Source organism: Lemur catta, chromosome 4 (genome assembly GCF_020740605.2).
Source record: "Lemur catta isolate mLemCat1 chromosome 4, mLemCat1.pri, whole genome shotgun sequence".
Lineage (NCBI taxonomy): Eukaryota > Metazoa > Chordata > Mammalia > Primates > Lemuridae > Lemur > Lemur catta.
In genome coordinates this window covers 63,801,255-63,873,343 of record NC_059131.1, presented here as the reverse complement: position 1 = coordinate 63,873,343, position 72,089 = coordinate 63,801,255, and the positions used below count along the sequence as shown (strand labels likewise).

At 34.0% G+C, this 72,089-nt stretch overlaps 1 pseudogene; it reads right to left on the bottom strand.

The window, feature by feature from the left end:
- Positions 1 to 16,194: 16,194 nt before the first annotated feature.
- LOC123637445 lies at positions 16,195 to 44,102 on the bottom strand (annotated as a pseudogene).
- Between the last annotated feature and the right edge of the window lie 27,987 nt (positions 44,103 to 72,089).

The following is a 72,089-nucleotide window of genomic DNA, read 5'->3' as shown; positions in this document are numbered from 1 at the left end:
TTTATAGTATGGCTGTCCTATAAATTATTTAAGCATTTTCACACTTGTTGACATTTATATTTTCTTCAATATATTTGCTACTAGATGTTAAGCAAAAATTAAAACACACACGTTGCCAATTTGACAGAAGAAAACAATCTCATTATTTGTGCACTGTGATCATAAAGGATTGGTATAAACACTTTATTCCATTTCTTCTTCTTCCTCTGAGGATTATGTATTCATGTTCATACATATCATAGACTCCTCATGTGACACTGGAAAAACTGGCATATGAGAGCAGCCACATTTGTCAAGGATGAATCAGAGGCGACAGCATCAGAAAGCACTGTCAAACTTGCAGGTAGTCTGGGTTCTCAGCCAGCCAAGCCCTCACATGCCTACAGTAGAATTTGTAGAAATGTACACACCAATTTGAGGTGATCTGCAGACTAACTTCTATTTTCCCTCATGCTCATAAAATCAGATAAGTTTAAACACTTATTTCTTAATGAAATTAAAAGAAAAACATAAGTTAAATGAGTTAAATTATTGAATAAGTCTATTAACTTGTGAGTGAAGTGGTCACCTAATTGGATCAACTATTTGCAGATTGCCATTTTTCATTCTGTTTTGCTTTGGTTTTGTTGTTGTTTGGTCCTATAGAAAACCTTTTCAATATGCTAGTGTGATATCCAGGATATGAAATCCTAAAAACAATGATAAGGTAAACAACAATGTCAGGAAGACAGAAAACCCTATGAGATAAAGCCTTCTTACTCACCTTTTGTTTTTCTAATTTTCTGATTAAGAATGAGATAACAGCTATTTAACATGGGACACAGAAAAAAATATCCTAAAAAGTGAAAAATATTCTGTCATGTAGATAATGTGTTTACTAACATTTTTTTCTTGGTCAGCTAAACAAATTAGTCATTTTCGCTCTCCAAATTCATCCATTTGTGAGGAGAAACAAAGCAACTTACAGGGTAAACCTGGTTTTGTGCCTGCATTTCACTTTATAAAGGGCCTAAGAACAGGTGGGGTGTAATACAAGGACAGGAGAGGTTTTTAAATCTAACCTGTATCTACATTTTCTGTGAAAAACCAGCCAATATCTATTGGACTTGTTCTAATTCTAGATCCTTCTGTTAGACTCCCAAAATATGTGTTCTGGCTTCTTATTCTTCCTTATGTCAACTGCTTAACTAGATGCCAACTATTAACTGTTGTCATAATCTCCAGGTATCAGGCTGAAATATTCTTCCATTATCTGCAGCCTCCTTGCAGTGGCAATGTTCTGTTTATGAGTCACTGTGGTCTAATCACATGCCTACCAAGCCTCAAACTTCTACATTAGTAGCCTACTCTGCCTGAAATGATCATCCACAGTTTTCTAGTTTGAGAAAAAGTCAAAAGGTCTTGAAAATGTGTGTGAAGAAAAGTTATTTAATAGGTACAAATACAGAGTTTAATAGAAGAAATAAGACCTAGTGTTTGACAGATCAGTAGGATGACTATTGTTTTCAATTATCTATTATATATTTCAAAATAGAAGAGAATAATTCAAATGTTTCTGTCATAAAGAAAAGACAAATATTTAAGATGATGAATATCCTAATTACACTGATTTGATCTTTATAAATTATCTGAATGTATTAAATTATCACATGCACCTCCAGAATATGTAAATATATGTCAATAAAAATAAAATTAAAAAATATATAACTGATTTAAGTTCATAGTCACTGATTATCAATGATCATGTAAATGTCATTATTTGCTCATGCAATATCTCAAATGATGAGACCATATGCTCTTTGCAGTGTGCTTTTCTCTCAATTTTATTAAGATTTGATAAACAATTTTGATATAAAGTCATTCATGATTAACATGTTTCTGTCTGTTCTTTGGAAATATTCTCTATTTAAAAACCATAGATTTACTGTAAGCAAGATGATAGTAAATTTTTAATAAATGTGATCCAGTGTCTTGAACAGCACTGAAATTGATGATAAATGGCTTATGCTATCATAAATATGAAGGCAGTAATATTGGGAAAGTGGCTGCTTTGGTTTTTTGTCATACCCTTTGACTGATGTTGGCACAAACTAGACCTTTTCCTCTCTAACTTTACTTTTTAAGGACATGAAAAAATTCACTTGGTTTATTTCAATAACTGTCTTATAATTACCTTTGTTTAACATTTTTATTCATACTTTTATCTCATATATTTATCTTCTTCTCTAGGGACTGTATTGTAGATATTCTTTAACATCTTGGTGGATCACTTGATCATTTTTGGTGATTCTAAATTTGCCTTCCTCCTTCTACCTGGAATCATCTCACTCTTACCTGGACTTTACCATTTTTTATCCTATGATGGATTCTTTCTATCTAGTCTATCCCACCAAACCAACAGTTCATATGGATAAGATGATCAACTTTTAGTTTCAGGTTTACTCATAGATGATGCATCTTCAATACACCTGCCACCGCAGTGTCATCCCTTGTAGCTTGGGAAAATGCCTGACCCGCCTTCACAGGCAAGTGCAACTCATGTGTCACATCCCAGCTCATGTGGAGTTTTGTGAGTCCTTCCTGTCTGTGTGAAAGAATTAATTATGCAAGGCACTAAAAAATAGAGTTAAAGATAGTAAGATTTGGAGGATATTTCTGAAAAGATGCTGTGAGTTCAGAAACTATGTAATATGAATTGAGCAGAGTAGCTCTAGGGAAAGGGACTTAGGTTTAGAATAGTCCAAATTCATATAACCAAGTTCAGTGTTCTGCAGGTAAATGACAGTATAATGTAATCAACAAGAGTATGGACTGTAGAGCCATCTCGTCTGGGATCCAGTTTCTGGTTAGACTAACCAAATGACCTCAAATAAATCACTTTAATTTGTAATACCTTGGTAACCTTCTCTCTATAATAAGAATAGTAACAATAGTACGTACTCCATGAGGTTTTTTGGAGGACTAAATGATTTAATATATCATGCAATTAGAACGGTGTCTAATACATAATGAGTGCCATAGTATATTAGATGTTATTATCTAAACTCAAATGAGCCACTTTATTCATCTAAATTTGTGTAGCAACTTGCTGGTCTTGGGATGTTTACTTCTTATAACATTGTTTTTCAAGGCATACTACTTGTAACAGAACCTCTCGTTGGCAAAGGTTAAAAATCCAGATCTGTGCACCCACTAGATATCTATTCTGATGCACACTGGAGTTTGAGATCACAACTAAAAATCAGTCAGGGTGAGAGTGGTCTCTTGCAGGACTGTGTTGCATAATTCTTGTAGCATTTATATGAATCAAATAGGAGTTATATCTAACCGTGGTCAATAGTAGATGGTCAGGCTTACATCTGCAGTGATTTTGCACAGGGTTCTTTTTCCTAACACTGAGGTTTTTAACTGGATATAGCACAAACAGATGCAGGCATGGAGAGAACAGAACATTTTCTTTGTCCTTCTTGGTCTTATATTCCAGTTAGGAGAGTCTGCTTCTGCTTTAAACAACAACAGCAATCCACAAAAACGCTGACAAAATGTAAGCTGCTCCAGACATTTCTGATTTGGGTGGAAAGGATTCGGCTCATGACATGATTCAGTTCCCCTAGTCAGGGCCCAAGGTCAGCCACTCACTTCAAATCTCTAGAAACTCTCTATCATTCAACCTTTGAGTGATAAAACAGGAGACTGAAGAAATACACATAGAAATGTTTATTAAAACATTTTCTCAATAGTTGAGAGAGGTGCAGAGAAAATTTGTCACTTAGAAAATAAATAGTTTACTTATTATTTTCTATTTGATGGAATGTAGTTAACAAAATGCAAGCCTTTAAGATATTCTTGAGACATTTATTTTTGAATAATCTGTCTCACAGATTTGCCTAGGTAAGACAAGGGCTATTTCATTAAGTGGAGGTTTAACTAAGATCACCTGGCAGTCTGATATTCAGAAAGCCAGCGTAGGACTGTCTTAATGTTATAGAATATATTTTCCCAGAAACAAATATTCAGCTTCACATAGGAACTGATATTTTTGGAAAGTCTTATTTCCTCTACACTATTAAAACTGTACCAGAATATGCATTTTATTATATTAAAACATCCTGAGGAGACATGAGGCCAGAATTCCAGATGAGCAATAGCTATGAGTGGAAAAGAGAAAGCCAGAGAAAGGGAGCAAGATTGCATTGGCTGAAGAACTGAAACATTGCTTTTTTCAGAAAATGCATTTATCTCTCTCTTAACTTCATCAAAAATTTACAATTAATGGACATAGAGGCAAGAGGTAAAACTCTGATTTCTCATCAATAATCTGCAGAACCCTCTTCCACCTGTCAACCAGGGAACCCAAAACTTTTGTGGGGAAGAGTTGAACTTCATTTTCTGGAATGCAGAGGGGAGATGTGAAGTCATGATGTTGAGGAAACAGCTGCAATAGCCCTTTGGGAGCAAAAGAAGGAAAACAGCATTAACTGCAGTTGTGAAGCATGTGGCTTAATTATGGCTCTAATTGTAAAAATGTATGTGACTTTTAGAAAACCGTTTCTCTTTTCTCATTTATAAACTGAGGAAGATGCACTAAATTATCTCCATGTGGAACTAATGAGTAAAGATCACTTGGTTAAATTAATATTTTGTAGGAAAAAGTATGATGCTTATGGGTATCAACTCTTCACAGTTATTGAATAACTTTAAATGCAATAGATTGCTACAGGAAGAAATATTAGAGATGAATATTAATGTCTTTGACTGTAATGATTTACATTCCTTAGATAAGGAACTGACTGGGAGAAAAGATTTGAAGCTCTGCCTGAAGAGAAAATAGGGAAGATGGAAATTCTGTCTAATAATTTTTCTGTTTTCTTCTAAGATTCTATACATTCTATGACTAAAGGATAGACATGGGAGAAATGTACTCAAAGTCTTTTGGGTTAGGATGGAAGCCAGTGCAAGCAGTGGAAATTGTAAGAAGGCTAAGTGTTTGTGTGACCTTGAAACGAGCAAGTGTACTTCAATATGTCACATGCTGATCCAAGGACAGGAGGTGGTATCAATGTAGTTAGAGAAAGTGCATAGATCTTAAATACTGATAGCACTCACTGACCTTCAAAATCAATGTGAATTTTGTATACATCAATCTTCACACATTTCTGATCTCTTCTTTTTAACTACACTTGTTTAGGATAATCAGAAATTTCTAAGTGTTTGGGCAGAAAATATTTTATATGATTAATTCTATGGAGAAATTCATTAGAAATGCACTAATGAAAATATGGATCAATAAATTGAAATGAATAATTATTTTTCAAGTGCACATATAAGAATTTGGGCCCATTTTTATCTATCCTTGGTTACACCAAACAGAAATAAAGAGTGTTTATACAAAAGTCTTGCGAACATTGCCCCATAGTGTATGTTATGATCCAGAGGATTGATTTTTTTCAAATATTGCTGAGCTTCAAAGTTGCCAAGTGTGATTTAACACAGACCTATTCTAATGGCTTACATAATAGAGTATGCAGTTCTTGACTCTGGCAATTTACATGTATAAATATATCTCAATGTTATTCTAATGCAGCTGGTACAGAGATATGTGTTTAGAAAATTTGGGGTTGGAAAATTGGCCAGATACCATTCCCAATAAAAAAAAAGATTTAGATTATTTCCAATGTTTCTTTCCAAATTTCTCCACATTTCAGTATTCTTTAGATTGTTCTGTTTAGTTTAAGGAAAAGACTGTATGATGCATCAAGACATTTTTTATACTCTAGTCTAAGCAGCAATGAGACTTCAGGATTTATGCCTCACATTTGGCACTATGAATTCTGAATCCATGGATGTCTGTGAGGTGGGGGAAAATGGAGGATTATTGTTTGATTGAGTTTGGGAGACGAAGCTATTTGGCAATCGTGTTTGACACTCCCCAGTAGTTATATCTCTGAAACAAAGTCATTAGTAAAATATGAAGAAATAAAAAACCTTTTTACCAAAAGATCCTCTAAAGTGTTCCTGTGCATGTGTGTGTGTGTGAGTGTGTGTGTGTGTGTGTGTGTGTGTGTGTGTGTGTGTGAGAGAGAGAGAGAGAGAGTTCTGATGTCAGTTAATCATCTGCCCTCTGGACAGGGTGAAAGCCCTAAAATGTGATCCTTATGTTGACGTTCATCATGCCTTTTGGTTTGTGGAGCTACAACTTATTTATGCCTGAGCTAGGTGGTCAGGATAATTTTAGGATGTCACTGGGATGGGGCAATGGAAACCCAGAAAGGTGCTACCACCTCATACCAAGAGGCTCATAATTTAGATTCAAACTCAATGGAATTAAGAGTTTGATTGCTGATTTTATTATCTATCTTTTACTACTGAAATTAATTACCACAGATTTGATTGCATAAAAAGACAGCAGTTTATTCTCTTGCATTCCTAAAGTCAGAAGTCAAAATGAGTTCCATGAGACTAAAATCAAGGTGTTTTCAAAGCTATTTCCTTCTGGATGTGCCAGGAAAAATCCGTTTATTGGCTCGTTCAGATTCTAAAGGATACCTCCATTCTTAACTTTGTGGCTGAATCCAGTTTTTGATTTTCTATGGGCATTTTAATTAGGACACAAAGAATAAAACTTTATCGATTGAAAGTAAATAACCTGTGATTCCATTAGAATCTAGATTCTGTTCTGGTAGAGACTGTGGCTTGTATTTTTTTTCTCAGCCTATAATTTCCTCATGACTATATTTACTGATTGATTTCTATGCCCTTTGCTACCAACCTCATCCGTCCACCCCTCTCTTTATTTCTTAAAGCTTTACATTTTGATATATTTATAATTTTAAATGCTTCAGCCCGCAATTTTATCCCAGGTTTGCGGTTGGTCTTCTCAGAAGATGTAAACAGCGCAGCAAAGCTGAGTATCATTAAAAACAGATATTCTTGTAAACCAGGAATTTATGGAAAATTTCTTTGTGCCTAAGTCAATCTATGTCTTTGCTCATTTGACTGGTTAACACAGGCTTCTATAAATTCTTGTCCAAGGATAAATTTAAATCATCTTTAATGGTTATAAGTTTTTTTTTTTTTGTGAGTTCTCTGCCATAGGAACTGAAATCTATACCAATAAACCTCCATTCCCATGGTGTGTGACATCTTACCCACAACTGGCTTCTCCAACAGACTTGGGCACCTAGCATGATTTAGCCTCAACATTCTAACAATTGATTACTGTGATTTCCTGCTATAGATTACTAACAGATGGAGCAAGAGTCATAATCAAAATTGTTTAAACAAAAGATTGAAAAGGGAAAAAATGTATTCATCGATGTGTTAATTTATTACTTATTTTCAAAAATGCAGACTAGTCTAACAACATTTGAAACTGATGAAAAGGAATTATAAAACTCTCAGTTTTATTCTTCCATCCAATCAAATCTTCTAATGTTTAATGAGTACACCTTTAATTCTTTAATGTGTGCCATGTTACTTATGTCACCTGCTTTGGATCATTAAGGTTTCCTCTCTTCATTTCCAAGCTCTACCCGAATCCTTGGCTGAATGATTCAGTCTGCATGCCAGTCTATATTTAAAGAACACACATGTTCTATTCTTAGCCAAATTTCCCTTTGGCTAAATCCAACCCTCCTCTTTGATCTATATTTATTAACTATGCCCATGCCATGACCAAGTATTTTTAAGTAAGTAAAATAAATAAAGTAGGAAAGAAATAAATTAAGCACAAAAGGCAGGATTATATCATTTTGCAGACCTGAACTTAGTATAAGAAAGTCAGCTATAAAATTTCAGAAAACACTAGGAAATTACCCAGTGGGTTTTTAGATATCACTCTGATGCCTAAAGGACAGAGTTTATATTATTGGTCAATTAAGCATTAACATTTGTAGCATGATGTACCTGATGGACTGATTGTTATTTTGAAAAGAAAAAAATAATTCTATTGATATCAGAGAAAATTTGACATTATTGTTCCTATCACTTTGGGATTTTACATTCTTACTCTGAGGGCCCTGAAGCTTTCTGCCAGGCCAAGTGAATGGACGTCCATGCAGGTTGGCTTCTACAGGAAGCTGAATCTGAAATGAGATTAGCATACCTGAGATATTAGGGAATACACTTGGGATCAATATTGGTGAGGAGAAAGAAAAGAAGCAGAAATTGACAGAAACATTGATCTCTGATATAACTGCTGTGAAAGGCCTATGGAGGTTGCTGGAGTTGGGATGACCCTGCAAACTCTTCAGGAGTTAAGGCAAGAGATCCCATATGGACCAGATATGGAATGTGGGCTTCCCAGGAAGGTGGTATGGCCTTGGAAGAGGCAGAACACATCAGCTAAGACAATTTAGAAGAACTTCCATAGTAAGACCTAACAGCCAGCCACACACCCAGCAGCAGGGGGATTAAGTCCTTCCATCCTGAAGGAAGATCTGGGCAGCACATACATCATCTGCCACAGATATCTCTGCAAAACAATGTGAAAAACAAAGTCTCTGAGAATCAATGTTACCATTCTACTTTGTAGATGAAGCCTAAAATGTCTTCAATAGGTATTTCCTCTCATTTTGTTTCTCCTTTGAAATATAGCTGCCCAAATAGCAGCACATTAAGTCATTTATATATGTGAACTGGATATATCTGTTTTGTCCCTCTTTAAGGAGAATGATGATGCTCTTAATGGGCATATCTTTGAATGGACATATTATAATGGGGTAGGGGAGGAAGAATCCCCAAGTTGGGAAGTGAAGGAAGGTCCTTTCAAATGGTACTTTGCATAATTATCTGCAATGAATAAGTCTTGGATAAGTCACTCAGAATTAATCAAAAGTTATATGTGTTATAAGAAATTCTAAAAGATACTCTTGAAAAGCATTTAATGCTTATCTAAATGAAATTTGCATTTTTAATCTTGGCTATGCTTTAAAATAGCAATAGTGAAGGAGGCATAGTTCATATTTAGAGGACTGAATCATCCATCTATCCATCCATCTATTAAATAAATATTTGCTGAGCACATATTATGTGGCTGTACCTATGCTAAGAGCGTGGGGTACAAACTTATTAGTCACTAGCACAAGGAGCTTATAGTATAGCAGTTGTGAAATAAAAAAAAAAAACTAAAAAGTGGAGGAATTATAGTAGAGGCGTGTGCAAGTTTTAGTGGTGATTAAGAAAGCTGTGTGGGAAAGAAGAAAGGCTGGCACTAGAACTGGATATTAAATAATGTACAATTATTATTACACAGATAAGAGGGAATGTTTGAGGTAAAATAAATAGAATGTGTAAAAATAACTCTCTCTGTTCCCTGCAAGTTATGGTTATTTAAAAATTTGTTTTCATATTACGCATATTAAAGTAATCTGTCTCTCCGTGCATTCTACACATGAGACAAAATACAACCCATAGAAGAATGGAATCTTCTATGTAGAATAGTTGAAAGAATCTCTACTAAATGGTTTTCACTTTAGTTTTGTTGACAACTGTCATACAGAATCCTTCTCAGTGATAAAGTTGAGAAGTGCTTCTTTAACATCACCCACTACATCTCGGTTTCCTCATCTGAAAAATGAACACATTTGTTTGAATGGTTGGTAATGGTTCCTTTGAGATTCAGGATCCTGGGAGTTTACTTTAAATCCACATAAAGAAGGTTTTACATTTCTCTTTCCATGAGGAAGGCTGCATCCTCAGCCTCTCCTGACTCATTCTAACTGACATAACTGAAATAAAGTAAAATCATGGATTGAACCACACTGTAGGATGTATCTGAGCATGTATTATTTGATTACACAAAAGACAACCTCATAATTACTGTAAAACTATTTGAAGTTATTCAGAGATAAGAAACAGAAACAGTCTAGGTCTCTACTCAGTGGCTTTGTCCTCTACTTTTGTCTTCCAGCAGCTGTAATGACACTTGTATTCACTGAATTTTATTGCAATTATAGGAAAAAATGGTTTCTTTAAATTTATGAAAGTGATTAGCAGAATAAGTTTTGTATATCAACACTCTACATAATACACTTAATGAATTATATGAGGAAGGAAAAAAGGAAGGATGGAAGGCAAGAACAAAAGAAGGAAATGAAAAAAGAAAGAGAAAAGAGCAAAACATGGAGAGAAAGGGAAAGATAGGGAGGAAGAGGGGGTGGAAGAAATAAAAAGAAAGAAAAAAGAAAAAAGGAAATAAAAAAAACTTGATGAACAAGTAGATATGTGAATTTAGAAGTTGAAGGAATCATTTCTGGACTTTTGGATAAGCTCACTTTCATATGCTTTATTTTTTTTCTCAGTTGACCTTAGAGCATGTTTTATGTAAAAAAAAAAAAAAAAAAAAAACAAGATGAAACCAAGTAGATTACATGTTTCCTTCTTTTCTTTTAAATCTTCATGGGCCTGGATTTATAGCAGAATTTTTTTTTTGGCTTAGATTTTATTTATTTATTTATTTATTTATTATTTCAGAATATTACAGGGGTACAAACATTTTGGTTACATAAATTGCTTTTGTACCATTTGAGTCAACATTATAAGTGTGCCCATCCCCCAGATAATGTGCACTGTACCTGTTAGGTGTGACTTTACCCATCCCCTCCTCTGCCTTCCCACCTGCTTGATTTCCAATGAATATTACTTCCATATGTGCATATAAGTGTTGATCAATTAGTTCCAGTTTAATAGTGAGTACCTGTGGTGTTTGTTTTTCCATTCTGGTGATCCTTCATTTAGAAGAATGGTCACCAGCTCCATCCAGGTTAATACAAGAGATATTAGTTCACCTTTTTATGAGCAGTATTCTGTGATATAAATACACCACATTTTATTAATCCACTCATGTATTGATGGGCACTTGGATCATTTCCATATTTGTAGAGGTAGCCATCAGTAATGTCAAATTTAGTATATTTAAACATGGTTCATCAGAATACCTTCATTAAATATATCCTTAGTACATCTCAACTTCGTTATTTTTTATAATTAACTGATATTTTTGAAAGGCAAATATGGATGGAGTTTTTCAATCTACATATCCAAAGTAAAAATTAATAAGTGGAATGGAATGGTTCTTTACATTTAGGCAGAGTTCAGTTAGGCATTCATAGATGGGAAAACCTCTCTCCAAATGCATAGGCTTTATAGACAGATTATAAGACTTATGCATATTTTGATCTATTCTCAATATAGGGCTAGAATCTATAGAATTTAGAGGCCTTATATATATATATATATATATATAATTTTTATCTCTAATAGACTGAGATATGTTAAATTAGACAGGAGCATAACTTCTAATATCATCTTTAACTGACGCAATTAATCTTGTGATTCATTGTTAAACATCTGTGAGATAATGAAACTCTGAGATAAAGCTTTAGCTTGAATTGGAGCAATAATGGAGATGTGGAGATTCATGTTTTGATAAAATGTTTCAATGTTCGGCAAATATCTTGTAAATAGTTATTAATTCTTGATCAGGTCCAAATTGACCTGCAATGTAACACTGTTTACATGCTTACATGAACTACACTTGTGATTTATGAGCAAAAATCACTTGATTCTACCCACACAAGCATTGCTCAAGCTTAAATCACACAGATATGTTGCCTTGTGAATTTGGGCTGCTATAACAAAACACCATAGACTGAATGGCTTATCAATATTAGAAATTTACTTCTCACACATTTCTGGAGGCTGGAATCAAGATGCAGGCATCAGCAGATCTGGTGTCCGGTAAGGACCTGCTTTCTTAGAGACAGACTCTTCTCACTTTAACCTCACTTTAAACCAAGGTTCAAGTGAGAAGAGAAGCCTGTCTAGAAGAGGAAGAAATAAAGAGTTTCTCTCCAGCTTCTTTTATAAGGGCACTGATCCTTTGGATGAGGGCTCTGTCCTCCTAACTTAATCACTTCCTAAAGGCCCCACCTCCTACTACTGTCTCCTTGGGGGTGAGGATTTTAATATATGAATTTTGGGGGGACATAAACATTCAGACCACAGCATATGTGTACCCTTTTCTCAATGTCCACAAACTCTACCAGTGGTGTGGGAGACTTTGAGGTCTGTATTCAGTCCTCTATCTCTAGATTGCGCCAAAATTGATTCAGATATTAATATCATGGGGCTATTTTGAACACATGCATTATTTAACTTAGCAAAGCAATAGCATTTCTTAGCCACTTTGTTATGTCAAATCAAGAAATAGCCATTATTGAGTCCCCACAGATTATTTTTTTGTTACAAGGGCAAACATAACTGTAGAGTGAAGCAGCATGCATTGTCTTGTCCAGGTGATCAACATTAACATCATCAGTGAGGGACAGATATTTATCAGGTGCTCTTTAAGGCTCTGAAAAAGGTACAACATCATTGATGTACTGTTCTGGCTGGGAATTCACAGCCTGAATATAATAATAAGGAATTATTAGAAGAAATTAGATAAGACTAACATGAGGAGAATAATAAAAATAATAATATCCTTTAAAATAATGGGTGCAACTTATTCTCAAATAGTTAAGAAAATATTATTACACACACACACACACCGTACAGAGAGTGAAAAAAAGAGAAAGAAAAAGAAATGATGAGGCAAATCAGGCAAAATATTAACAATAGCTGACATAGAATGAAGGTTATACTGTGTTTTTTATTTCAAAATATTAAGGGAGTACAAATGTTTTTGTTACATGGATATCTTGTATAATGCTTAAGTTGGGGTTTTTAGTGTGCCCGGCACCAGAATAGTGTTTGTTGTACCTAATAGGTGAGTTTTTATCACTTACTCCCCTCCCAGCCTCTTCCCTTCTTGGTTTCCAACATCCTTTACATCTCTTTGTGCCTGTGTGTACCCATTGTTTACCTCCCAATTATTAATGAGTATATGTGATGTTTGTTTTTCCATTCCTGAGATACTTCACTTAGGATAATGATCTCCAGTTATTTTATTCCTTTTTATGGCTGTGTGGTACCCTATACTATTTTTTTTAACTATACTTATCATTGCACATTTTCTGTAAGTATAAAATCATTTTCAATTAAAAGCTTTAAAAATTAAAGAAAAAACTTTAAACTGCTATTTGAGTTTAAAGAAATGAACATGTAATACTTTGCTGAAATTTTAAGAAAAAATAAAGAAAAAAGCCACTGAGTCATAGGAACAGAATTCAGAATGAGGGAACACAATGTCATATATGTTCAAAATTACCACTGAGTGGATATTTAATATATTCCAGTGTTAGTGATTGCACTTTCTTCAGTTTCTCCTCTTACAGATGAAGAAGGTGAGACATGGGGAATTTACACAATTTACTCAAACAACTATGCAGAGAGGCACGCTGAGACTTGACTGCAAAAATACTGATTATATTCATTGCATTTCTATTTTATCAAACTGTTATCCATCTAGTCTAAAGTCTCATTTTACAAACCAAAAGTGGAGTCTTAAGATATGAAATATTTGGCTTACATCATATGGTTCACTGGTGAACTAGGTTACTATTGTGACTGACCAATTCATTAACTGGCCATGGTTGGAAAACAATGTAAGCAATGTAATTGAAATTGACCCAGGGTATTCCATTCTATCTGAATGGCCCAGGAAAACTAATATATTAACAATGGGAAATTGTTTCAAGTACATGACACTAGATTACTATTAAATACCCTTCACTGTTTTGAACAATTAGGAATTCATGATTATGCTTTTTAGAGTAAATTCTCTTCATTAAAATAAATTTTACATACAGAAAAGTACACAAATCATAAATGGAAAGTTTGGTTAGTTATTATAAAGTGAATAACCCTAATTACTACTTCCTAGATCAAATAATAAATCAAAAAATAGAACATTACCGGCGCTGTAAAAGCCCGCAGTCCCTCTCTCTTGCTAAAGGAAACTGCCACCCTTATCTCTGTCATTATAGACTACTGCTTTATGCTTTATACATACCATAATTGAAATCAAGAAACATAAACTCTTTTGCATCAGTCTTTTTTGTACAATATTTGTGAGATTCAATCATGTTGTCTATTGAAATAATTTATTTATTTTAATTATTGTATAGTATCCCTTTGTGATTATGGTACCAAGTATTTGCCCATTTTACTTTTGATGGGTTTTTGGGCAGTTATGAGTAATATTACTGTACACATTCTTGTATGCATCTTTTGGTAAATGTATGTATGCATTTCTGTAAAGATTGTGCCTAGAAATAGAATAGCAGATACTACTCAGCAATTTTCCAAAGTGCTTGCATCAAATTTTCCTTGAGACAGTGTAGGAGAGTTCCAGTTGCTCCAAATTCTCACAGACACTTAGAATTAACACTTAGTCTGGTTTTCTTTTTCTTTTTTTCATTTTATTTTAGTTATTTGGATGAGTACATGGTAGAATTGCATCAGTATTCAGTATTATATTCATAAATCTCTGATAACAAATAAGGTAAAATGCTTTTACAAATAATAATCAGCCACTGAGATATCTTTTAATTATAGTAGGACTCATTCTACATATAAGTCTTTTCTAGATATATGTTTTATAAATATCTTCTCCTATTCTGTGATTTTCTTTTTCTCCTTCTTAGTGAGGTATTTTGATGAACATAAGTATGAATTAACTTCAATTTATTCATCTCTTCCTTTCTGGTTAGTGATTATTGTGCCCTATTTTAGAAACCTGTGCCTGCTTCTGAGATCATGAAAAACTCCCATTTTTTTCTTCTGGAGTTTTATTGTGTTATATTTATGCAAATAATGCAAATGGTTTTGGGAAATGGTGTAAGTAAGGGAATGATTTCTCAGAACTGACTCCATTTCTACTGGGTTTATTAGTAGGACACCATCAGATGTTTCCTTGGAATCAATCTGTCCTATTACTGTGCTTCTTGGTCAGCCTGGTTGATAGGACAACACTAGTAAAGCTTATCAGGACCGTTTGACTTATCAAGGGGATGGAAAATGTGAACCTAAAGGAAAACATACCTGCCTGCCTATGCCTGAATATTGCTTCCTGCTAAAGTGTGCAAGGAAAATGTTACTGCCTCTGGGCTGGGATAATATTCTCTCCAGCAGAAATTTAAACTTTGTGCATGAAGTTATTTGAGCCAGGCAATATAAATATTCACTGCATCACATAGCAAGCCTGGGAACTGAATAATGAGGGCAGAAGGAGGTTTGCAACAATAATGAGAATATAAATTCAAGAAATGCAGAGTGTTTGAAGGGAGCACTTCAAGCCCTGTCTGCGACTTGTGTGTAGAGTTTAATTTGACATAGTTATCTTTCATCCAAGCGTGGGCGTTACTTTGATACGGTTGGTTAGGCTTGTAATCAGACAAATTCCCGTGCTAAAATGGACATTTATTCTTCAACCATTTATTGAAAAATTTGCAGCTGTTCATTTACTTCCTACTTACACAGCATGCCTTCATCTAATTTTTAATAGTTTCGGTTTAAAATTTTGCCTCTCTTAATAGAATTAACATTACATTACTCCCTTCTCATTCTAATAATATGAGCTCTTTATGCATGGCTGCAACATCTATTTATCTTTTTGTTTAATGCACAGTCCCCATAGATTTCATATTCCTAACCTGTCTAGAGGTTTAAATGAAGGTATCAGCACTTAGCATATGGAAATTGAACTGCCTTTACCTCCTGCACTCCCTGAAGCTCACGGAAAATTATTTTTCCTGACTTTTTAGCCAGTTGAGTTCTTCTTCTAGGTAGTCTCTTCAGTAAACATTTTCCATCCTTAGAGGCCATTTCACTGCTTCCTGATAGCCAAGTAGTGCTCCTAATCACATAATAATTTTGGGGGTAACATTAAATATCTACAATTTCTTTTTTTTTTAAATTATTTTTACTCCAAATTGTTTAAACCAATGTACTTGCTCTGGGGTTACTGAAACACCAAGTTACAATACAGGGATTAAAGACCATGTGAAAGCTCATAGGTAGAATGTTTTGAATTTCAAACTAGATCTAAGCTGTGAAGCCATTTTGCCTTTTGTCAGCATGATTGGCTTATTAATTTATTTAATTTGTCAATACTTATAAAGCATCTAATGGCAGATTCTCATCTATGGATTCTACAAATTAACTAATTAAAAATATTATGTTGGTACAAAAGTAATTGCAGTTTCAACCATGAATTTTAAATCATTATTACTAGGCTCAAACACACCTTTACTAATCAAAATAGGAACCATTACAATCAACACATTTTTGCCAATGAGAAATAATTTTGTTTATTCCTGTAGCATAAAAATCCATGCTTTGGGATTTTGGAGAACTCTTGGGAAGCATTTTCCCTGCAAAAAGTTGCTGAGATGCTTGAAAAAGTGATAGTCGGTTGGCAAGAGGTCAGGTGAATATGGCAGATGAGGCAAAACTTCGTAGCCCAATTCGTTCAACTTTTGAAGCGTTGGTTGTGTTACCTCCAGTTGGGAGTTGTCATGAAGAAAAATTGGGCCCTTTCTGTTGACCAATGCCGGCTGCAGGCATTGCAGTTTTTGGTGCATTTCATTGATTTGCTGAGCATACTCTTTAGATGTAAAGGTTTGGCCAGGATTCAGAAAGCTGTAGTGGGTCAGACTGGCAGCAGACAACCAAACAGTGACCATGACATTTTTTGGTGCAAGTTTGGCTTTGGTAAGTGCTTTGGAGTTTTTTCTTGGTCCAACCACTGAGTTGGTCATCACAGGTTGTCATGGAAAATCCACTTTTTGTTGCACGTCACAGTCTGATTGAGAAATGGTTCACTGTTGTTGCGTACAAGAAGAGAAGATGTTATTTCAAAACGACGATTTTTTTTATTTTTGGTCAGCTCATGAGGCACTCACTTATCGAGTTTTTCACTTTTCAATTTGCTTCAAATGCCAAATGACTGTAGAATGGTCAACATTGAGTTCTTCTTCTGCAACTTCTCGTCTAGTTGTAAAAGGATCACCTTTGATGAATGCTCTCAATTGGTAGTTGTCAAGTTTCAGTGGCTGGCCACTTGTGCTCCTCATCTTCGAGGTTCTCATTGCCTTTTCAAAACTTCTTGAACTGCCAATGCACTGTATGTTCATTAGTAGTTCCTGGGCCAAATGTGTTGTTGATGTTACAAGTTGTCTCTGCTGCTTTACAACACATTTTGAATTCGAATAGGAAAATCACTCAGATTTGCTTTTTGTCTAACATCATTTCTATAGTCTAAATATAAAATAAACAGCAAGTAATAAGTCATTAGCAAAATAAACATAAAGTGAGAAATACGCATTAAAATGATGTATAACATAACCACATTTATTTAAGAATGTATTCCAATATCAAATGGCTAGTTTCAACAATGCTAAAACCGCAATTACTTTTGCACCAAACTTAATACCTAACAAACCTGTGAGGCAGGTGCTTTTATGATTTACATTTTATAAAAAGGAAAATGTAAGTACATTAAATTAAATAATGAATAACTTGTCCAAGGTTGCATACCTGGAAAATGGGGAGCTGGAATTCAAACCCAAAAGGTCTGCCTCCACAATTCATGTTCTTTAACTGGGACACTGATTTTAAAGCAGACTATGTTGGAGAAGAAGGACCTCAGCCTCCAGACTCAGCCTCCTCTCCTTACTCTGACCTTTGATGCCAGTTCTTAAAGGGAGAATCCATTTTTGTTTGAGCAGCTTTATTCCTGCCTTGTTCCTTATCTGATTCTCCTGACTTCTTTTACAAACTGTTCTAGAAATGGAGACTTATGTTATTTCTGTTCCCCCTTTCTACTCTATTCCAGAGAGAACAAAATCCTGTTCTTGATCTCCAGGCTGTGTCTGAGGCCCCATTTTCTGTTATCTTATGTCACTGGTGAAACCTTTGTATCTATAGAGGGCCTAACTGTGTACTGTTATTCAGTTGTGTTTCAGGGATGCTTAACTTTGCAACTTTGTCTGCTACGTTCACTCTAACTGCTCACCTGGATGTTACCAGCCATCTGCCACCATATTCCTCAAATAATGTCTTCCATCTACCTAACAATCTTCATCCTCTGCATACAGATAGACCAGTTGTATTGCTTGAGGATGGGGAAGGGGTGGGGGAGAGATAAAAAAGAGACTTTTAATTCAAATATTTAACCTACTACTTAGTGAGTGCCCTTGACTAAATATCCTAATCTAATTCTCAGAACCTTGCCTTTTCCATTTATAAAATCCAGATAAATGACTATGTGCATTCATTAAAATCCTCCTACAATGTTTGGCATGTGTTTTTTATCATTTCTGGGGTTTGTCAACTCAATTTTTCTCCTTGCATCTGAAATAAAATATTCCATGGCAGTCATGACTGTAATGTTGGTAGCCTCACAATTTATGGTCATAATATTGAATTAGAAGTACATTGTCCAAGGGACAGTTTGTTTATATATTTGTATGGCTGCCTTCTCTTCAGAGTGAGAATTTAGGGGATTAGTGTTAGAGTAAAACAAAACAACCCTGTGAAGTTGAAATAACTGAAATGTAATTTTCTACTATTCTATTGGATAATTTAATAACTTCTATTTCTGTAGGCAGAAGCATTCAGTCTGCTTCAAAACTAAGGACGCTTTGAAGAATCTGAAAAAGCAGTAATCACTCACTTCTTCAACAAATTTTTGGTTAGTTTTTTGGTGCTACATAAGCTGTTTTAAAGATATAATAATACTGTTTTAAAAATAAAAATAGGGATATTCCTTTCCTTCTTGAAAATTATAGTCTAATTATTAAGAAGGTACTTAAAACAAATAAATCAATGAAAAAATGACAAATGTTTATAATTACTATGATGGATAAAAGCAAGATACTTCATTAAGAGGCATTGTCTTTACACAGTCTGATCAGGGAAGATGTGTGAGGCTGTCATATTTAAGCCCTGATCTTAGGAAGGAAAAAGATCAAGTTATTCAAAAGGCTGAAAAGAAGAAAACTTTTGGTCTTTATGTTATTAAACAACATTTGGTACCATCTTTTACTTTCTACTTCCAAGAAACATTTTTCATTGGCTTCTGGGACACTACATCCACCTCAAGGTTGCTATCAAATAATAGCAACCAGGTCATTCTGCTTTATTTAAGCACATATCCAATGGCTCATGAATACTATTATCATCTGAATTCTTGGTAACTTTAATTTACACATTGGTAATACTGCCAGTGTTCATGTTTCTCAGACCCTTGAGGTCATCTCTTTCAGTGATTGTATCCTTCATCCTACCTGAGACACAGCATGCTCTTGTTATTATCAACATTACCAATCCATTATCTTAATTTTATACATCGTTTTCTGTGGCTAGCATCTTTGGCTTTTCAACCTTACCCCTCCCAGATCCTGATACCAACAATACATGATTCTAACTGTACTATGTGCATAGTCCATCAGATCATTTTTATGTTCAATCTCTTCCTTATTAAACTCAAAATCCAAGATAAATCATATTAGCCACTTCATCACCTGTATTTTGAACTTTTTTCCCCCTCTCAGTCTATCCAACTTTCTTTCCAAAACCATAATCCTGATTAAAACCAGGAGGTTATATACTCCACACTTGTACCCAGAGAGGTTCATATATATGGGAAAAAACCACAACCACATTGATTGGTCTCACTTTAAATTCAAGACAACAGGCTGCAGGTGGTGCTTTAAAGCTACCAGATATTCATATTACATAAACTTAATTTATTCACTCTCCCATGCATATACGTATGCATATATATTTTATTGACTTGAGAAAAAACTTACGGTATACCCTTAAGTGTAGAAAGTAAAAGGTGGTCTTACTAATAACCTACCTAACAGAGGAAAATAAACTATCAAACAGAAAGGGAAATAAACTCACAACATGATTGCACTTTTGAAGAAAAATACTCACAGTACAACTACTGTTTGTTTTAAACACCTGTGGCCTAACTGGTTATTTCTAAGAGTTTTGCTTTGATAACCTTGACGAGCCCTAAGCAGACAGTAGGGATGCGAGTTCTCTGCTCCAGCTCTCTGTCTCAATTCTTGCCAGACAGATTTCAAGGACTCAGATAAGCTGGCCTCACAGAGGAAAGAGAAAAATAAACACCTGCTACAGCTTCACTACCGCTTCTGTTATCAGTTTATTGAGACAGAGAGAGACAAAAAGAAAGCATTTTTACCCTTTAAAACTCCAAGCAACTTTTCCTCAGCTGCCCAGCATTTCTACTCCTTCATTGGTGTGCTGTGGCCACTCTCCCTCCCTTCCTCCCTTCCTCCCTTCCTCCCTTCCTCCCTTCCTCCCTTCCTCCCTTCCTTCCTTCCTTTTCCTTCCTTCCTTCCTTCCTTCTTCTTTCTTTCTCTCTCTTTCTCTCTCTCTCTTTCTTTCTTTCTTTCTTTCTTTGATAAATAAATAAACTTTTACTGCTATATATCCTAATCACTACATGAAAACTCTTTCCCCCACCACATACAAATTTCATACCCTTTCAGAAAGTAGGCCACAAAACCAAATAAACAATCATATTTTATAGGATGCCATTTTTATTACTATAAAGAATAAACTTATTTTACTTTTTGCTTCTCTGAGTTTAATTTTGTTTCAAATGTGTACAAGGAGTAGTGGTTAATAATATTTACATGTGAATATGTGCATCTAAAAGGAAGTATCCAAACATCTCAAATTACTAACAATGGAATATATAGAGTTAAAGAAAGCTATACAAGGATTGTTGCTTTTAGAGAGTAAATGGCTTGAGAGAGATAAAAAATGCACAAAATATTACGAATCCTTTACCCAGTAAAAGTATACACAAACTCTACATGGGCTATTTACTGAGTATTAACTGACATCACTGAGATTCTATGACAACGCTGTAGTTAATTACAACATGTATCACAGCTTTAGTGTCTACAGTGAAATTGCTCCTTGCTAGTAGGATTAGGATTTTTAGAGAGTGTAAACTATTTAATGTTTTTCTGGTCTGCAAAATGCAACAGGGAATATGTAAAACCAAAACAGATATGTTCAGACGATGGGATCTTAATCCTTTCCCCATGACTTTAAATTAGCTCCAAAGATATATTCTTCTGTCTCTAGATCTTCAAATCCTGGATAAGCATCAAGATTTAGGAATATGATCCTGTCTAATAAAGAGTAATAATTTCCTTCTGGAACATTCCTTCAAATTTTATCAAGACTTGCACTGAGTGTCTTTATCCTGTTTCCTTTCTGCTCTTTCGTCCTCTATAGACTCCTAGCATTCTAAATCCATTCTTGTCATTTTGGTTTTTGTTTTCCTGCCATGAACAAAGCAATCTGGTACCTTCATATACACTAGAATGTTGGAGTCATAATATTAGGTGGTTTAGAAATATTTGCATTTAAAGAATTTACAATAGAAAAAGTTTTGTACAGTTACAGGAGGACAAGAGTCTTGAAATGTCAAGTACTTAGGGGACAAAACTCTGTCTTTCAAATGTAATTTTATGGTCTATACTGGTCGCTTCTTAACATAGACAAGAGGGTGAGAAGTATAGGTGTCTGCAAATCCAGCATTACAATGTTCTTTATCCAATGCTTTTATTTGTTTTCTTCATTTTAGAATAAGCTAAGACATAGTTATTGCATCTTATTTTGTAAACCATTACCAGCTGGAACCATGTGAATTTCAAAGCTCCAACAATCCTTTCTTCAAGATGTCTTCCTTTTAGAAGCTCATGTATCTCCATATTCTCCCACTTAATATTGGACCTCAGATAAGGTGATCAATCATTCTGTTTTCTGAGGATGTTCTGGGAACATGGATTCTAAGTATTAAAATGGAAACAAAAATTAGGCAAACAGAGAATGTCCTAAGCAAACTTGAACAACTTGGTCACTTTAATTTACCTTATGGCATGCATTTGCACCTTGAATTTTGTGCTTTGAATTATATATCTGAAAATAAAGTTAGCCTATTATTAATAGTTTTGAAAGCAGAATAAAATAACAGAACAATAATGCAGGCATTTCCATCCTGGGCTAGAAATTGATTTGGGAAGGTGCAAAGTGGACTCCACAGCAAAACAATCAGTTTCAGAAGTTTGGTTATGATTTCTTGTACCCCTACTAGCTTGCTCTAGAGTTTTCTCTGAGAATTTACAAGAAACTTTCTGAATCTGTTTGTAATGTTAATCTGGACCTCTGCCAAACATGTGATAAGACAGGACAAAATAAACCAACAAGGACAAGAACCTAGGCTTTGGAGGCAGATGTAGGAATGAATCCCGTAATGATTCTTTTTGACTTGTGTGACTCTAGACAAGAGATTCCATCAACCTGAACTTTAATAATCTCATCTTTTAATTTAGTTTCCTATGAGAAAGGAAAAAAGCACATACAATTTATAAAACTCAAATGGTTCATAGTAAATGGCAATCTTTATTTCAAGGTTACTTTGCTCTTTATAAATTATGAATTTTAAAATTTTAATGGCACAAAATTATATATTTATAGCTTCAGGAGGTAACATAATAATTCATGATGCCAAATTTAATGAACATATCAGAGTTTACCATTTTAATCTAAGAATTTAATAATGGAGATTTAGGCCTCAGACATATACATCTGCAACAGAGTAGCAAAATTGCCCTCCATAAGCCTTATGACCTACCTGTCTTTGAAAAGGTTTGTGTAGTTGCATAGGTCAAACTTTCCCAGGATCATGAAGTCACTTTAAGAAATTATGATGGGAAAGCAAACACCACATGTACTGACTGTTGGATTGGAACTAACTGATGAGCACACGTGCATGGGGGGAGTAAATCTCAAAGGGAATCAACAGCAGGGAGGAGGACAAAGGGGATGGGCACAAACCTACTGAATAGGTACAATGAACACTATCTGGGTGACAGGCACACTTTTAACCTTGACTTGAGCATTACAAAAGTGATCCATGTAACCAAAAACATTTGTACCACCATAATACTTTGAAATAAATAAAAAAAAATTGTGACTCTTACACAAAAGTGATTTATTTGAAGGATGGCATTGGAAGAACTGCTATATGTTCCCAACTTTCAATTCTACCACTCTTATCATCTTTTGCTTGTTTTATAAATCTTCAGTTCCTCCACTTTGACCCACTGATTAATCTACTTTCCTGGCTTTTAACCTTCTTATTTCAAATAATTCATTTTCCTCTCTGGCCCAGTATTACTTTGTCAATATGATAATAAATTGGCCTAGTGTTAGCTAAATGACCCCATTTTTGTCTCATTTTACGTATGCACAGACACACATACACATATACACACACCCCTTTTAGTAATCTCACAGATAATATTGAAAAGGCTTCAGTTAGTCCTCCAGCATTCTGGACAAAATTACTCTAATGAGTGCTTCATTTCAACTTTTGCTGTGTCTTTCTAAGTATGTATTTTTGTTTGTTATGATCCCCCTCAATATTTTCTGACAACCTACTCCAACAAGAATGTATATATATCACGTTTAAACACATTAAATAAAGTATTTGAAAAATTAAGTTACTGCATTGTTAATTTAGTTGATTATTTCTTTTACCCCCATAACTATTCCTAGGGCAGAAGATTCCAAATTGAATACACTGCAGTGAATTAGAAATATGGTTCATGTCATGATCTCTCATGTTCAAAAATGTTAAAAGTTTTTGCAGTACTTTTTAAAATTAGAAGATAATTTTAAGATCCATTTTAATCACAGAAGAAAAAAAAAAACAACATTACAAAGTCCATGTCATCTTAATGGAACAATCCCAGTATTGAAACAATTTCTAAGATTGTCCCAAAGCAACCCATTCATTTCCCAACATGAGCTTCTTAGTCATGAAAATAACGTATTGGTAAAAGATGTGCAATGGTTTGCAGTTCAACCGATTCTCCAATTTCACTTTTGAAAATAATTCACTTTTGGCTTTGAGCTATTCTGTGTGACAGAGCCCCTGATTGCTCACTTAGCATGCACTCTTAGCCAATTTATCCCTGAGCACTTTTCAATAATTCATAATTCCTTAAATGCACAAATCCCTTGCCTACATTTAGAAGAGTAATTTGTAACTTTAACTATATTGAAATCTCACTTTGCTTATCACAGAATGACAACTTTTAAACACCTCTCATTATTGTTCTATTGAATAATATATATATTTTTAACATAGAATAATTTCTCAAGCAGTATTTGTTTATTTCAACTCATTGCTATATTTGTTAAAGTACATTTCTTTTCTTCCTGTGTTACACAGAAAGAAATGAAAACAATCTTTAACAATTATCTCTATTAAAAGAGTCATGTCCTCATATGCCACAGTTTAGGAATGAATGAATGATAAAAGAGAATAATGTATTAATCAAATGGTAATTTAAATATCATCTTTGAAATTCTTCTGGTAAAATGATAAGTGAAGCTGCTGCAGACTCACCCTCCCCTATTTAGGGTGTTTCCTTAGGAACAGAGTAAGTCTTATTAAAAAACAGTCTGACATTTTATAGTGCAAGTCTGTGGATCTTCCAACCCTTGGAACCCTCCAGAATTAGCTCAACAGTATCTTACAAACTGTTCATAAGACAATCACAAGGTACATGGAGAAATTTTCACATCTTTTTTCAACTATTCTGTTTAAATTATTTGGAATTCTGTTTAGACTTTGTAATTGCTTTTGTGATAACTTACATACAAAGGACTATGATAATGGTTATCTCGATGTCAGAATTATGCTCCCTCATTTATGTTTGGGTATAGAGGAGCCAATTGAAGGTGTTATTTCTCTAGGAGAGCAATATTGCCTCAAGAGAGTAAATATCTGTGACTACTAACATGTAATCTTTTGTTGTAACAAAACCTATCATACTGAAAATGAAAATTCAGATAATAGTTGGCAAAAATATTTACAACAGATATGGCAAATAATGATTGAATAACTATAACTTTAACAACAATCCTGAAAAACTAATTAGACAAGAGGAAAAAGAAAAGCACACAATAGAGAACCGGGAAAAAAGATATAAATAAGGCAATTATCTGGGGAAAATATCCAGTAAAAGCTCTGCAGCTTTTTCTAGAGGGAAAATAAATGAAAATTGAATTAAATATGAGATATCACCATTTCCCATTATCTGATTTAGCAGAAAATAAATAAAATAATTAAAGGAGTAATAAATCCATTGTTTCTGGAGATTCACGGGAAAAATAGCATTTTTACTCATTGAGAGTAAAATGTGTGCTGTTACATATATTCTAGTGTTCTTTGGATTACTACAAAATAGTTTCTACTTTTGGGAATTTATTCCATAGAAATAAGAATGTAAGAGTGTAGACTGCAGCATTGTCTTAAAGGGGAGAAAACAGTAAAAAATCTGAATGCCAGTTATTAACAGGGGAAACACTTAATAAACTGTTTTATAGCCAAGATTAAGCCAGAAAGATATGTGTGCATTATATTGTCTAATAGCATTGAAATAAATTATAACAAGAATATCATGGAGAATGATGTTTTAACTTTGGATATGTGGAGTGTATGTGATGAGGGAGGTCACAAGACCAGAGAGGGGGAAGAGAGACAGAGGCATTAACAAATTAATAAGTAAAATAGTCCTTGAAATAGAAACAGTGTGCATAATATAATCCGATGGTTGTAAAGTTCCATATTTAGCTATGTACCTATGCTTGAACATAGACATTAAAGAATAATTACCAAAAAATGACATCCATACTCATTCATGAGTGTTAGGATTTCCAGTGAACTTTTACTTTCTTCCCTAATTATTAGCATTGTCTTGAACTTTTATAATGATTAACTTGTCACTTACATCATCAGGATAAATCAGCTATTTTAATTTTCTAAAAGTAATGTTTCAAGGACAATATTTATTTTCTAATAACTCTGTGTGTGATTTGCTTATGCCTAATGTGTTCAGTAGTTGAATGTACAAACATAATTATGTAGATGTGGAAACCATCTCTCAAAAATCTGATGGTCAAATTCATGTTTGTCTTTGCAAGTATGTGTGTATTTTTGTGTGTGTGTGTGTGTGTAAGGTGGGGCAGGGAGTGTCCTTCGGAATGAAGAAAAGCCACTTCCATTTCACTTCTTTTCCCTTAAAGAATTACTTCAGTTGATGTAGTTTTAATGTCCTGATGGCCTGAGAGACATACATACCTATGTAGCTCTTTGTAATTGATTAAAGTTTATATACATTTTTCTTTGGACATTAATTAAAATAAAAACTGAAGAACATGGTCATATCCCAAGTAGATGATTTAGTTCATTCACATTTGAAAGGCAGCTCTCTCCTTCGCTAGAGTATAAATTCCTGAGAATAGTAAGCAGATCTTAAGCAACACCTCAGGAGAATGCCTATGCAAAGAAAGCAAGAAGTAGTCTGGGTAGACAGTCCGTGTTTCCAAACTAATCCTATGAGACCAAAGAAGTGATTAACTGGAAAGAGAATAAGTGAACAAAAATATCAAGGCAGCAACTGTGGTCCCTCTAATTAAGTCTTTTGGCATTTTTCTTTTTCTACTGGTGTGAAGTCATTTTCATCTAAGTCAAGAATTGCCTTAATTCTTCACGTTCTTGGTGCCTGATATTGGGCCAGGTATTTATTAGACATTAACCCCACAGAAAGCAAATGGTATTATGGGGCTGAAGTCATCTTTTGTTTCTGTAGGTTCTGTTGTTTTTAAGTAAACCTATGTGTGTTCTTGCAATTATTTTGTATAAATTCTGCATTTTGCTATCCTCGAATTTGGATCAGGATAGGTATACATACAGCAAATGTGTGAGGAGGGAAATGCATATTGAAATTTGAATTAAACAAATAAACAGGCATGCCATTGTCCTCTCTTCCATCATCAAATGAGATATATTTGGAATGTTGGAAACTTCTAACATAGAGTCACTGTTAATACCTTTGGGGAATTCAAACAAATGGAAATATTGATACCAAATGGAAATTTTGATAACTTGCTTTTAAATCCAGTTACTTAGGTCTGAATTATGTCTTATGAAATAGGTGTGCCAATATACTTCTACTTTTGAAAACAAATATGCATGTTATAATTCAATGCAAACTTTGTGTTTTCTAAATAGTTTTGTGCAGAATGACCAAATACAGTTTCCAGTGTCGATCAATTTTCTTTTCTAAGGCTTTAACAAAGTTGTTAAATAACACTTGAATTCATAGAAACTCTGGCAGCACTGATTCTGCCTCGTATTCTTTGACATTTTACCATTGTGATTGATTTATTCATTGCCCTCTAGTCTTTTTCTGTAGCCTGGCAAGCCCTTTCCTCTCTTCAACAACATGTTCCAAACTAAGCCCTTTCAAATTAACTTGTGGAAATCACATTTCATGGAACATGTTTACTAAAGGTCACATATACAAAATGTTCTAGAATTCCTCCCTCTACTAATTTGGATTTCTATTGAGAAAACCCAAGTTAGGGTAATTTCTGCATAAAACAGGCATGTGCTCGTTGCACACAATTATATATTTAATTAGGCTCTATTTTACTATATTTCAGGTATTAGAACATCAGAAACATAAAATGCTAATTTCCAAACATTTCATATCATCATAGTTTTATGAAAATCTGCCTCACATTTACTTCATTACCTGTAATGTCCATAATATATGTAAATATTTACAAATGGATTTAAAAATTTACGTAGCTTTTTTTTAATGGAAAAGAGATCAATGAAAAAGTATGTCATATTTAACAGACCCATCATTGCAGTTTGAGTGCATTGTTTGTTTGCTCATTTTGAATGCACTTGATCTAAGAACCTCAGGAAGATGTACCCTCTTAGCCAAGCAGAGGTTTCCAAAGTGAAGGGAGATTATCATTTGCTGGACACTTTATTTCTGTAGTTTCTAAGACTTGAAGACTGAGATCTATCTCATTCTATGTGTTTTTTAACCCCTTTGATTAAAAAAAAGACATCTGAAGGCCAATGTTAAATAAATACATATTATCTGGGAGAGAAACGTCATGGAGAGATTTCACAGTCTTTTGCTTAATTAATTATCACTCTCATTATTGCATAAAGTGACTTATTGGGGGCTCATACTTAATTTAATGAGTAGACTGTCAGTGAGAGAGGAGGAGGTTTGCTTTGAGAAGCAGGTTGCCCTGGAGAGGAGTCAAGGACAATTTTAGAGAACGGTAGAGTTGGGTTAAAAATTGTTCAGAGAGACCTAGAGAGTCAGATAGCAATCGGACTGCAGTGAAGAAATAACACAGGCATGGTGGTGGAGGGAATGGTGATTGCTGTGTTATTTTCTCTAAGGCTGATCAGATCTAATTCTACATTGAATAAAGCAAAGATAGACCAAGTAGAACATTTGGAAAGGTAGTGATATGGGTGTAAAAAACATACAATTTAATACTAGAGGAGCTGGGTCTGACTTCCAAATTCTCCATTTATATTAGTCATGATACTTAGTCATTCTGAACTTCATTTTAGAAGTTCAGAAAAATAGAGATAGTAAAATTTCAACACAGAGTGAGAGCAGACATTATACTGGACAGTATCATGGAAAGTCCTTGTAACAAATGCTAATTCCTAATAACAAATGCAAATATTAATTATAATTATATTTGCCTGGATAATCTATGGAAAAAGAAGTCATCATTCTTTTTTTCTTTACAGTATTTGGAACTAATTTCCTCTTGAATAACCCAAGATACATATATAGAAGAATAGATATGAGTATGTGCATTCATTTTTTTTCCTCTATTCAAATATCAACTATGTGACAGCTTAAAGACCAGTTTTAAGACTTACATACAAATTTCTTTAATCCTCTTTCCATGTCTAGTGGGAAATCCAAAGCTCTTCCCTAGATATCTGCAAATTTCCTGAGGCTTACATTTTCTGGTTTTTATTTAGCTCTTCTTGCTGACTCCTCATCTTTACTTGTTTTACCTCTAGTGCCTAATCCATGAGCTGAAACATAGTCCTTCAAAAGCATAATAAAATCCAGGTATGAAAATGTGTAGTATGCTTGTCTCAGTCCCTTAGAGCTGATGGGACTTCAGTCAGTTTTGCACATAAATAGCCTATATTTAACTTTGTTACCCAAATATTTATTACTCATGTGGTCTATGTACAAGACTGGTCATCCTAGCTTTAATCCTTGCTTTTTACTCTTCAAAATTTGTTATCTATTTTCGAAGTAAAATAGTATCATTTTTAAAATTCTATACCCTGTTTACTTGCTCTGAGTATTCTCAATATTCAAAGTCACCTTCAAAAATCAAGATTTGTGTCCTTAGTAGAGTTAGTCTAAAGAATAGGCCAACCTCATTGCATAAAATCCCTAAAAAGTTTCTTCAAAATGTAAAGGTGAGCTCAGTATTTTAACATAATAATAGATTTGAAACATCTTACTACAAATAGTCATTTATTTCTCTATTGCTTTTGTTTGCTGTTATAAGTTAGCTTTAAAATTTTATAATTATAACTTCTAATAAAGTCTAATCACAAAGAACTTTTCTTCTTCATGAATTTTTCTTTCTTTTTTTTTCTTTTTTTTTTTTTTTTTTTTTGAAACAGAGTCTTGTTTTTCATCCAGACTGGGACACAGTGGCATGATCATAGCTCACTGCTCACTGCAGCCTTGAATACCTGGGCTCAAGCGATCCCCTTGCCTCAGCTTTCCAGGCAGCTGGGACTATGTGCATGAGCCACCATGCACAGCCATGAAATAACTAGCATTATGATGGTGAGGGAAAAACTCAGGTTCCCTATCACATAACAAAAACACTGTGCTAGCCAGGAGTGCTCAGCAAAATTGTTACAAAGTAGACTAGGCAGGTACCAAAGTATCTACTGGGCCCAGAAAAAGTGCCCAGCACTTTCTTGGGTGCCTCAGCACTTTCTTGCCTTGAAACAGCTGGCTCAAACCTGTCCTGATTGCATTAGAGAGGCTTTGGTTTTCCTATGGCATCCTTTAGCTAATTGTAATTCTAAAATCCCCGCCTAGTGGAAAATTGTAATGTCATTAACATAACATGAGTTGTATGACAGTGTATGATGATGCTGCTGTACTTATATGATTAGTTTCACTGTGATCAAGCAAAGATATGACGTAAAAACTTTGCATTACTTATTAAGAAGAGATTTTTTTTTTTTTTTTTTTTTTTTGAGACAGAGTCTTGTTCTGTTGTCCAGGCTAGAGTGTAGTGGCATCAGCCTAGCTCACAGCAACCTCAAACTCCTGGGCTCAAGCAGTCCTGCTGCCTCAGCCTCCCAAGTAGCTAGGACTGCAGGTTCAGGCCACCACACCCAGCTAATTTTTTCTATTTTTAGTAGAGACGGAGTTTCACTCTTGCTCAGGCTGGTCTCGAACTCCTGACCTCAAGCAATCCTCCCAGCATGCTAGGGTTACTGGTGTGAGCACAATGAATCACCTTAATGGTGCTTACCGAGAAAATTGTGTCAGCATCATTGGCCCCCAAGTATTTAGGCCATTTCATATATGTGAGGTAGCTTAGCAAACACGTATCATTTTGATCATCTGATTGATCTGAGAAAATTAAATTGTACCATAGGAAATATGTCATACCCCTATTTAAGAGATATCAACTCAATTTATCCAATGTGCTGAATAAATAATAGTTACAGGTTTTAGTGACTTTTGAAACATTATACAATCATTTGAAATCATGAGTGTTTGGCCCACGACCTTACTGACAAACCTGTTTCATGATTTTTAACTAACCATTCTTGGGCTATGTCTCCATAGACAAAAGATTAAAGTTGAGATAATTAATCCAGTATGGCAGAATGAATAGCACAGAAAATGAACTCATAAATCCTGAGCTATTGACTTTGAACACTTATGTGGAACAGTTACATTGTGCTCAACTATCAGATCTGTACACATTACAGGCAACTCTATACACAAACAAGGGTGTGGTATATTCTGACCACTAATGGGATAAGTTATCCCAATTATCTAATGTTTCTTCTCACTCACTCTATTATTATTATTATTAATATTGACATCAAATGAAAGTCACTAAAACATAGCTTTGATCATGTTCAAAATTTCTGTGCAATGCCTAACTAAACAGCCATCAACTAATCCTCAGAGTCCATTGTCTCCAAATTTGTTTGCAACTTAGATTTATAAACTTAACTCCTTGTCATAATTCTTGCCAAACCGTTCTGCTCTTAATACTCACAACATTCTGTGATCTCTGTTTTTCCACCTTTTTTAAACCACAGGGTGCCTTTACTTAGGTCTGAAGGAGTGATCTACCCTATAAATAGTAGGCCCCTCAGAGCTTATATTCTTCAAGGCATTTGCTAAGAGAGATCCTTACACAATCCAAGTCAAGCTGTGGATTAGGCTTTACCCTGTTTGGCTGTCAGCAGATTTCAAGTTTTTCTAGGGTCACCTCGAGCTATTTGCTTACACTGGTCTATAGTAGAATTTGTTGTTGTTTTGTGTCTGTTACTTGAAAAGTAGAATGACCACAGTAAAATATTCTTACATTCAACAGAAGGAATGTAAGAAAGAGAAAGAAAGAAGATGAAAAACACCTTGTGAGATTGGACAGCAGTTGCTCATAAACACAAGAACTTTATTAATCCCCAGAAGGAAGTGCTGACTGTTTGCTAAGAGCTGAGCTCTAGTTTCTTAGGTAGAATAAAATCTAGTGAAACCATGATGAATGCTACCTCTATACCCATAGGAAGAAGCGTTCTGTGGGATCCTGGACTATAATTATTGTTCTGAAATAACTGTTTTCTCAAATGGTACCCTGCTATAATCAGCTGTTCTCCCACTATACCCTACAAAAGGCATATATTTCTGTGCTTTTATTAATCTTTTACCTTTCCTTGAAATATCATCTCTGCCCCCTCCTATAATCAAATCTCATTTGTTCTTCAAGGCTCAGCTGCATTCTGAACTTTACAAGAAGCTTTCCTCCTTATGATCATCAACCTTTATTTGTTATCGTTTCCACACAATTCAATTTAATTGTATCTGTCTTTGAGTTGTTCATTTCAAATAGGTTGGAGGTTTCTCCTGAGTTAGATCTTTAGGTAATTTAGAGGATGACTTTGTCTATTACAGGATGCATGGGGCAAGTCAGGGCTCCATAATGCTTTTTAGTGCAAGCCCAACAATGAGATTGTCCCAGTTGAACCCTGGAACCATCGATTGCTAGGTGGCTATGTGAGGCTGGACAGGGTACCAATATTTCTGTTCCTGCTCTGCACAGTAAGATAATGATGCTATAGGTTTTTGTAAAGAGTTCATAAGTTATTCCAGAAAAACTTTTAAACGGTGTTTGGCATATAATATAGGAAGTCTAAATGTTGGCTATTCTTATTAAATATTGATTTTGTCTATATTATTTTACCTTTAAATAAGACAACAACTGCCATTGCACACAGAGAAAAAAAATATGCTTTTCAAGTACCTGTATAACTGAAGGAGCAACGCTGAAAATGAAAAATTCTGGGAGTTTATAACCTATGCATTTTTACCTTAATTTTTGTAGCAATTAACAGCAAAAATAAGTTAGAATAAAAGCAGAAATCAGACAGAATGGATTCATATATCAGCTCTGTTAGTGAATTTTGCCCTGAGAAGTAACCTACAGAGAATTTCAAGTGTATACAGAAATAGATGAAATGGCATAACTGTTATCTACCAATTTAAGCCTCATGTTTAAATTTTTCAATGATACTCTATCAAATAACACCCACGTGGAAAAATGAAGAAAAGTGTTAGCTAGCAATGCATTAAAAATCGGAGAGCTATATAGATTCAGAGTAAAGTATTATATTATTATGCAGGAAATCTCTTAAAATAGAACCTCCAAAATATCACATAACTTCATTTGACAGAGTGACTGAGCCATCATAAGTTTCTTGGAGAAAAAAAGCAAAAGATAAAGAAACCAGTTAACTTCCAAGATTTAATAAACCAAATGAGTAAATAAGCAAATAAAAATATATGTAACATTTTCTGATTTCAAGTTTTATTCTTTCCAATCTTCCATACATCTTGCATCTCCAGCTACCGTCTTAACCAATAAGATGTGATTGCACTTGTGGCCTTGAAACTCCTGGTAGATCAAGGCAGAAAAAAATGAGCTCAAAAAATGTAAAACACTCTGGTAGTAAGCAAGAAACTACATGTCTTCCTTTATATGTTTCATTATCAAAAAATGTAATTATCTAGAATTGCCCAGTCCTTGATCATTCTTACTCAAGAAATACATATAGACATCCTAGCCTTGAAATCTGTGCTTTCCCATTCAGTCACAGGCCACAAAGGGCTACTGAGTACTTGAAATGTGGCTAGTATGACTGAGAAACTAAATTTGTAATATTATTTTAATTTTTATTGATACATAATAATTGTACATATTCATGGAGTACATGTTATATTTTGATACAAGCATATAACATATAATGATCAAATCAGGGTAATTGGGACATAATTCACCTGAAACATTTATCATTGCTTTATGTTGGGAGCATTTGAAAACTTCTAACTATTTTGAAATATAATAAATTATTGTTAACTATAGTTGCCCTATTGCACTGTTGAACACTAGAACTTTTTCCTTCTATTTAACAGAATTACCCCTTCCCACCACCTTTAACAACCTCTAGTAGCCACCATTCTATTCACTACCTCGATGAGATCAATTGTTTTTTAGGTCCCATATATGAGTGTGAAAATGCAATTAAATTTGTAATATTAATTAATATTAACTAATTTAAATTTAAAATATGATACTAGATTTAATTATTGGAAAAGTTTTAAGCATCTTTGGAATGACTTGGGTATGTAAATCTATACGTGCAGTTGTAAATTGCATGCATCTAAATGTTGAACCCACGATTTCCAGTAAAAAATTAGTGCCTGGATTAAGATGTGTTCTATGTGAATTATCTCATTAAAATTGCTATATTGATTATGTGTTATAATGATAGTATTTGGGATATATCATATCAAATAAAATGTTATTTGTAATGATTTTACCTGTTCTTTTTGCCTCTTTTAATGTGGCTACTAGAAAATATAAAATTATTTATGTGACTCAGATAATATTTCCACTGGACAGTGCTTCCCCAAATAGGATGCAATTTAATTGCAAATAGAGTCTGCCAGTTTCTCCCTTCCATTCTTTTTGCAGGTTTTTATTTTTTCTTCTAGAATTAAGATAATTCTTGGCTTTCCAGAGCAAATCAGTTTTTCAATAAAGATTATGTCATCATACCCAATGGCTGATTACTTTAATTACCATCCAGATTCAATCTGAGGAAAAATGGTAATATTGATAATTGGGTCCTAGTCACTTTCTTCTATATTAGTTCCCTCCTTCATGGAAACCCATTTACATCCCCTTTGAGGCATTTAGTGTCCTAAGGATCAATTCTCAGCAAGGACTGCTTTAAAGCATTATGTTTAAGCAATGGTTTGAAAATCAGAGTTTAGTGAGTAGATTTTAAAGAGGGGTGTGTGTTCGTGTGTGTGTGTTCAACTCTTGTTAATTTCTGGTATGGTTACATAGTTGTTCCTTTAACAACAGCAAAACCCCCCAATTCCTTTCTTCTCAAGTGAGATTTTAAATAAAAACCCAGTAGGTACAAAACAGATAAAACTGAAACTCTGAAGAGGCTCTACAGAGTGTTGAAAAGTTATAGTCCCCTGGCAGTGTCCTTCCCATCTGCTACAAGGGCCCCTTGGACACCTCTTTGGAAATGAAGAAAACACATTATTCAAATTGAAAATTGTTATAGCTCTGAAATCAAATCTTAAAATTGGAGACTTCTGGATTCAGAATCAGTATTGGTCACAGACTTCAAATTTAAGTTGTTACTCCATCACAAGATTTCATCATCTATTAAAAAAAAGCTAATTATTATAATGACCTTGCTGAGTTTTTATGAGTAGTAAGATCACGTTCATATTTTTTAGGACATATATAAACAACTGATTTTACTTTAGTTTATATATATCAACCTGCCCCCAATATTTATATTTGAATCTTGCACACTGTTCACTATGGAGCTACCAGACTAATCTAAAATGCAAATTCAGCCATATCACACTTCCTACCTATCACATACAGACGAAAATGATTCAAACATAGTATAGCAAATACGACAATACATGAGCTAGGTCCTTCCTCCCTTTAGCTCCTGAGCCTCCCTACTTTGCACTTTATGCCCTAATAACACCGAGGAGAGCAAATGTTTCATCCCTCAGTGCTTTATTTCAAGCCATCTCCTTTGCCCACAATACCCTTTGATTTTTCAAATATGTGCAACTGTTGTAACATGATGTGGAATAAACTCTACCATAGTCAGAAATAATTTGTTTCCAAGTAAACAAACAAAACAAATAAATCAAAAGATCACTCAAGGTTATATCAGATAAATAAGGGTGATTTACTTTCAGGATGTTATAGTATCTCACAAACCTGTGGGAAAAAAGGCATAACTGAATTTCATCAGAGCTTATTTCTCACTCTTACCTTTTTTTCCCTTTGCCCACAGACTGGTTTTTTGTTTGTTTGTTTGTTTTGTTTTTTGTTTGTTTTTGTTTTCCTTGCTCCTTCTTTTGATTTCAAAAGGTCCATGATGGTGTCAACAACTCCTGAGTCAAGGATAACTTTGAGGCTCAGGACCTATTAACTTTCTAGGTTTCTCTAGGTCCCAATTCCAAGGATCCAAAAGAGATAATTTGTTTGGGCTGGCTGGGTTATGCCATCTATGCCTGGTTTTAGGTGAGAAGGTAGAAAAATCATCTACATATGGGATTTTGGTTAAGGGAAAAATTTGTAACATGACTAGTATATTGTGTCATCTTTGGAAAAGAGAGTAAAGATTTAAAGTACTTGTTATAGATATCATTCTCCACTTATGTTGAATATGTTCACTAGGACCTTGGAAAACATATGCAATTGATAATCAGTGGTTGTAAGTAAGTACTTTTAATTATTTTGAAAGCATTTACATTTAATAAATAACATTATACATCCAGAAATGGACAAGTAACTATTAAATATGTATTCAAACTACAAAACAATTATAGACAGGCAGTCAGAACACATTTTTAGGTACATGAAATGCTATTCTGAGAAGTTACTTTGTTTAGGTCCTCATATTTAGTAAATAGCATAGTTGAAAGTCAAACATCAATCTGATCATAATTTCTGTACTTTTTTTGAATGGTGGAAGCACATTAAAATCTTTGAACTGTACATTTAAGATTGCATTTCCCCCAAACAACAAAGAATGCAATCTTAAATCTGTGTCAGTAGCAATGTTCTGTAATGAAACATACCTGAAGATTTAGGAAAAATACAATAAAATAATAATATCAAAATAGCAACTACCTATACTGTGCTTATCACATGCCAGACACTCTTTTGAGCATTTTACATATATTAACTCTTTTGATCCTCATAATAGGTCAATAGGGCAGCCTACATTCCTGTCCCCAAGAAGGAAACTAAATCAACTCATAATGGATCACAGCTAAGAAATGGAACATTATATTAAATATCCAATGAACTCACAGGCCAGATAGTCTTAACTGTAAAATGTTTTACTATATTATATTAGGAAATACAAAGTTGTATTAAGTAACTAGACTAATTAGAATTACCTCTTCTGAAAGTATTATTTTTCCCAAAAAAGGGTCCTACTGGCACAAGAATCCACTGGTCTGAGTACAAGGATGACTTAAATGGTGGATTTGTCATTCTGTCTTAGCCTCATGCATTAAACACTCTAATCATATAATTAACCCTGCCTGCATGGAATCTGTGTTCACCTAGCGGATTTTAATTACGCTATTATTTCCCTACATAGATTTCCCAGCAATCAGACTATGATATTAAGAGAGATTAAATATATCCTCTCTAAAATTCTATTTATAATTTTGAATTAACAAATTCTCACTAATGTTATACAACAGTAATATCAGTTGGCTAATGTGCTTCTCTCTCTATGTGTAGAGTCAAATTGGACTTAATATTCCAATGACAGAGGCTGACCATAATGATTTATGAGAGGTACTTCATAAAAAGCCTGGCTTAACTTTCGATGAGAAATTTCACTGGATGTCACAATAATACACAATACCACATTTGAGTCCTTTTCCTGACTGCTCGAACCAATTGCTGAGTTTTCTCCATCCTTGCTTAGAAATCCCGCCTGCATCCCTTGTACCACTGACATTGCAACAAGGCCTTCTCTGCTTTCCTGAAGTCAGCCCTCCTTGCTCGAGCATACCACTTTGAAATTAAACTCCTTAAAATATCGATCGACCCCTTATCTTTTAACAATTCTCCATATTCAGTATGATAAAATGCAAAATCTTATTCAGTCAGTATCTAACAACTACTCTTAACAAAACTCATTGTTCCCAGCTAACAGCTTACATCTCAGAATCTGCATATACTTTTGTAAAAATGGAATGTCTTTGTTATTTTCTCAGTTAACTCAGAAAATGAGAGAAAAATAAAGGAATTAAACATTTTCTGTGATCCTACCACTAAGGCAAAGACTTCTATAGTTTGAATGATATTGAACTTTTTATCATATTAATGATTTGTATTTCTACTCTGGCAATTCTATCTTTAGGCTTTTTACCTATTTTATCTTGAAGTGTGAATTTTTATCAATTTCTAAAATCACCTTATATATTAAGTATGTTAGAATTTTCCCATATATGTGACATTATTTTACCAGTGTGACATTCTATTTTTCTTCATTTCAAAGTATTAAAGGAGTACAAATGTTTTAGTTACATAGATACCTTGCATAATGTTTAAGTCAAGGCTTTTACTATGCCCATCACCAGAATAGTGTTCATTTTACCCAATAGGTAAATTTTAACCCTAACTCCACTCCCACCCTCTCCCCTTCTTGGTTTCCAATGTTCTTTATATCTCTTTGTGCCTGTATGTGCCCATCACTTAGCTTCCAATTATTAGAGAGAACATGTGGTATTTTTTTTTCCATTCTTGAGCTACTTCTCTTAGGATAATGGTCCCCAATTCTATCCAAGTTGCTGCAAAAAACATTATTTCATTCCGTTTTTATGACAGAGTAGTATTCCGTGGTGTGTATTTGTACTATGTTATCTTCATTCACTCATGATTTGATGGGCACTTAAATTGATTCCACATCTTTGCAATTGTGAATAGCGTTGCAATAAACATTAGAGTGCAGGTGCCTTTCTGATAAAATGACTTCTTTTCTTTTAGGTAAATACCTAGCAGTGGAATTGCTGGATTGAATGGTAGGTCTACATTTATTTCTTTGAGCAATCACCATACTGTTTTCCACAGAGGCTGTACCAGTTTGCAGTCACATCAGCAGTGTGTGTTCCTTTCTCTCTGTATCCATGCCAGCATCTAATGTTTTTTGACTTTTAATAATGGCCATTCTGACAAGGATAAGGTGGTATCTCATTGTGATTTTAATTTGCATTTCCCTGATGATTACCAATGCAACATTTTTACATATTTTTGTTAGCCATATGTCTATCTTCTTTAGAAAGACTTCTGCTCATGTCTTTTGTCCACTTTTTAGTGGGGTTGTTTGGCTTTTTCTTGTTGATTTGAGGTGAGTTCTTTGTAAATTCTGGATACTAGACCTCTGTCAAATGTATAGTTGATGAATATTTTCTCCCATTCTATAGGTTGCATATTTGTTGATTATTTCCTTTGCTATGGAAAAGCTTTTTAATTTAATCAAGTCCAATTATTTATTTTTGTTGTTCCTGTAATTACCACTGTGGTCTTAGTCATAAATTCATTGCCTAGGTCGATGTCTAGAAGAGTTTTTCCTACATTTTCTTCTAGAATTTGTATGGTGTCATTCCTTACATTTAAGTATTTTTTGCATCTTGAATTAATTTTTGTATATGGCAAGAGATAGGGGTCCTGTTTCATTTTTCTACATGTGGCTATTCAGTTTCCCTAGCACCATTTATTGAATAGGGCTTCCTTTCCCCATTTTATGTTGTTGTCTGCTTTGTTAAAGATGAGTTGGTTGTAGGTACATGGCTGCCTTTGTTGCAATAAAGACATACACAATTTAATCTAAGAGCATGAGATCTGGAGACAAAATTCCTAAATTTCAAACATGGCTTCTTCATTTATTAACTGAATGTCCTTAATTATTATACTCCAGTTTTCTCAACTGCAAAATGAGAATATGAAAATTGATTTGTGGGAAAATTAAATGAGTTAATATAGCTTAAATTCTTTGAATAAGGTACCTATAAAGATTCAATCAATTCAATTGTTACCATGATAATGATGATTACAATGATGACAATTAATGACGATGGTGATGATGGTGTGGATGAGGATGATGGTGTGTGACACGGATGGTGATAATGATACTTTAAGTTTTAGTACACTTTTTCCACTATAATTTAACTTTTAAAAAAATTTCTGAAGTCAATTTTTTTTTTTGTCAATATGATGTTTCAACTACTTGGGCGAAGGGACTATTATTCTTATGTCACTAAAAGTGTCTAAAATAGTTTCTTCCACAGAGTAGATAATTGACAATAGTAATTAAGAGAAAATGTTTATTAAAGTCTTATGCACCAGTCATTACTCTTAATGTTTTTAACATATTAGGCTATTTAGTCCTCAAAACAATCCAAGGAAATAAGTACAATCACTATCATAGTTTTAACAATTAAGATATTAAGGCACAAAATTTTTAAGTCACTGGGCTAGACTTTCATAATTACTTAGTGATATGGCTAGAATCTAAGCCATAATGATACAGTCTCTTGGTAGAAGGTACATAAGAAGTATTTGAGAAATGCTTAGCTTATTCTATCTGTTTTATAGTATAGCACTCTATTAGCATGGATAACAATTAAGGTATAGAGTTAATATATACACACAAGCATAAATTGTTTAATATTTTAACATTTCCAACATGTTAAATAAATTCTCTTTCTGCTCTCCAAGATGTAGCTTTTTAGAAAAGTAAATCAAGATTCAGTAACTATAGAACATTTTTTGCTTCCATCTAATGAATAGAGTTCTAAAACTTTTGAGAGAAAATTAAAAAGATCATAGCTAATCAAGCAATCTGCTGATTAATTAAAGGCATCAGAGATCCATATATAGAGAAATAAATTTAGTTTTCTGTTTTGTTTTTCCCTTCTACCTAAAGGGACATAATTCACCCTGCCAACAACCTATCTTGCCTATAATCTTAACTTTTTATATTCCACCTGACAGATATTGAAGAGATGAGTGCCACAATGCTTCATTGTAAAGAAAAACTAATTGCACCGTCAATTTACACAGTGACATTTTCATAAAAAATACTATTTTGAAGATTTTGCTACCTGAAGTGTCCAAAATATCCTGCCTCTGTCCTTAATGTGTCTAAATCCTACTTATCCTTTCATAGTTTTTCAATCTTCCATGAAGCTTTTCAAGATGACTGATAACTTTAGACTACATCTTTGTGCAAATCTTTAATATTTCTTTACTGAAATATTTATCTTTTAGATAAAGTTTTATAGTTCATTATTAATATGGGATTTATCATTTCATTAAACAATTAGTAAGTTATGGTTGAATACTTATTCTCCAAATTTGAATTCTTTGTTTCAACTAGATTCTCAGTTTCTTCAGGGAAAGACTTGCCCATGTAAAGCTGTTTCTATGGACAACAGACTGGGAAAGAAAAATATATATGTGAAAGACACAAGAACAGTAATATTCTCTGGGTTAAGTCACCACCATTTGTTACAGCGATATCAATTCAGCCTGAGTGTCTTCTGCAGCTAGGACTTCCCATTTCAAGTGTGAGCTCTAGTCGATGCCACCCACTCCATTTTTTTTTTTTTTTTCAGTCCACCTTGCTTTTTACTCTCCATTGTGGTCAGTATTTATCACCATCATGGGAAATGTTATACTGAAGAAGTTCTTCACACCTAAAAACCTGGTAAGATGTCCCACATGCAGATCTTTTAAGATAGGGAATTTGGCCATCAGAGACTATGGTGGGCAGCAAGGAGAAGAACTCAGGTTAGAATAGGACTTTTTCTTTTTCCAGACGCTGATCGAGCATCATTTCTTCTTCCCTAGTGATAGAAAAAAATGAACATTCATTGTTCACCTGCCTTGGCATGGGCAGAATTGTTTATCTCTACCCAAATTCTGTAGAGTTTTTGTCAGATTTTGAGCACCTCCCCTCTGAATCTTATCCCTCATTCTGTGTGTTCACAATAGTGTCTCCCCTATCAGCTATGCTTGGTTCTTAGTTAACACTGCACTAATTTATTTATTGTAAACTTTGAAATGATAAGCAAAATATGGGTAAAATTGAATGATTGCTAAATTATTAAAATAAGTAATAAATATGATTTTTATCAGTAGTGTTCCCATGACTTTGAAAGCAAGGGGAGCAATAAGACTGTGCCTGGGCCTGGCCAAAAGCTCCAGGGATTTCTAAAATATTTACCTGAGGCAAAAATGGAGTAAACCTGGTCTATGGCTTATCTGGGTTACATAAAGTACTCATATAGACACCTTTGGAAAAATCCATGTCTACATTCATTTGAGGTGAATGTGAGGCAAATTCTGTAGCTTACTGTAAATGTCCTTCCTTTTTCCTAGATGTGTTTAATTTAATTGCAATTTAAATATATTACAGTTCAGTTGCTATCTGTTCCCATCACAGACTTTCCTGTATGGTCCCAGCTGACTAAACATAACCCTGAGCATCTCTCTTCTTCCAATCCCTTGGTGACATCACCATACAGAAAAGTGAGGTGTGCATTACCAAACTGCCTACTGGACAGTGGGATAAGTACAAAAGAGGCTTCCTTGCATTAGACAGAGAATGCAATGAGAGCTCAGGAGGCAGAGAGAATGCTATTTCAATCACTCTGATCACGAGAAAGGGAAAATGAGGATAGGACAATAATGAATTTAGAATTCAGAACTGAGAGTTCTAATTCATTTGTTTAGCTTGCAAGCTGAGGTATACTTGAACATGCTCCGAGAGGAATGGCCGTAGCAAGCCGCTGTCCACGATGCAGCAACCATTAGCTTCTTTTCTGCCTAATACTTGAGTAAGCTAGAGGAATAAAGCCAAGGAAAAGCATAGCTCCTAATTTTTCCTAACCCATGCCAACTGCATGCTCCATTTAAACACTTATATCCAGAGCCACCTTTTCATTAAGCATATAAGAAAATTCTTCAGCTCACACCATTTTATCCCCAAAATAAATACTCTTATCATTTGGACATCTGCCCTTGTGAGCAATGCCATTGCTGTACTAGACAATGTCTTTGTGTAATTAAGAAAAATGTGCCCCTTCCTCTGGAAGATGCAGCTCTACTCCAGAGAAGGATTGATTATTGGAATATGAGCTGGATTTCAGTCCCCATTTAACCCTTCAGCCAGATGACTGTCTTCAGAACACCAACTGTACAGCTATATGGAGGACCAATTAGGAAAGTATGATAATTTTAATAATTTCTCAAAGGGGGAAATAAATAAAATAGAATCTGCATAAATATCATCACATAATAGAGCAAGACTCAATTCTTTTAAAGAACATTTTGTACCAGTTCTCTGTGCATAAGCAGGATTCTGTTTTTCATCTAATTAAATTCCCTTATTGGCTTTTCAACTCCAAAGATTTGTGTAATTACAGTGAACATGAATTCTTCCTTATTGGAAGAATTTAACTGTTTTATCTTGTTATGTGAAACAAAATTTAGTAAAACATTTTTTAAAAAATATGGCAGCATATGCTAACAGATATATCAACCATTAACACCCCCAAAAAGCACCAGAAAAAAAAAACTGTTAATCAAGAAAAGCTAAGTGTATTAGACTTCCTGCAGGGAGGGAGAATACCAACTCAACAGAGTCTTAGTAGTGTCTCAAAAATGGAAAAAGAAGAGAAAAATATTTATAGGGCCCAGAGCAACTTTTTAAAAATATACTTTAAAAATTATTAATGATTGTAAATGTTGACAGTACACCATTAAACCACCCATGGGACTATCAGGTCACACACATTACGAAGGAAGCCTAGTAATAGGGCTTTAGGACCTGCGCTTAGAGATGTTAAGGTAGTTTGTGACAGTGGAGAACTAGCTAGGATTAGACACAATTTACACCATGATACTTCTGGATTAGTGAACACGGTAAAGCAAGGGTCTTGAAGTGAGCTTTGGTGAACAATCTGTGAATGTTGAAAAGTAAGGTGTTGTAGTTGGTTCACAGCTTTAACTTTCTAAATCAAAATTGCCTCGATCAAATACCTACATTAATTTTGCTTGTTTTCAGTATTGTTAAACATAGGAAGTATTCCTGCTCACAGAATTGTTAACACAGGGACCAAAATGTATGCTGGTTTTAGTTAGTAGATGTGTTAATCTCTTCTTACTTCATCCAAAATTATGCATTGCAATAAAGTCCCCTCCCAGAACTATTTAACCCAGGACAAACAAATACATTTGATTCCCTAGTATTGTTTATCTCAAGAAGAGAAAATCATGTTCATTTTTGTTCCAGCCCCCTCTCTCCATTTTTGGTCTACCCTAAATGGATGATGATAGATCAATATTGCCTGTGGTTTTAATCAATACAGATTTTACCATTATTTGTTGTGTTATGGTTGTAAGTAGAATTTCTAATAATTGTTTTTCCAATGTCTGAAAGTATCAGATTTTCTTATTTGATTGGTCAGTTAAGCATTTTGGGGCAAATCAGCTGTGTTACATAGATTAAGCCCTGGAAATTACACATTTGAGGATTATGATCAAATAATGTAAAAAGGATAATGATCAGGGTTTATAGATTACTTCTAAGCCAGCTGCCAAGAATACCCCCATTAAGCAAAGAAAGAAAAATACCTGAAGTCAGTAGCTTTGAAAACGGCTCCCATAAAACCTGCCTCCTGCTATTCACCGTTTTGAGTAATCTCCCCTTGAGTAATTTGCTTCTAGTTATTAACCCTGAAGGGCTGTCACCCAATGATTAGATTACAAGAGATTATGAATTACCTTTTGCCAGTGGACTCTTCCTTGCTGGCTTTGATGAAGCAGTCTGCCATGTTATAAACTAATAAATGTGTATTGTTTTATGTCACTAAGACTGTGGTAATTTGTTAACAAGGCAATAATAACTAATACAATAACCAATCTTTAATCCAAAGAGCTCACAGCATTGTGATATGGTGGTGTTAGCTTTAAAACTTTTAAAAAATATTTTTCATAATGGGAAAGATCCAAGAGACATCTATAAGGATATACATACAGCATTCTTCCCCTATATTCTACTTCAACAAGACCCTATTATATCTAAATTGGATATCTTTGAAACCACAATCAGTACAATTTTCTAAAAGTTTTCATGCAAAGAGTTCCATGACCTTAATTACATTGTCTAGTTTTCATGATATTCTTTCTTCATCATAGCAGGTAGGATTTTCCCCACTTTTCAAGCCAATTACAAAAAATTAATAAAAGATGCATGGGAACAGATAAAAATAGTTCAAAACTTTTCTTTGGTTTCTAAAATTGTTTGTTTTAAGTAAACTCCAATTGATACTCTTTTTCTTTTAAATTATATTTCTTAATTTTTTTTCTGAGAGGAGAAATTGATGAGGCTAAAATTGCACCCACCTTGATAATATCAGAACTTCTCCGGAATGGATGCATCAGTTTATCAAGATAACATGTTCCTATCCAATTTATGTGAAGTAGCAAACAGGCTTGTGGACCACAACCCTGTGTTTTTTGACCAAAGTAACCATATAGATTTGGTGAATATTATGGGAATATTTTGGCACTCCTTCCAAGATTGGTCTGGCATCAGAAAATAAAATATGTACTATAGAGATCATCAGGGAGGCTTGAGTCAAAGAGCTTCGTGGTACCTAAGCAATGTATCTTTGTTGTAAGATCTCGAAAATATAATGGTCTCTTAATACACACTGTCTGCACTGGCTATTTTCCAACTTTATTTTTGTGAATGTTTAAATAGATGACTTCCATGACAGATTTACAAATGCTATTCCTTTGGTGACAGAAAAGCACTCTTTTTAGGTATGTTGTAATAGAGGTTGTGGTAGTCTTCTAGATGCCTGGCTTGGTGTATATATTTCTGTATAAAACATCACTTGATAAATTAATCTATTTTTTCAAATAAACTGAATAAATATGGAAATTACTATCAAAAGAACTTGGATGGCACATGACAGAAAATGAATACAAACTGGAATGTTTGATTGTATGTTTTAGCCAAATAACAATCAAGTTATAGCCAATTGTTGGATATATGATAAGAAGTTAGAAAAAACAACAAAGTGCAATATTAAGGATAGGGAAAGTATTGACAGCATTGTTAAGAATTTAAAGTGTCTGCTAATAATCTAGAACCTAAACTATTCTAGAAAGGTATAGAACAGAAGCATGCAGAGTTAAAACATGACAATGTTTGAACTGGTTAGCTGGATCTTGTTCCAAGCCTATTTGAAAGAAGTTATGTACTTCATACTGTTATCTCCTTGATCTGGAGGTCTTGGGTAAAAGCTTTCTTGTTATTCTCAGAAAGCTTACCTCTAAACCTCCAATTTCCATGATAGTTTTTAATAGTGCCTTATTATGTCTTTTTCTATGAGGTTTCATAGCTATCAACAAAATATGGTGTCTTTTAGAAAATTCTGGGTTTCCATGTTTTAGGTCATGCAAGCAAGTAAGAGTTGTTTAGGAAGATGTTGAATCAAAGTTGTTGTTAATGATAAGACTGCATGTATTACATCAGTCCTTCTCAGTATTGGACCATGTCTACTTGCAATAAATCACAGAATAACACCAGTGGTGAAATTCCAGAAGTATTGACTAGTGTATTACTAAATCACAAGGGGAGAGAGTTTGTGAACCCCAAGAAAAACCGATCTTTTATCAATGAAACCAATAGCAAACTTTCTGCTATGAAATTTTGAGCATCTCTGAGAGCTTTACTAAATTTAATTTCAGAATTATTTATTATCTTTTTTTTCTTTCCTAGATACTCATTATGATGTGAAAAATTCAGTTTCTGAGTTAGTGGCAGGATTGTACAAAGCTCTTTAATGCAGTTTCAGTGAAAGGGTTGCCCCTGTCATTGAAGGATAGGTTGGTAAATCCTGTTTGAGAATAAAGGGGTAAACCTAACTTTGCTATTTTCAGAGCCATGGGTTTATGGAAAGGAAATGCTTTATGTCATCCTGAGAATAAGCAAGCAATGAATAGAGCATATTCAGAACCCATTGTAGGGGGTAATTGTTTGAAATCTATTTAAAGATGGTCAAATGAACTCTGAGGTATGGATTTTAGACCATATTACTTACAGGGTTTCCAGGATAAAATTGGTGATAAGTATGACAAACATCAGGAAACCCTAAGAAATTTTAGTACACTTTTTCATTATCAATCTTGATTCAGTACAGTAGCCATGGTGGTGATTTCATTTAAAGTCCTTGCAAGGTCCCATTTCAAGTCCTTTGAAACTAAAATGCAGCCATCATGAAAACACCAAAGATTATTCTCACATAAGTTTTAGTCCAACTTTATCTCTTTCTGACTATGAAGCCAATGGCTGACATTCTATAGTAACCTCTTTTAACCATACCAAAGATTTGTACATTTGAGTTATAATGTGACCAGTATCTTAGAGGCTATCTCTGGTGTATTGATTAAGCAGAACATGTACTTAAATCTCCATGTTATGTTTTTGTATGGCCTTTGATGTTTATACTAGTCACTCCTTTGGGAGCAATTTAATACTGAAAAGTTCTTTAGTCTGTTAATTATTCTTAATTGTATATTTTTCTGAGGTCAAAAAAATTATTTCCAAAAAATTTTTTTTAAAAACCATATACTACTTCAGAAGCATACTGGCTAATAGTGTATATATCAACCCCCTAACTAATCACAAATTCAGCTAAATGCAATGAGTTCTTCCATCCAAGCTGATTTTACCTATGTCAAATGTCCACACACTAGGGAGAGCCAATATCCCTCATGTAATGTTCTTCCTGACACCTCCTTGTTTTATAAACTTCAACAAACAAGATTAAATATGAATTTTCTAGTGAAGTTCTAGTAAAAATGTTCAGAGCATAAATAGCTTTTAGAAATAGACTAGGCAATTATAAATTGTCCCCTCTGTTAATAGAAGAGTAGCAGGATTTAAAATAATATACCAATGAATCCACATGTATGTGGCAACAGAATTTATAAATTTACAAATGCTTATTTACTGAAAAAAATGTGTATTTTCAGTGAGTAACAAGGTTTACACAGTATGAGGAACCATCAAGTTTAAAAGATACCCTAAAATCAAATTGGCTAAGGTCTCCAAAGGTTTAGTTCTAGCTGTATTGCCATAAGAAAAGGTGGATTTTTGAAATCAGAAGAGAAAAAGTGGTGATAAACTCCTGATCTCTACAGTTTCTATGGAGCTGAATAGGAACACTGAATACTTGAATAGATTTCTTGGGTATAAATAAATAGAAAGGCTTTGAATAATCTATAATCTTTAAGAAGTGAGGGATTTATATTCATGAGACAACCCATGTCCCGGTTCATGAAATTTCTCTTAATAAAACTGTAACAATTCTTTAGAAACTTTATACCTTTTCTGAGTTAGAAAAGAAAATAGTTAAATATAATTGAAAGTATTAGAGCTCATCTTATTTTTAGAACAGAGAAATAATTAATCTGCATATCAGAACAATAAAATCACAGGAAAATTTAAGTCCCCAAGATCATGGTTAAGGACTTATACAAAATAGCTGGGTGTTTTGGTATACCCTAGAGTAATAATTCCCCAGATATATGGTTGTAATTTGAATGGAAAAGTAAACAGGTGTTAACTATCTTCATATAAAGGAATGCAAGTAAGGCAAAACACAGACTTCTACTGTAAAGTATGTAGTCTCATGTTTTACTAAAGATAAATACTATTCACGTTTGGTTCCCCAGGAAAGAAGAGTATGACTATTTTTTTTTATGGCCCTGAAGTCATAAATTATCTATATCCTCTCCCACTAGAATTCTTGAGTAAAAGCATAAGAGCATTACAAGGACTAGTACAAAGTGACAAGATAAGTCCTGTCTCTATTAGCTTTCAGCTTCCAGTTTTAGATGGTATTATGCAGATTGGCTAAGCTTTTTATTTGGTCAATCTGATACTTGAGAGTTTCAGGCCCAATAACTTTGCACATATCAATAGTACACTGAAGCTGGGAGATGTAAATGGCCATCATCGAGTTGTCTGTTGACTCTGTGGCAGGGGTGGTGCGACGATGGAGGGGTTTATAGATTGATTTAATAAAGCATTTAGTAAAGATTTGCAGGAATGCATTGTAATATTTAGAGAAATTTTATTCTTATGAGTTTAAAGGTACAGTGAAAATAGAGTGCTGTATTGTGTCTGAGACCACCTCCATTGAACAGCTGCCGTTTTTCTCCCCTTCAATTCTTTAGTGTCTGTGTTTATAACAGCCTGTCAACTTGTAGTGACTAAATAATATCTACCAAAAATCCACATCTACCTAAAATTTAGAACATGAACTTATTTGGAAATAGTATCTTACAGATGTAATTAAAGATGTCAAGATTAATTAATCCAAGATTTAGAGTGAGCCCTAAATGCGGTGGCTGATATCTTTATAAGAGAAATGAAAAGGAGATTTGGACACAGAGAGAAAAAGATCACATGGAGATGAAGACAGAATGTGACTCAATGTCCTCACAACCTAAGGAACTCCAAGGGTTACCAGGAAGCATTAAGAGCTAAGAGAGTGTATTTTGTCTCCTAGTAGTACTAATAGCACTACTGTTTATTTTTCTGTCTTTCCTGATTATTTTTGTTGTAAGCACAGTATATAAAAGAAATTTCATAACAAAGAGAATGAACATAGGTCTGATGAGTCTATGAGAGCCAGCCCTGAGGGCCAACAAGGGCAGAAGTTCTCATCAGACTGGCATCCTTATTAGACAATTTGGTCCTGGGTCATCTATCAAAAACTTATGAGAACTTTCCTTATTGTCTTATTTTGTCCATAAGAGTTTTCTTCAGACAGATCTTTCCAAACTATCCCTCTCATGAGAACTGTAGGTTTTATGAGCTTGCAATTGGAGATGGCTAAATGTTAGCTTAGCGGCCCATACATAAACAATACGTTCAGGATGCTGTTGTCTTACTCTCGTAATTTTATCTTGGGCTAGGTGTGTGCTCAAACTGGCCCAGACTCCTGTGACTTAAATGCTTTTGTACTAAAATTAAAATTAATGTGCTTATCTTTCTTTATGCCATAATTTCACAAAGGATAGTTTGGAATTATAGTAGCTATTAGGGAAATTTTGATAACCACAGAATTGTTCATTTAAGGAGCTCATTAGAATGAAAAGGCAGTAAAATTTCAAAATTTACAAATCTCCAGGAAGCTGCACTTTTTGTTAGAATAATAAAACTTCCAAAATAAATTCAGATCTCAAAATTTCTTCTTAAAAGTCCTCACCCAAGCCAAATAAACAATTCCTATCATTTGGGAGCTTAAAGTGCTATTGGAATTCAGACCCATTGCAGAGCCTACCTCAATCCTATGTTTGGACAGACCTCCCAGAGCAGAAGGCCCTGAACATAGACATGAGCTCTTTTAAACCAAGAGTCTTGAACTGCAGCAGCAAGATTGTCTTAATAGGATACTGGTACAACCTTGAGGATCTGGATTGTCAAGCATCAGCTTACCAAAATATCACCAGAAAAGCCTTTTGGTCAAGCAAAGCTAAGTTTGTTAGACCTTGACAGAATCTTAGTAGAACTCAGAAGTGGAAAAGACAGGAAGTTATAGTATTTTCAGACCCAGGACTGGCTGAGTTTAAAGTGGTTCTTGAATAATGGGGAACTGATTGGGATGGGGCAAATTTTTGACATAATAACTTTCAGTTGGTGGGCATAGGGGTGAAGTTCTTGAGGACAGTCTTAATAAGCAAGCTATTAGTTTTTATAATTAGCCTATTTATTTGTTTCATAGTCTTATTTTTCATTAGAAAGTATTCCCTGGAGCAAGTAGCTATCTTTGCATTGTCTCCATATTATTTAACAAAAGAGCAGGAAAATATGCTTGGTCCTAGAATTGTTAATCTTGAGGATGGGAAGGTATGTTAGTTTCAATTCTCAAGTAAGTAGATCTCTTCTTCCTTTACTCAACAGCATGCAGTGTAAATCTAAATATTTTAAACACTCTACTGAGTCATATTTATTTTCTTTAAAGTGAAATAATCATAATCCTATATATTAAAATTAAATTATTTTTAATTTTTCTCTACCTAGTTTCCTGGTAGAATAGTAAAGCCTATGGGTAGCAAGATATTTGAGATGGAGAGAAATGTCCTATGCTTAATGTATCTTAACCTGATTTAGTACATAATGTTTGAAATAAATTAGTCCCTGTTATGTTCAAGGTCATTATATATGATCATATAATCCGAAAGTAGCCTGTTGGCTTGTTTGCATTGTATGTATTTTTTTTTTTTTTTTTGTAATCGGTGGTGTGTTAGAATGTTTGTATGTGTATTTGTTTTGTTTTGTCTTGTGGTTGGAGTGGGCAAAGGGTAGTTATCAGAATCCTCCAAAAGAGGATGTTACATATTCAATGTGACACACTTTTCCAGCTTTCAATAGGTGGCACCTAAGCTGCCAGAAAGTAGCCAGTAAGCTTTGTGTTTATACATTGCAGAGGACTTTTGCTTGGAGAAAAGAGAACCTATTATCTACACTAACAAGGACGTCAAGCTTAGAAACTAAATATTTCTAATAAATACTGATGAGGAGAAAATATAATTTATTTTTTTTAACATCCATAAGTTCTTAGTTGAGACACTCACTTTAAAACAAAAGTTAGATTAACAAGAGCAAAACCAGCAAAAGTTTATTGGCACGTGGTGTACCTATCACACGGGAGAGGTCTCAGTTCAAAAGTATCTCTCTTTCAGGGCAGTTGTTTAGGGCCTTGTAAAATAGTATTTTAACAAAGAGCAATACATCTTAGCATAGTGACAAGACAAAGGAAAGAGCAGTTCAAGTTTTTTAAAAGGAGGGAAAATGTGGGAAGGTAGTGAAATCTGTTCCCAGAGTCCTCTGGGTGCCTTCTGGTGCCTTCTCTGGGCCGATGAGCAAGTGGTGTGTCTAGCAAGGAAGGATTTATGTCCTGCCATCAGGCACATAGAAGCTGAGGCAGAGCATTCCTCTGCATTTTCATTATTTTTTACTTAACAATCCTGAATATTCTGGGAAGAAAAATTTTGGTTTTCTTCAATACCAGTGGAATATACTTTTGTATCTTTATCAGCTTTTGTCTATCCATATTTTTTTCTTGGCACAAAGCCAGAATTTATGTTTTAGAACTAAATTTCTTCCTGTTTATCTCTCTGAAACATTTTTTTTGACTCACATATTCATTTAGAAAATATTTTTTTGGTCCATGTTTTGATGACATTATGTGTTGCTTATTGAGTGAGAACAACCAGTTTATATATACTGGGATTCAATAAATTCTTCTTAATAGCTTCATTAAATATGGTGAAGATAAGAGGAGGAATTTCCAGAATTGAGCTAGGATTATTCTTCATTTTCTCAGCTACCTGACTAGTTTAACTGCTTTGCATAAGTGATAAATGATTTGAAAAGGAGAATCAGAATGGTGGCGAAAATTCCTTGCCCTGAAATTCATCAGGGAAATAAACCTGTAGATTTGGTTAGGTTGCACCATTATTTTTCAAATATTTTATACTGTGTAAAATAAATTATATATATTGTTTATCCTTTGTTATATATAAAAGTATTAAAATAGGATAATATTTCAAATATAACTATATACTTATGTATACATTTAAAGGCATAAATATTCCAATATTTGTTCATCAGTTTTAAAAATTAGAAGCATGGTAGGTTAATGCACAGAACACAAAGTTTCTTGGAATTGTTCGCAAGACCAAAAGAAAAACATTATTTTTATTAGGTATTTTCTTCTTTTGACTATTTAAACCCCTGCACATTTAGTGATTAATTTGCCTTCTCTCTTCATGATTCATTTTCAACAAAACTTTCTGAGTGGCTACATCTAAAAGATAGCAGAATGTTTAAAATGAGAAAAAATAACACCTCCAAAATGAGCTATATTCAATAAGAAATCCATCAATCACAGCATGGTTTAAAAAATAGTTTCAAAATATCACTGAACAAAAGCATGCAAAAAGAAATGAACTAGTCAAAATTTTGAAATTTCTCCAGCTATTACAGTATTGTTGTCTATCATTTGGTTCAGACCAAGTAGGGTTTGCTTTATGAATCTGGGTGCGCCTAAGTTGGGTGCATATATATTAAGTATGGTTATGTCTTCTTGTTGAATTGTGCCTTTCACCAGTATATAGTAACCATCTTTGTCTTTTATTACTTTTGTTGGTTTAAAAACTAAGTTATTGGAAATTAAAACTTCCATACCAGCTTTCTTTTGGCTACCGTTTGCTTGAAATATCGATTTCCATCCTTTTATTTTCAGTCTAAAATGCATCTTTGCAGGTTAGGTGAGTTTCCTGAAGACAGCAGATACTTGGTTTGTGTTCTTTTATCCATTGGGCCAGTCTGTGTCTCTTGAGTGGGGAATTCAGGCAATTGACACTTATTGAGAGAACTGATAAGTGGGACAGATTTCTGTTCATCTTGTTGGGTAGAACTTCATTGCTATGTTTTCTCTCTTGAGCCATTGTGGTGGCTGGAATTTGATCTTTACCTCTTGAATGGTTTTACATTCGTGGGTCTTTCTTGTGCTGATGCATGTGTAACTCTCTTTTGAGTACTTCTTGGAGGGCTGGTCTTGTCTTGGTGAATTCCCTCAGTCCTTATCTTAGTTGTATCTCTATGAATAAACATTACATTATATTGCAGTTGAGCCAATATAGCCATTTACATGCTGAAGTATTATTTTATCTTTGGGAAAAATTATGATATTCTCAAACATGGAATACTTTTTGTGTGTCTAATCTCTGAATAATCAGAATGCTGTATTAGAAGGAGAGACAGAAAAGAGCAGCGCAAAATAAAACTGTCAAGGAATTGAGTTAACTCTCTATGAAAATGATTTTGTAACTTTTTCCATTATGGAAGGACCAAAGATTAAATTGAAATTATTAACCTTTAGGTAAATGTAAATTCTTTCGCTAAATTTAATAATAGGAATTAAAAGCTCAGTGGAACACTTTGATTTGTGGACTTGCAAAAATATTGAAAGAAGGGATTTGGGTAAGCAAGATGTAGTAACACTTTAGTCCAGTTTTCTGGCTTCCATTGATACCTCTGTGAGATTCTCAACAAAATATTTGCCATCAATACAAGTTCAATCACTGGCTAAACCTTTAACTCAAATTCTAAACTAGCTAAGGCTTAGAACTCTAGATCAAATAAATTGTGTAGAAAATGTATTGGGATGAGCATTAGGTAGGATCTTAGGTCTATACTTTCTCTATGCCTCATTCTTGTGCCATTAGATTTTCAAGAAAATCAGTAGGGTAAGGGGGAAAAAAACAACAAATAATCAGAGGCTCCTCCCAGATATCTTTAGTAAAGGTAAAAAAGAAGAGACAAAAACCAAACAAGCAAACAAACAAAATAACCTAGAGAATAAAGAATGAGAGAGAGTGCTAACAAGAGAAAGAAATAAAAAGTAGTCCTTTCTTCAAGGTGAAGCAGATGCTCACTCTTACCACATGGGCCACATGGAAGAAAGCAAGTCCAAAAATACTGTCTACTCTGTGGGTTTCAAAATGCAATCCTTTTGCTGTACAGGAAAAAACAAACAAACAAACAACAAAAAGAACCCAGCTTCTGTGATGGAGGCCTATTAAAATATTGTTAAACTTGACCAATCAACTTGATAGGACAAAGCAATGAGCTCTCTCCTAGCCAATGGAGATTGATAGTCTTACTCCAGAGACTGATTTATGGGTTCATAGAATCATGTTCATAATCTAAGAGGAAGTTTCTTATGATTGTATTTTTGTTTAATGTGTTTGTTTTTTTCTTTCTGTTGGCTATTTATATAGTTCTTTCGAACTCCTAATTGAGGATTTGGAAATTTATGTTTATATAACAGTTCATAGACAAGGAAGATTCTTCACATCCAAGATTATGAAGCTTTGTTACTTTAGGATTACTAGCAACAGTATATCTTATCTGCTCTTATATTTGAAAGGAAACATCTTGTGAACTCCTCTCCTGATGTACTTAGGCTCATGCAAAATAAATATTAATGTAAATGTGAGTTGCTTTCCACATTTTGTTTAGCTGGCATTCTTAGAACAGAACTTATGTGAAACTTTTAAGAAAGGAATAGTAATCACTTCTGCTTAGCATTCTCTTATTGTTCATGCGATTTTCTACAAAATGCAACCTGAAAGCATATTGTTTCAAATTGGAATTCTTCACAGAGAGAATACAATTTTGTTTGTTTAAATGGCATGTGAAAGAAGCATCAATTGTGCACAAGTTCACTAGACAAACCAAACATCAGTGCTATATTATACATGATTTACAAAGGGAGATAAATAAAATACCTGATTCCTGAAAACAGAACTTGAAACACCTTCAGAGGGTGCCAGGGCATGCAAATACAGTTGTGCATTGCTTAACTACAGGGATACATTCTGAGAAATGTGTCATTAGGGGATTTTGTCCTTGTGCAAACATCATACAGTACTTGCCCAAACCTAGAAGGTATAACCCACTACACATCTAGGCTGCATGATATAGCCTATTGCTCCTGGGCTACAAACCTCTACAGCATGTTACTGTATTGAATATTATAGCCAATTGTAACACAATGGTAAGCATTGTGTATCCAAACATATCTAAACAAAGAAAAGGTACAATAAAAATATGGTATTATTATCTTATGGGACCACTGTTTTATATGTGGTCCATTTTTGACCATAAAATTGACATTAATTGGTACATAAATGTATTGGGAATCTAGCTCACACCCAAAAGGGCAGAGCCTGAAGGCTTAGAACAATATTTATATAAATGTAAAGGAAATGCTCCAGGTAGAGGCTTCTTAGGCCTGTCAATATGTAAATTTGCTAATTAGATCAATGAAAATAGGACTAGTACCTTCTGTTACAAGGGGAGTGTAACACTGAGTGTAACACTGAGTTAAGCTGTCAATACCAATTAGGGGCTCGAAAATAGTAATAGATATCTTCTAAATGGGAGGGGTGAGAATAGGAAGGAAAGAAAAGTTTTATTTATTGATTTTTTTGTCTAATTATACAATGGATGCAGGATGTTTTTACCCTTCATAATTAGTAAAGCCTGTGGGGCTGAAAGAATAGGAGCTAAACAGATCCAGAAGTCAGATGATGAACTTCTGTCTCAATAGACCTTCCCAAATGGTTTGGAAAGAGATCAACCCAAATCTATTTGTTTCCCTGTGTCCTTAAGAGAATTCATTGTGGGTTTTGCCCAGTTTGAAAATGGGATGAGGAATGAAAGAGAAGAGCTTCACCTAGCTTTCTGTTCCCTGGAATACAAATGCATGAATTGCTACTGCATGTGGAGTGTCGTGAGAACCATGGCCGCTGGCCTCCATCTCCATGGCAATGGCAAGAGAGAAAAAGTATCTCTAAGGTAACCAGAAAGTAAACAAAAATAAGATTTCTAGGTTAACATTCCATTAACCAGAAGTGACTTCAGATGAAAAATAACTTCCACAGACTGTAGGTGGATTATGAGAATTAACATTTAAACCATTCAACTACTATACTCTTTCACAGGCTTTTTCTTCTTTGCTGTCTTAAAATATTTCTGCTTTTCTTACTACCCTAACCTGTAAGAAATTTCAAATTGTCATCATAAAAGATTTACTTTTTAAAAATATTTGGAGTCTCTGAAAATCCACATAAATCATTGCCTTTCTTTTACTTGTTAGCATTAATTATATTGTCATATATATCATCAATAACAAATTATTGCATTGACACGAATCAAATCAAATCAATACAAATTGAAATCAAACAGAAGGTCCTAACATGATAGTTTACCAGATAGACACTTGTTACTCCAGAAAAGAATGTAGTGAATAGGTGCAGGGCATGGGGCCCTACCAGGTAAAGGACTGCCTGGGAGATGCCAAGCACAGTCCGTACGGCAGTCTGAGCCTGGAGGCACCTATATAATGTTGGTCTATGGAGAAGGGGGTGCTGTACATGTACAGGTTAAAGCAAAGTTTCATGTCAGCCTATCGTATGATAAAAGAAGAGAGTTAAATATAAATCACCTATCACATGGATTTACTATTGGCTTATATTGACATAATTTATTCCATTAAAAAAAAGTCTATAGCAAATACACCCATTTCTTTTGTAAACATAAAATGTCCATTTTATTCTACCCCTGAGTCTGCTTCTGATAAATAATGCACTAATTCCTTTATTCTCCAAAATGAAATGAATTATATAATATCTAGATTATTCTAGAGCAGAATTCTATAGCTTCAATTGTCTTTGATGGCAAAGCAATTAAATGGTATGATTCTTGAATGTCCTATCTCAAAATCATGGTGAAAGATTTTGTTGGCTAGTTATATTTTGAAAAAAGAGAGAAGGATTAAAGGAAATTTGAAAAGGATTAATTAATATTAGTATTAGTTTATTTGAAGCAGAGTATAGGTTACATAGACTTCAGTGCATAAAATACAAATATTTTGGGGGGAGTATTCACTAGTATTTGCTATATACCCACAATTCCAAATGATGCTTAAAAAAACTAAATATAATGTAAGGCATAAAAATATATTCTGTTTTAGAAATTCAGAATTTGGAAACTGTAGTATAGCATGCTATCTGAACATATGTGGCAGTATACCGAGGAGATGTGTTTAGCAGAAGCATTCCTTTCAATCTGTTTCTATTCTAGGAGATGTTCAAAGATATATTTTCCAGCCTTCTTTATTTTTTCCAAGAACATTCCTTAAATAATGGTTGCAAGTAAGATGTACGCTTATAAATTGCTAAATGGACTTCTGCTTTTGTTTCTTTGAAATCAAGACATTTTTAAATGGAGAAGAAAATACTGCCCTGGAAATAGGTGGGGCCTTTAGAGAGTTAGGCTCTGAGAGGCTATCAGATGACTGGCTTAGGCGGAGCCTTTGCTTTTGTGCAGGGAGGAATGTTAAAGGCTTAATGAATACACTAGCTGTTCACTAAACTTCCACCTGTGATTGTAATCTGCATTCTAGGTTTATATGCATAGATTTACCTCTTTCTCACTCATTCTTTTAACCCAGCATTGCAGTAACTAATTGTATACAGTGTGGGTCAAGCATCAAGATGCCACTCTCCAAGCTCTAAGGCTATTTAGACTCTATAAAAACATGGAATATGTAGGTGAGGGTTTTAGGTCTGGAGGAGAGCAAACGGGTAGTAAGGCAGGGAAGGAAGTGGCTAAGCATAAGAGGGGGAACCAAATTGTAGTTAGGAACCAAATTGTGGCTAGGAACTGTTCCCTGGTGGGAACATACACAGTAAGGAGCTCTTAGTGACCTGCGCCTCATTACCATCTAATTAGCATTACAGGAGTGAATCTCCCTAAAGGATTCTGAGGAAGACACATGTGCAGAAAGGGAAAGTGTTACATAACCAACCTAGTATGTAACCTGTTATGTAACCCCAACCTGTCAATTACTCCCAATGGTGGGAAATGGCAACCAATGCTGCCAGGGGAAAGGTGGGACAAACTAGTGACCACAGAAAAGGCAGTGTGCACTCAGATTTCCGGATCTTTCTCCACTCGTGGAGACTGACCCATTCCTCTCTCTCTGGAAAATACTTTCACTTTATCTCATTTTGTTTAGCTTCCTTCTTCACTTTGTATAGCTTCTTTCTTTTTCCTGTAATAAACTGTGGAATTGCTGTGTATCTGTGATCACTACATCATCAGTTTGACTTGGTACCAGTATTCATTCTTGACACTGGGGACCAGGGGTCCAGGGAGTAGGCTTTAAAGGAAATTATAGTGGCAAGGAATGAACCCCACAGGAAGAGATTGTTCTGTGAGATGAGTTCTACACAGATGTATGGAAAGTAGAAAGTTGCAATATAGTATTTTTATAGCATTGAGATAAGTCATCAGTTTAAAACTTTTTATATACACTCCAGGTTATGTCACTAAAATAACACTCCAAGGCCATAGCATGGTATCAAGAGCTGCATATTGTACATTTGGTTTTCCACTCATTAGCTGGTGTATATACAAGTATTGAAAATCCATAGAAAGACTTACTATTTTAGTTTAAAATGTATATTATTCATTTACCAGCTCAATTATTTAACAGTTAATTTGAGATGTTTTATGTATTATGAAACCTACTTGAAACTGAGATATAAATTTAATAAGATGGTTTTGCTCACCATGAAAAACACAAAATCTAGTTTATTCCTTTTATAGATATGTGTGTATATATAAAATAGATTTATATGTAAAGTCCAGGTATATACATATGTGTATATCCTTTAAATACATATATGTATATAATACATAAATATATATGCATGTGTGTATGTGTATATATATATATAAATGCAGTGAAAAATGACACATATTATTAAGGTTTGTATAAAATCACTGAAATAATTTTCCAATCTGTCTAGGTACAGTACTATCCAATAGAATTTTCTATAAGAATAGAAATGTTCTATAATTGGTATTATAAAATATAATAATCACTGGTCTCATGTAGCTATGGAACACCTGAAATGTCACTAGTGTAACTGAGGAACTAAATTTTTAATTAAATTACATTTATTTTTATTTTTTTATTTCAGCATTTTATGGGGGTACAAATGTTTATGTTACATATATTGCCGTTGCCCACCCAAATCAGAGCTTCAAGAGTGTCCATCCCCCAGATGGTGCACACTGCATCCATTAGGTGTGACTACACCGATCCCCTCCTCCCCCCCTCCCACCTGCCCAACACCCGATGAATGTTACTACTATATGTGCACTTAAGTTTTGGTCAGTTAAGTCAGTTAATACCAATTTGATGGTGAGTACATGTGGTGCTTGTTTTTCCATTCTTGTGCTACTTCACTTAGTAGAATGGGCTCCAGCTCTATCCAGGGTAATACAAGAGGTGTTAGATCACATTGTTTTTTGTGGCTGAGTAGAACTTCATGGTATACATATACCACATTTTATTAATCCACTCATGTATTGATGGGCACTTGGGTTGTTTCCACATCTTTGCAATTGTGAATTGTGCTGCTATAAACATTCTAGTCCAGATGTCTTTTTTGTAGAATGTCTTTTTTTCCTTTGGGTAGATGCCCAGTAATGGGATTGCTGGATCAAATGGTAGTTCTACTTGTATTTTAATACATTTAAATTTAAATAGCCACATGTGTTTAGTGCCTATTTTATTGTACAGCACAAGAATGAAACAATGCCTTGGAGTGGCAAAGCATATTTGATTTGAGCCTTGATTAATGAGTGATGGGTTTCCCAAGCAGATAATAATTTGGCAAGGGTAAGGTACACTCCATAAAAAGAGAACAGCGTTTTTTCATTTATATTGTCTATTTATTCATTCATTCGTTTAAAAAACCAATAGATATAATAAAACCAATCATTTAAGATTTTACAATGTACTAATTAATTTTCCTTCTTCAAGCACCCTATGACACAGATATTGTCAAATTTACAAATGAGGAAACTGAGACACAGAGAAATGTATTAATTCAAACTACAGCTGGTAGCAGCACAGCCACAATTTAAAGTTAGGGACTCTGGCTCTAAAGCTCATATCTTAATCTTTGTGCCAGACTCTGTGCCAGCCACAGAGCATACCAAGTCCTTTCACTTGAAGATGCTGTGCTACCCTCAGTGGTGAACCAGAAAGTTCAATGAATCCACTGAAGGAATACATATTTCATGTTTCCTAATTTCAGACACTATTTCAAGTCCCAAAAGATAAAGGCAAATAATGCACCAACTTCTCCATCAAGAATTTAGAATCTTACTCAGGTAAAATTTCCTGAACTAATAAGAAGGAAAATTATGCTGTGTATGGGGATATTGTGGAGTACTCAGACAAAATAATCACTGAGCAAAACTGCATCAGCTTACTGTGTAGAGACTTTGGAAAGGAGAGGGAAACATCAAAAAAATTTAAACAGAGGAGATTTATAAAGAAATTTATATTTTGGAATTGTAGAAGTACTCTCAAAAAAGAATATAATAAAGTTTTTACTTCATGGTAGGAGTATAAAACAAAAATGCCATGACCTAAGAGACTGTGGTGTCCTGCACTGGCTTGGTGCCAAATCTCTACTCCTTTCTCCATGGCCTCTGTTTCAGGGAAGCATAGTCCTAATTTTCTACCCATACTTATTCCCTGAAATGATGTGGAGATTAGGTCACCTTCTGCCTCAGGGATTCATAATGCTCAAGATGATAGCAAATTCAAGTGAATTATTAAGAATTATATAATTAAAGGAGACATAGCTGTGTTAACATTAGAAACTCTATAAACTAAAAAGGATATCAGATTTGGGTTAGTGTTCAATATTTGCCTTTAATAGCCTCAGTGCTGAGCATTATTCATTGTCTAAGACAACAGGATAAACAACAGTCTCAATGTTGTGCTATTTATTTTCTACACAAAAAAGTGATAGTAAGGAGCGCATTGTATTAGGAATCAAGTAACATTTACAGTCATGGATCACATAACATTGGGAATACTTTCTGAGAAATGCATCATTAGGCAAGTATGTTGTGCAAACATCATATGTTTGTACTTACACAAACTGAGATGGTATTGTCTACTACACACCTACGCTATATGGTGTAGCCTATTGCTTCTAGGCTACAGACCTGTATATCACATTACTGTATTGAATACTTATAAACAATTTTAACACAATGGTATTTGTGTATCTAAACAGAAAGGGTATAGTAAAAGTATGGTACTATAATCTTACAGGATCACCGTCATATATGCAGTCTATCATTGACCAAAATGTCCTTATGTGTCACATAACTATATTTTGGTTTACAAATTCACGTATTTGTAATGGCACCTTGAGAAGGTAATGTGTGGGTCTGTCTTTGGACATGTTAAGCGGGGTCAATGACTCTTGACTGATCTACCTCATACAATGGCTTAAAATATGAAATATTTAGCAGATAGTGAAAGAAATGTACAAACATTAAAAAATGAAAATGCATAAAAGAAATGCAAACACAATGTTAGGTAACATCAGAGGAGAGAAGTTAAGCAAGATTTCATAGTGAAGGGGATTTTAGCTATTACTTATGGGCATGTGTTTCAGTGTTCACTCCATCCCTCGGTCAATTTTCCTTTGCATCCAATTGTACTAATTGTATAATTGATACTGAAGATTTTAGTTGAGATCTCTGGCTCCATCTAGATGCATAAATGTAACCTTGCTCTTTATTGAAGAATATTCTATAACATTAACTAGTAAGATCATGTGTGATTTTCAATATTGATTTTATATCTACTTTTATGTAGAATATTTTAATTAAAAAGCTGTATAAGGCTAGGTGCAATAGTTCATGCCTATAATCCTAGCACTCTGGGAGGCCGAGGTGGGAGGATTGTTTGAGGTCAGTGGTTCAAGACCAACCTAAGCAAGGAACAAGACCCCAGCTCTACAAAAAACTACAGGCGTACCCCAACGCCTCTAGTTTCAGGTACTTGGGAGGCTGAGGCAGGAGGATTGCTTGATCTTGGGAGCCTAAGGTTACAGTGAGCTAGATGACGCCACTGCACTCTAGCCAGGGTGACAGAGTGAGACCCTGTCTCAAAAAATAAATAAATAAATAGCTTTACAATAGTACCAAATATCTAGATGTTAGACTACTTTTAAACATAGCCACAACCAACATATTAATAGTTAGGGAGAGGTTTCTCTTATTTTGGGTTAGTTTTATATCAGGTTCTTTCATTTTGGCTTTGTTTTATTCCTATTTTTCTCTTTAGGATATCTGATTAATTTCAAATTACTTTTTCTAGGGAAGTACAATTGCTGGAAAACATTTTGAAGGTATTAAAGTTCTATTTATTTTAACTCCTCATCTTTCTCAAAAATTGATAAAAATATTCCCTCAACTGAGAACCTAGTGAGAGGTCTTCTTAGATCAGTAATTTCAACAACCACTTATGGAATTAATAAACAGGTGCATGCTTGAAGTTTTCTTACAAACAGAATTAGGCACTCTTCCAAAACTATTTTATGACATTAACATTTTTTTGTTGTATCTCAAGTAGATTTTTGTTATAGTTCATGCAGGCTGTTATAACAAAATACAGTCATGCATTATGTTACAACAAGGATACATTCTAAGAAATATGTCATTAGGCAATTTCGTCATTGTGCAAACATCAGAGTGTACTTACACAAACATAGATGGCATGGCCTACTACACACCTAGGCTTTATGGTATAAGTCTATTGCTTCTAGGTTACAAACCTGCACAGCATGTTATTGTAGGGAATACTGCAGTCAATTATAACATAATAGAAAAGATACAGTTAAAACATGATATAATAATCTTGTGGACCGCTGCAGTATATGTGGTCCCTTGATGACTGAAAGGTCTTTATATAGCATATGACTATACCATAAACAGGGTGGCTTATAAATAACATAAATTTGTTTCTCACATTTTTGGAGGCTGGAAAATCCAACATCAAGGCACCAGCAGATGTGGTGTCTGGTGAGACCTGTTTCTTGGTTCATAGATGGCACCTTCTTGCTTTTTCCTCACATGGCAGAAGGGGCAAAGCAGTCTCTGGGGCCTCTTTTATAAGGCCACTAAGACCACTCGTGAGGGATGTGCCCTCATGACCTAATCACCCCCAAAGGTCTCACCCCCTAGTATGATCACATTTGTGATAAGGTTTCAACATGCGAATTTTGGGAGGACACAAACATTCGTACCATAGCAATGGTGAATCTAGTCCATAAGAAGGAACAAATAAACAGGATTTTTTTTGGTGGGGGGAATAAGAGCTAGAAATATAATAACATATATACCATACTATAATATATTATATTACAAACTTAGAACCTATCCCATAACCCTTGTAGAATACTCTCACAGTTGTATTATAAACAGCTGTCAATTTGCCATTTACAGTGGTCACTGGAACAGTTTCCTACGGATCACAACGTATTAACACTGTCTCCCCTTAGTACAGATGCTCCTCCACTTACAGTGGGGCTAAGTCCTAATAAATCCATCCTCCATTGAAAACACTGTAATTCAAAAGTGTGTTTTTGACTTAGTTATATTTTCAACTTACAGTGAGTTTATCCACACTTAAGTGGAGGAGCATATTGGATGCATATTGCTTTTGCATCACTGTAAAGTCAAAAACTCATAAGTTGAACCATTGTAAATCAGGGATTGTCTGTATTTGAAAGGCCTGTGTTAGAGATTGGTTTTCTGTCAAAACAACATTTTTCCAAGTGCTCCGTATCAAAATGCCAATAAGTATAGAATGAGTAACACTATTAACTCTTTAGCAGCCACTAATCCTTAAGATAGCTGGCATCTAGACAAGCAAATTATAGGCCTCTCAGATGTGGGTGAATTTAGGATTGTTTTATTATCATGGTGGGGTTGCGTCTTCAAAACACCCAGGACAAATTCAAACATGAAATGTAGAAGGAAACCTTCCCTAGAAACCACTTTACCAGACATTCATGAAGGGAAGACATTATGTGAGATGCCTGCCTCTTCCAGGGCTTTGAAAGGAAAATTATGAATACAGGAATGATAATCCAGATATTAATGAAATTGGTTACCTACAGGAAAAGGACAGTAAAGAGGGAGAATAAAAGGAGGAATGGCAATGACGTAATAGGGATGAGGAGGAAGTGACACTTCTCTGAGTAAATCTTTTTGTAAGATTTTGACTCTTAGACCATAGTAATATTTTATATACTCAATAAATAAATGAACATTATAATCAAGCAGGATGTATGGAAACAAAATAGAATTTACAATGTAAATGAACCTAACTACTGTATAGGCATAGTATAACTTCACTGAAAGGAATGGGCAGCAGAGAACTAACTTAAATAATTTGTAAAATATGATTTGACTCAATGGTATGAAGCTAAAGACAAAATAAGCTATAACAAATTCTGTACTCTAGGTAGTAAATGTGTTTCTCCTAGAGGTGTTATATAGCAATTCTGAAACTAATTTATATTAATATGTTTAGTAATATTGAAAAAATAAGTCCCGTGGTTTTGTATTGAAATCAGAGGTATGAGTATGAAATCACAATTTTTAATACACATATAAATAGATATAGATGTGTTCATATGTGAGTTAGTATATATATGTGCATGTATACTATTAATGTGTATGTATATATTTTCTACCTTGTTCATGGAACTATTTATGTGTATATGCACATGTGTGTATGTATGTATGTGTGTATATGCAGTGTGTATATGTGTATATGTATATGTAGTGTGTGTGTATACATATATATACATACACACACAAACTACATCTGTGCATGGGAAGTGTCAAAAGCCCATTACTCCAGAAGCAATGAGTATACATAGAGTCCAGGTTCTCATTTCTCAATACTATTCCTTAAACAGTAGAAAACAGGATTCCTTAGAGAATTGAGGCAGGAAAAATACAAGATGAATCAAAAACACCTTCTGGGCCAGATAGTAAAGAAGTACTGGAAAACGGATAGCAGTAAGTCCAAACAACACAGAAGAAAACCTGAAGGAGTTCCAAAAGGCCCAAGCTGGAACAATTTGGGAATTAAATAATTAATTAATTATTGGGCTATAACCCTTAGAGTAAAACAATATCCATAAGTCAATACTGATATAAATAAATGATTGAATAAAAAACTTAATGAAAAATAAAAGGCAGTGATTCAACTAATTCACATAAAAAGAATGAGGAAAATATAAAAGCCCCATTAGGCAAATAACACAATTTACAATTGTTTTCTGCAAGATTCTTATTTGTTAATGAATTAAAAGATAGTGAAAGTTTGAGGAAAAACAAAATATTTACATGGTCTCAAATTATCTGCCCACAGTATTGAATAAAATTAAAAGGGAAAACGGAGTAATTTTACAGTGAGGAAAATGGACATCAACTTGAATGATAAAAGTTAACATCATCAGTAATAAGACATTCAGCACCATCTACCCCCTGATATGATGCGCAGGAAGAGCACATAACTGTGGTATTTTTGCAAAAATATTCATAACCTTCATTTAGTTTCAAGAAAACATCAAACAAAGACAAATTGAGGGGAATTTTCCAAAGTAACTGTCCAGATTATTTGAAAGTGTGAAGACCATAAAATACAAGGAGAGAATGAGGAATTATTACAGTTTGGAAGAGATTGGTGATGTAATAACTACATACAATGCGGAATCTAGAAAATATCTTGGAAGAGAATAAGCACATTAGTGCTGTCAGAAACCCAAATAAAATGTGGAGTTTATTGTACCAATGTTAATTTGATGGTTTTGATAATAGTACTGTCATGATATAAGGTGAACACGAGGGAAGCTGTGTGAAGAGCATAAAGGAACTTTACTATTTTTGCATTGAACCTATACAACACTTTGGGTAGTATGGACATTTTAACAATGTTGATTCTACCTATCCATGAGCATGATATGTTTTTACATTTGTTTGTGTCATCTGCCATTTTACTCTAATTTTAAAATTATTTTAAAATAAAAAGTTAAAAGACAACAACAGAGAGTACTATAGATTATTAAAAAATTTAATTTCATATAACTAGTTCACAGTCCTTAAAGAAACAAAAAAGAATAAAGAGAAAAACATAATGAGTCAGTTGGATATGTCTAAATAGATATTTGATCAGATAGCACTGATTGGATATTCAATTATATTAAAAATATTGTTATTTTATTGTGTCATAGATGCAGAGTTTTTAAAGAAAAAGTTATTACATTAAAGGTAACATGCTGAAATTTTTGGACTAAATTATGTGATACTTGAAATTTGATTCACCCTGGTAAACAGAGGGAGTAGTGAGGTAAACAAGAAACAAGATTAGCCATCATTCAGTAAATTGTTGAAAGTGTTTGATAGACAGATAGGATTTTTAAAAATTGTTTTTCTTCTATATGTTTAATTTTCCATAATAAAATATTAAATAAATAATTGCATAATTATTTTTTAAATAAATTAAGAGCATACCATCAGTGTTTCCTTCCTCTGCCGGACTCTGCTATATCATGCTCCCCCACGATGGTAGGATGTGTCTCACCAAGAGCCAATCTGTCCGGGGCATATCCTGTGCAGTCACTTCAGTGGCCATTTACCAGCCAAAGCCTCTTGTTTTACCTACTTTATAAGCAAAATTTTTCTATTTAAATTGTTATTAATTGATTCTCTGTTATTTGGTTTCTGTAGAAATAAATCTGACATGTCTCTTAATGATAAACTAGTTTGTCCCTTCTTATTTTGGTCTTTTGGATTAAGGATTATTAAAATTTAAAGAATAAAAGCTCTCTTAATACTTAATTTACTTTCAGTTTGCTCCCTGCCTCCCCCATAGACATGAAAATTCAAATGTTTTAGCTAAGAATTTGATAATAAATACTATGGGACAAAAATAATATGTGATAGTACTTATTATACCATTCATTAAATAGCAGTGATATGTATATTTAAGTCATTTAATTGCCTTCACAATTCTAAAATGCAGATACTATATTTCACAGCTGAGCAAACTGAGACACGGTTTAAGTAATTTAGACATAGGTTCAATAAATGGCACAACTGGGATATAAACTCAGACAGCCTTTCTCTAGTGTTTGTGCCCTTAGTCACTACTGTATATTGGTTCTCAAATAGAATATAAATATCCTTAACTACTGTAATATTATATTAAAACATCAAAAGTTAGGGAAAAAAGTCTAAGGGGAACATATTATAAAAAAATGTAATACACTTTAAAATGTCAGTGATCTCAAAGCAAACAAGAACAATGCAAAAGTAGCAACAACAAAGTTGAATTAAAAACAAAAATTTAAAATATAGTTTAAATATGACTATTTTATATGCATCAGAAAGGTACAATTTATTAAAATAAAGCAGTCCTGAACCTTTGTGCATGGAATTTCATAGCAAACAGGGTGAAAAAAAACCTGTAAGAAAAAAGTGAGAGAACTGTATTCTAGTGGGAAATCTAAGCATGGCTCTTAAAATTTGACAGATCAAATAGAAAATTTGAGTGACACAATTATTCAACTTTATGTAGCATGTTTGAATTTGTTCCCTCCCCTCTGTCTCAACACCTGCTCCTTAGGGCAGATAACAGTAACTCAGTGGTCTTTATCTTGAAGAGTATTTTGCCAGGGGTTTTGTCTACATTCAAATTAAAGAGGAGGAGTCAGACACAGTGGAACAGCAGCTTTAAGGGGAAATCTGCTAAGGGACTAGAGGAGTCACGCGAGGAACGAAAATGTAGAGAAAAAGAAAGAAGTAATACCAAGTGGTAGAGTATTTGAATGGGGAATTTAATTTTAAGAAAAGCTCAAAAATGAAGTTGCAAATTGTCTTACTCATGACAATTGTATGTGACACCCATACCTCCCTCTTTTTCTCTACAAAAATCTATGAAATCTTTAGTAAAGCCTCCATGTAGCACTAAGGCTTTTATGTGAGTACTTTCAAATACTGTATAAGAGACTTAGCTTAAGTATCCCTTGGGAGAATAAATCTCCTGGAAATTCCAGAAGTCTAGTGAACAATGCTTCCTTAGGCCATGGAATTAAGGTTTGGAACAATCTTAACTGTATGCTATGGAACAACAGAAAGAGAACAGATGGCCCCTCCTTTCACACATAGTCAAGAGTAAATACAGATTTACAGTTATGTGTGTATTTGACTGGTGTGTGTGTATACATATTACATTTGTAAATGAATGTATAGTTGTGTAGTATTAACATTGCAATGGACAGAATCCTTGCCCTTGTCAAATATCCATGGAATTTGTGGAAATAAATGAAGACCACCTGAATGAGAATAAGCAAAAGCTATTTATTCAGAGCTTGTTTATATAGCAAGGGAGTCAGATACTATCTCTTATATATGTCAGAGACTCAAAGGCAGACAAAAGTGTGGAAAAACTTAATAGTGGAAAAAAGAGAATACTTTAGTCAAATAGATATGCCTTGATTGGAAGTTGTTGTCATGGGAAAGCTGGAGGTGGCCTAACTAGCAGTGTAGCATTATTTGTGATTGGGTATGGGAACAATATTGACTTTGTCTGGTTGTTCCTAGTTAGGAGTGAAGACAGGGTGCAAAAACTATGGAAGCTGTCAGTTATTGATCAAGTGCTGCCTATCTCAAGCAATTGCTGCAGAGGTTGTGATTTGACTTTCTGGACTGGTGGCTACAAATGTTGTGGGTCAGAGTTTTATTTTATATGTGGTATGACCATGTCTGTTTGTATATTCAGTCGTTCAAATTGTTAAAAAAAATTGTAATGTATCAGGCACAAAAACAGATGAAATTTAGATCTTACCTAATTACTAACCATAGTATATTAATACTAGAAACTAGTCATGAATACAGATGCTCCTTAGCTTACTATAGAGTTACAAAAAGGAAGTGAAACAACAAAAAAAAATTTTCAACACAAAAAATTAATTCTTAAAAACTAAATGATTATGAAAAATATATATCTTAAAAATGAATATAACATTCAACTAAAAAATTTAGAGACTAAAATTAAATATAAGTGAAAATGGAAGTAAATAAATAAAACAGCAAAATAATAACATCACTTAAATGAATAAAAGTCTTATTTTTACAAATCATTAAAATATATATTCACTACAAAATCTAACCATGCAGAATATAGAATATAACAAAATATACATATTCAGGTGGAGAATGAATATTTAAATATTATTAGATTATAATGGATATTAAATAAGTAATAAGTAAATAATTGCAAGGATATGCCAAAAAATCCAGATGCAAATTACTTTTTAAAGAAAGATATAAATAGGCAACTGACTCAGTAGCATAAATTATTTACTGATTAATAAACATGAGGAAGCAAGATGTGTTGAAAATTAATCTTTAATAATGTATTGGACCACATGGATTTGTTGGTAAGATCTGTGAAGAATTCACTATGTAAACAATTATTATTATATTATTATGTATTTTATAGTAGAAACATTTTTTTTAATTTTAAATAATTTTGTGTTATAATATATAATCTTACACAAGAAAATGTCTTAAAAAAAAAAATGGGTGCACACACATATATACAAACACAAAAGAGATCTATAGACCAGGATTAGAAAACTTCAGCCTATGAGCCCAGTGTAGCCTATTGCCTCTTTTAGTAAATAATGTTGTATTGAATATTTGCCATGCCAACTCATCTCCTACAATAGTTGAGTGGTTGCAACTGAGACTTTTTGACTGGCAAAGTCTAAAATATATAGTGTGTGGCCCTTTATAGAAAAAGTTAGCCAATCTCCACTATCAACATATCTCACATAGAATTGGATATTTAAAAATACTAAATACTATATCCACACATAAAATTCTACATTATATTAAAAAAAATTGGCCTTAACAAAAATAAGATGTATGAATGCAAAGATGTTTAAAACCTTGGCTACTTGAGGATAAGAAATAGCCACAATTCTCTCCTTCATTCTTGCTATGAAAATATTAGTTTTAGTATTGATGTTGTAGATTAAAGTAGGTGATATCACCCAACCCAGAATTAAATAATTCTCCCCAAGCTGCAGACTTCTTACCCCTCACTCACATACCCAATTTACCACCTCTACCTTCCCAACAGGGAACAAGTTTGTCCAGATAATCTTAACTCATGAAGACCCAGACAATGTATGTATTTGTGAATGAATGTCTCTAGAGGAGGCAAAAAAGGGACTCATCAGTTTTTGTCTAGTACTTTCTACCAATCTTACAAATTCTATAATTCACTATTTTTCAGTGGGATAGAATTGAAGAATTAGATGATGGAAAGGTTCCAACTTTATGCAACAAGATTAAATGACTGGGAATAAAATTCTTCCTATTTATGTAACCATAAGAAATATATAATGTGGTATTGTTAGTAATTTAAAAAATAATTCTGACTACTTCAGTCAAAAACAAATACATTTCATAAAAACTCAACACATATTCTTAAATTATAGAACTCTTTGTAACTTACAAATAGAAAAGAAAAAATAAAACTGCAACTATTAGATTGAATTGTGAGAATCTTAAGCAGCATTGTCCAAGGTGTATTGCATGAACAAATAATCCCTGAAGATAAAATAAAATTAAATATTTTAAATAAGTTTGGAAATACCCCAAACTATATCCAGTCTTTATGATTTTTATTCAGTGCACTTTAGTGTATTAAAAGTGTGACATCTAAATTATATATTTGCTGAATATATAACTACATTTTACTTTGAAATTCCTAAATATATTTGAACACAAATTTTTTTTTCATTTGAACAAGAATTTTTTCCTACTGTGAAAATGCTGAAATAGTTTCCACTTTTGATCAGTGAAAAGCACATATGAATGTGTGAATTTGTATATAGAAAGAGTTACAAAATCAAGTAACATATTAATACTTGAAATAATATTGATTACAAATGTGAAGGACCCTTTAAAAATATACTTTTCTACAAATGTACCCAAGAGAGTACTCAATATAAAAACTAATATTTCATTTTCTTGGATAGTAACATTTATTTTAAACCTGACAATATTCTCCAAATTGGATTCATAAATTTACTTTATTCCTTTTGCAATGAGGTGGTGGAAAATATACACCAGAGACTTTATCAGATTGATTATCAACTTCCCCTGGAAAAAAAAATAAATATGAGAGAATTGTCAAGATTTGTACAATAAAGAAGAGAAGCAAGATAGGATCACTTTTTTCTAAAAATTACCCCAAATATCCAAAGGCCTGTGATCTTCTCAGTTTCAGCTGCTCATGAGATGGAGCAGAGACCCCTCTTAGAAGCCTGTTGGGCCTTGCAGGCATGGAAATAAATGAAAAATATTGAGTCCCTTCAAGGGAAATTCTAGGTACCCAGCTAGCCTTGACAGTAAATGAGCAATCTGATAAGTAGGAAGACAGTAACAAGAGTCTCCCAAGAGATCCAGAGCCACAAGTTGTTTTGATTCCCTGTAGAAACTAAAAGATAACATCTTACCATATATTCTTGAGTTGTTTTTCAGAAACCCTCACCAACTGAAAAATGCTGACCTCTATCCCATAGACCTTAGATAAGAAAGAACTGAGGACTGAACACTGACTGCTGTTCTTTGTTCTAAATTTCTTTCTAAGGGGTCTGGAGAGTGTCACACCCAGAGAAATCAAAGAATCTCTGAATCCACCTGTGACACCTAAGCGCCCCTGCTTCAAGATTTTCCCACCTTTTTGGACCAAACCAATGTATAACCTCCAAGTACTGATTTATGATTTTGCTTTCAACTTCTGCTTTCCTGAAATGTACCCCGGACTTTAAAAACCCTTGTTTGTAAACCTTTGGGGAGTTTGGATCTTAAATATTAGATGCCCATCCTCCTTGCTTGGTGCCACACAAAAAAATATCTTTTTCTCTCACTTCAAAATCTCAGGGTCAGTGTTTGGCTTTACTACACCAGGTGAGTGGTCCCAAGTTCTGTTCAGTACACCAACAAGACCTTAAAACATTTTGGTTTTCAACTCTTTCATGAATTTCATTGATCAAAAAACATATCTATTTGTGGAAGCTAGTTCAAATTGCAGTTTTATTAGTTAAAACCAATAAAGTTTGCAGTAGTCATCTACTGCTACAAAGCAAATTACCCCAAACCTTAGTGTCTTGAAACAACAACATTTATTATTTCACAGTTTCTGTGGGTCAGGAGTTCAGACACAGCTTGGCTGGGTGAC